The sequence below is a fragment of the Myiozetetes cayanensis genome, unplaced genomic scaffold (genome assembly GCF_022539395.1).
Source record: "Myiozetetes cayanensis isolate MyiCay16 unplaced genomic scaffold, myiCay2020 scf7, whole genome shotgun sequence".
NCBI classification, from domain to species: domain Eukaryota; kingdom Metazoa; phylum Chordata; class Aves; order Passeriformes; family Tyrannidae; genus Myiozetetes; species Myiozetetes cayanensis.
In genome coordinates this window covers 24,485,434-24,557,522 of record NW_026087964.1, presented here as the reverse complement: position 1 = coordinate 24,557,522, position 72,089 = coordinate 24,485,434, and the positions used below count along the sequence as shown (strand labels likewise).

At 40.9% G+C, this 72,089-nt stretch overlaps 1 protein-coding gene across 2 annotated transcripts; it reads right to left on the bottom strand.

The window, feature by feature from the left end:
- Positions 1-13,640: 13,640 nt before the first annotated feature.
- KIT (KIT proto-oncogene, receptor tyrosine kinase) lies at positions 13,641-68,725 on the bottom strand. Of its 2 annotated transcripts, XM_050337836.1 has the most exons (22): positions 68,605-68,725; positions 49,865-50,104; positions 46,644-46,922; positions 43,191-43,327; positions 40,383-40,542; positions 37,345-37,534; positions 36,611-36,726; positions 30,675-30,789; positions 29,311-29,504; positions 28,411-28,517; positions 28,192-28,318; positions 27,829-27,933; positions 27,631-27,741; positions 25,864-26,014; positions 24,011-24,099; positions 23,533-23,660; positions 20,640-20,762; positions 18,040-18,151; positions 17,847-17,946; positions 17,116-17,221; positions 15,897-16,004; positions 13,641-15,627 (listed from the first exon to the last, which is right to left on the bottom strand). In XM_050337836.1, the coding sequence occupies exons 1-22, from the start codon at positions 68,672-68,674 to the stop codon at positions 15,625-15,627; spliced, it is 2,871 nt and encodes a 956-aa protein (XP_050193793.1). In that variant the 5' UTR covers positions 68,675-68,725; the 3' UTR covers positions 13,641-15,624. The 2 variants fall into 2 exon arrangements, with proteins under 2 accessions (XP_050193793.1, XP_050193792.1); XM_050337835.1 differs by having other exon boundaries at positions 13,641-16,004.
- Positions 68,726-72,089: the final 3,364 nt, after the last annotated feature.

The following is a 72,089-nucleotide window of genomic DNA, read 5'->3' as shown; positions in this document are numbered from 1 at the left end:
CACACCAGCGCTTCGGCTTCCTGAGCATCTGCGGCTCACGGGACAGGCAGGCCTCGCAGCTTTCCCAGTAAGGGCCTTTTGCTTCCTTCCCACCCAGACGAAAAAATAATAAACCATCTACATCTTGCAGCGGGGTTAAACTGAAACCTCCCGGGTTTCTCTTCTCCCTCTCTCCTTGTGTACACACACACGTGTATGCACACAAACACACTCGAAAGAGTGCAGCATAGCGGTGATCTTCTCTGGTAGTATATAAATTTAAGAAGAGACAGATCCGTTTCTACACTGTTTTTCTCAGTTTGAAATCTTTGGTAAGTCTCTTTACCAGATTTCTTAGATTTTTATTCTTTCTTCAGTGCACAATACAGATCAAGTTGTAACCAGAGGGGCAACTGCTGCCTTTATGAGAGAAGCAATTACTCTAAATTGTTTTGGTCCCAATGGTTTTTGAAGACATTTGATTGTTTTGCATCCTGGATTTTTCTGAGTGTGGATGAAAAGCCAGTGCTTTTGTAGTCTTTGATATTGCAGATTGCAAAATGTCCCCCATATGACCAGATGGGCTCAGAAAGGAACAGAAATTTCACTCTAGTGGCTCCATTCCCTGTGATTTAAGGGAACTCCAGAGAAGGGAACACAGAAGGTGAAGCTGAGCTGCTTTTTGCTGCTCAGGCTCTCAACAGAGTGCTCTTTCACCTTGCCCTGGAAAGCAGCTGGTGGTAACACCCCCTCCGGAGATGAGGAAATCCTCACTGCTTGCTGTCAGGTGCGCTCTCCTGGCATATAAAGCCTGGTTTGCAGCTTATTTAAGGAGAAGTTTGAGGGATAGGTTTTATCTGTGAAACCTGATGTGGTCCCCCCAAAAACAAGCTCCTGCCTCGATCCTCATAGGAGACCATGGCCAGCCCGGGCACTCCTGCTGGGAACCAAATGTTTTATGGGGAAGGAACCAGTAGATGGCATCTTTAATAGTCCCTGGCACTTGCTTATCACACTAATCTGCCCCAGCCTGAATTTGTGCCTCTCAGCGCCCACCCTCCTGAGGGGAGAGGAGAGCCTAGGGGACAGGGGCGATGTTTTTAGCCATGGGCATTTGTCCAGGTATGCAATACCAGGGTTTAGTTTGCTAGATTACCTATATGCTTTAAAAGGCATTTTATTTTAATATATTTAATACTTACCTAAATACTTACAGGTCTTAAGATTTCTCCAAAGACTAACTTAAAATTTTTTTTTACACTGTATAGGAAGGTCATCATATAGTTCCACAGAAGGGAACATACCCATGAGGATGCTGTGATAAGCTGTCTCTTGGTGTGTCTCAAATAATTTTTGGTAAGACCTTTTCAACAGATGCACATTAGCTCAAAAAACTAGTGTCCTGTATCCAGAGCTTCAAGTTAAGAAAGTATTCAAAGACTATTTGCCTCTGAGAGTTTCAGTATGGTCCCAAGCAACAGTTCTCTGAGAAAATAAACCAGAATTTTGTATTTCTAACATTTTAAGTAATTTTAAAATTTAAGGAAGTGCAAAATTTAAGGGACAAACTTATTGACTCAGACTCATTAAAAGCTGAATTTTGATATACATATATATAAATACATATTTCTTTAATTTTTTTTCCCAGTGTAATCAAGTAAACATTGTGCAGCCGTAATTCAGTCTGGTTGTGGTTTTGTCTTGTAATAAGGTGCTATTTTTTTTCCACAACATCGTAGCATACAAAAAGTATTGCTTAGACTCTAGCCAGTCTAGATTGCTTGTTCTTGTTTGTTCCAAAGCTTCATTCTCAGCCAAGAAAACTAGATTTCTGTGTCCTAGTAGATTATTAGTAGTAGTAGTATTTGTATTGTCAATATTATGTGCGTTGAATGAGAACATATAGGAAATGCAAATAGCTTGTGGGCTTTACAGATTGGTATGGAGGAAATTCAGTGTACAATCTGTCCAGCTGTAACTTACTATGTGCTGAAACCTTTATATGCTAAACATATGGTGTACGGTTTAAGTCTCCTCATGCTATGGATAGCACATCTTTGAAGGTGTGACTTTAATGTGTTCCTTTGCTTGGGAGACTTACCAATGTGCAGCAGCACCTTCTGAGCTGATGGTCATTGCTGGTCTTTATCAGCAAATGGATTGGGGAGGGGGACAGGCTCAAACCCTGCATTAAGGATGGTTTACATGGTGCAGGAAAATCCTATAGCCCCAGCAGGGACTGTCCTATGGAAAATCTCAAAAGCTGAGCAGAGCTGTTGTTTACATACCGAAAGTGTGAATTTTCAAGGGAAAAAAGAGACTCAGGAAGTTTCTATTGCTGAAAAGCAAGTTTTCCTTACCAACACATTTGTGCCAGCATAAACACTGCCGTGTTGTGTATTCAGAGGTTTTCCAGATCACCCCAACATGAACCTGCTCTCTGAATTTTCTAGCTGTGGATCATCTTTCCAAACTGTCTAACTACTCCATGCATCTCTTTATGGGATAGCGTTGCAATGTTACAAGAAATGTCATCTGAAGAGAATAGTGTAGTCCTCCACCATAAATTATATTAGTCAGTCTTCTGGAAAGCTGAATTGCCAAGGGCAAAACATCACCTCTCTGTGTCTGTCAAACTGTGGTAATAATAATACTTACCTATATCACAAGGGTGCATTTAGGATTAATTACCCCTCCTCATGCCAAGGATGAACTTATCCCATGGTGTTTGGTACTGCCACCCATTAGTGGTAATTTGTATAACTAATTATTGTGATGCCTGCCTGCCAAGGTTTTCAAACACACACACACACACACACACACACACTACAGCAACTTCCTTCTAGTAGACTTTTTGGCCCTAGCAGAAGTTCTGAGCAGATCTTTCCCAGCTAGGTCTTGTTCATATTTTCTTTATCTTTAAAGCAATGTTGACTGATGAGTTCCCAAGCAGTATGGGCTATTTGTCCATAGTATTTCCTGATGACATTTTAGGGCACACTTACAACTACCTTTTAGAAAAGGAAGCAGAGTAGGACACAGAAAGATCAGAAAAAAACAGGCTGTGAAATTTGCTTCTAAGTGGTGACATTGGGTTATGGCATGCAGCTAAGGCTGTATTGCTTAGTTGTGTCAGGGCTGAGGTAATTCTCTTCCCAAAATTAACTGGAATAATAATTTTTATTTCCACAAGTCACTTACAAACTGACTGACTTACAAACTGACTTTAATGTTCTAGGGATTCACCTCCCACAGCTTCAGCAGTATAAAGGCCAGCTTTGTAAACTTGAGTGATTCATCCCATCACAGGGTAAGCATTCAAGACAGGTGAAAGAGTCCCTCTATTTGCTGAAGAAATAAACTGGGGCAGGAGCTTGGCTAGGATGCCTAACATTCAGACAGCCAAAATTAACTGAAATTAATCCTTCTTTAAGACACTTTTGAAGATGAGAATTAGTCTGTAAACTCAATGCAGCCCAGAACATCAAAGGTCAGTGAGCACCTCGCTTGGGCTCTTTTCCCAGCTCTGAAAATGTTCTCTCTGCATCACATGAAACTCTGGTCTCAGTGAAAAATGGTTGCCTGGTTGTGTATCTGAACTTGTGAATACTATGTCCTGTATATAGCACAGCACACTATACTGTTTGCATTCATTAAATCCTTTTCCACTGGAAAATTGGCTCTCTGGCTTTGGATATGCATGACACATAGGAAGGATGTCTGTAATCACTTACACAAATGTCCATATCCTTCTGTTCTTCCTGCTCCTTCTTTGCTGTCTCTTATGCCCAACCAAACTGCATCTTAAACTGGGAAATGACAAGCCATGAAGTAGTTTCAATCAGTAAGAATTACATCTGGGTCTTGAGTATCATAAAAGCCAGAAAAACTGCATTTACTGAAACCTTTTTCTCTGAAAATGTATTAATAATGTATGATCATACTTTGTAGATAATGCAGTAATTGCTTGCTTGATTATGTAGCCAAAATAATCATTTTCAGAGATGCTTGATTTTTTTGCCTGGTGACTGCATTTTGTAACATTTTCAGGGCAACAGATGCTCAGCTATTTGTTCTGGTTCAAAAAAGAGCCCTAAATTGAAAGTGAATTACTGTAAGCCTTCCACAGACATCTAATTTTACTTTAAAAATACATGCAGCCTAAATGGTTCTTATACTCAGGAGGGGGAAATCCACACACAAAGCCCATGTTCAAAGAACTCAGCACACCACAATTAGCATCATACCCTGCTAAAACAGAATTACACATCCAGAGAGTACGCATTCACACACACACATGCAAAAACATGTGCTGTCTTTCAAATCTGGTTTTTAAATGTTGATTCTCCTTCTATGTCCCTAAATGACAGTATTTTATGTATATTTTTTAAGGATGTGCCTATTTAAATTAAATAATTAAATAAATATAAATAACTAAATAGATACATGAACAACAGTAAATAAATAAATAAATAAAAGTTAATAAATAAAAGTTGTGATCTTGGATAGGCTGAAGTGCATTTGGAAACCTGTTTGGGTAATGATTTGGACTATGCAAAACCTGACCTCTAAAACAAAACCAATCTGAACATATATCTAGGGATAACAAAATATTAAAGAAAGTTTTAAAAGAACAAAAAATAGTGAAGAAAAGGAAATTTTGAACTGACTGTTTGCACTGACTGTTTGAGTTGAAAAAGACCTTTAAGAACATTCAGTCCAACCAACCTAACACTACCAAGACCATCTCTAAAACATGACTCTGAGTGTCACATCAAGTCTGCTTTGCTCATGATAGTAATCGTTAAGTGATCATCCTGTCTTTATCTCAATCTATAAGATTTTCCATCTTATTTTGTTGCCATTTGTCAGTACCAACATGACCAAGACTTGGTGAAGGTCAAAGTTTACAACTTTGTCCAGACCAGCTTTCTTTCTAAGTGCGTACACATGTATTTGCTGCTCAAATTCATCTCTGTAGATGAAGCTTTCCCACCCCTGATCTGGTGCTGTGCAGCAAGGGCATCAAGGAGAGCACGCTGCTGGTGGGCAAAGCCCAAACAGAGAGGGCATCCACTCTCATGTCGAAGCACAGCACAGCTGGTATGTCACCCAGTGAAGCTGAGGCTCCAACTATGGCATGGCTGCCCCAGGAAGGAGGCTATTTGCAAATCTGATCACACTGTGGACTGCTGATTTTTTTACTGAATTCTGAAAACTTCTGCTCTTGGTTTTGCCAGCCACTTTTTATTAAACAACAAAGTTTTTTAATTGGGTACATTGTTTTCTATTTATGTTCTCACTTGTTCAAGTATATTTTCACCATGTCAGGCCTGAGGTAGGAAGCAATTTAGTGCTTGGGAAGAGAGTTGTGACCAGATGTAGCCAACAGAGTAAATGGGCTCCCTTCTACTCAGTCCCACTTATCAGATCCTCATTCAGGGTGTTGCAATTAGATGAAGTAATGTCTGAGACTAAAAGAGGGAGAATGATCTTTTCTAGGGATAGTTTTGTAAATAAGACACATAAATGAATACCAGGCAATGTTGCCCTGAAGAGGAAAATAGAAAAAAGAAGTGGCCCATCTGGTTAGTGAGAGACTACTTAAAATCTGTTTCTAAAAAGGAACGTGGGGTGGAAAAGGGGAAGAAAACATCCCAAAAGGTATGATTGGTCATGGCATGCAAACTAAAGATAAGCATCAAAAAGAGAATCTATGCTCAGCAGATGGAAGAGGTTGGTGCTCAGAAATTACCTCACACATTTCGGGGGGGAGGCGAGCAAGAGACATTCTCACCCCTGCTCCTGCAGGCATCTGTCCCAGCCTGGTTGCACTGTGGTGTCTCCTTCTTGTGCTGTCTCTTCCAAGTCCACTGCGGACATCAGAAAGATTTCAATAAAAATGCTAAATCCTGGGAGACAAAGTTAAATAAAATAAGAAAATGTAGGAGCAATCTATGCACCTATCAACCACATGATTTTAGGGGTAATTTTGTAGTCATTATCTGCCTGATTTCTGATGTTAGAATATAATTAATATGGTTAAAAAATATTCCTCGAATGATCTGCCTCCAATCACAGCCACAGGTCGCTGTTTCCTGAACAACACGCAAATGTAGGTTAGGAAGCAAACCGGGAGGCAAGAGCTATGATACTTCTTGATTTCATCTTGTTCTTCACACCATGCAGCACAAAATCCTACCTGCTCAAGGACCAGATGTTGGTTTGTGTGCTAAGCATGAACTGAACCTTCTTTAAACAAAACATAACAGGAAGTATCTCTGTTTCAATAAGGCCCTTAATGGAATGGCGCAGACATTGGTATTAGACCTGGTTTTATTTAATATATTTCATTATTCATGATCTAGAATTTTACAAAGTAGTTAATTAATTGTAACTGCAGAACAAACAAAACTGGGAGGTACTTACTATGTTGCTGCCAGTAGTTAAACTATTTCTCTGCCAGGAAGATTTTTTTCCTTTCAGCCAAAATTAGCTATGCAATTGTCCCAAACTGCTCTGTCTCCTTGTCCCCAGAGTAATTCCTTCAGGCAGTGGAGCTGGGTGCCATCCCCAGGGAGTACCTCCCAAGGGAGCTGTATGTCTGCTGGTGGTGCCAGTGCCAGACTGTCTCAGGAGCTATATGACTGTGCCTCGAGCTGTCTTGCTCAAACTGCACAGACAAAATAACACAGAATCCATGCCTTCCAAGCCCTTAGCACATCCAGCCTATCTACTTTTATCCTTTCTTTATACTTCCTCCCACAAACTTCTGTGGTAGGGCATGGAGCAGAAGAGCAGATGCACAAGGACTGCAGGTGGGTGCTGGAAAACACTGGTAAGGACGAAAGGAAGAAGTTGCTTTGGCAGCAGCTATCCTAGTAACAATGAGCATCCTCAAAAGCAACCAGTTAGTTTAGCAAGTTGCATCTGCGGGCAGTTGGTAAAACAGTTTTCTTGATAGAATTCTCAAAAATAATCAGATCTTTTTTCATGACAAAAGGCTTATTCTAAAGTATTTTTTCTTCTTGTAGAGTCTCCACAGTTAGTCATGCATAGTCATGTCATAATATGCATAATATGCACAGACATAGAGCTGGCTGTCACAGCAGCCCTGTAGAGCCCGCTTTCTACACTTGGGGTAAAATGCTGAAGTCTATTGCAAAAGAATTATATTAAGTCTATCTGCTTGGAAGTGATAGACTTTCTGAAGCTATACTGATGTTCAGGAATGGTCTTTTCAAGTTCAGCATATATGTAGTTAGGAGAGAAGTTTTAGACATTATTAGACAACAAGAACCATATTCATATGGTGTTTATAAAATACACTTGGTTGTTATTTCCCACTGCAGCAGATGGTACCCAAAATAAGAAATGACCTGGAACCTCATTACCAACTGCATCAAGTCTGCACAAAAATGCTCAGGGAAGTTGGAAAATATTTGACTCGTTTTCTTTTGAAGAAGGCTTTGCTTATTTTCGGGCTCTTAAAAAGAAATTTAGTGGAGGAGATTCATCACAAATGTCCACCGTGATACTGGGGAGTGTGGAAAGTTAGAAGAAATATCCAGCCTCGTGGTGCAGGGTACCAAACATCAGTCCCTGCTTTGGGTTAAGGGGACACATCCCCGCCACGAGGCAGCTATTCCCAAGGTGCAGGTGATGGGTGACTTGTTTCCAACCTTCTCTGAAGTAGCTAGGGCTGTTGTCCAAGACTGCAATGCTGAATACTAAAATTCATTTTCCAGGGAAACAGCTGAAGGTTCGATAGATGATCAGCTTTGAGGCTGGATCTGCTCACGATTTGGGTCTTTGTTGGGTGTCTGACACCCCAGACCCCATTGTCAGTATGGCTCTTACAACTCAGCTTTATTGCAGGGTTCCTTCACTCATGCAAACTTGCTGTGTTGGCTTTCCCCTTCATGTGAGTTTGCAAAAAAGTCTGTCCTGGCCTCCCCACTGAATGACCTCCAGCTACACCAGAATTCATGGGAGGTACAACTGCCCTACAAGAGGCTCAGCCCAGCCCAGCCAGTTGGCTCTGACATCATAAAGTTTGGCTTTCCTCCTCCTCTCTTTCCCACTTCTTGATTCGTTGATTGAGTGGTTCCATATTTTGGAATTTGAGCCTAGAAAAATGTGTGCCAGTGTGTAATTCATGTTTAATCTTCCACCAGAAAAATTACTCTTTTTAATTTAAAATAACCATCTATTTGATAGTTGAGGTCTTTAGTAGTTTAGGTGGAAGAAAAGCCATCTTAGAGAATAATAGTGCTTCAGGGTACGAAAGCTGATTTTCTACTTTCTAATCAGCTCTAATTTGTGCTTATTGGTGGGATTATGTGTATATCAGGCTCTGCTTCAGAGAGGCTTTTGGTATCAGAAGAAGAAATCTTGAAAAGATGATGAATCTGCATGCAGTCTCTGGGCTGGCAACACCAGCCACATGTTGCTCTACAAGACTTGCAGGCGTGAAGCCAGAAAACATCCTTGGTGATGTTATTTCTGAAAATATTTCTCTTGTCATGTAAGTGATTCCTTGGACTGTCCAGATGCTAGATGGTAAATTAAAGCATTGAAATTCTTAATTTCTAATTGGTTAACAGATATTCTTTTCATAATTTGTAGCAGCCCTGCACTGTATAATGCAAAATACTTTGATGTTTGATCAAGACCCTAATTTTTCTCTAACTCTGAACTAAGGGTAAAGTATAAGGAAGCAGATGTGAGGTTTTCAGTCTGAATTTATTTTCTGCCATGAAAAACATGACAAAACATGGCTCTCCTTCCATCCTTCCCATTCCCTCCCCTCCTTCCCTTCAAGAGGAAGGAGAAATGCTCCTTGCTTTGAACAAATGACAAGAGTAGGTCCATGTCACTGTCACATGGTCCTTCAGACAGGCAGTGCTCGGGGCAGAGCTGAGAGCACCACTCTGATCCCAAGGAGGTAGATCCATCTATTACTTGTGATTAGAAAAGTGCCGGGGTGGTGATCGGCACCCATGACCATCACACGGCCGGGGGATCCTACGTAATTGCAACAATAGCTTATGAAGATGATTAAAAGGAGATTTGTTCCTAAAAGAGTTTAAAGAAGAGGCCAGAGGGGCTTGGGACAAACTGCTCTGCCTGCCCTGGCAGCACATTTGCCTGCAGGACAGCGCTTACCGCAGCTGCCCTACACTAACACACACACCACACACATCACAGAGAGCGAGCCAGAGCCTCCCAGCTGCTAGAGAGAGGCCTTGAGCAGTTTGCTCAAAACCAGAATCTTCACCAATGTTGTACTGCTTCACAGAAAAATCAAAAATATTGAACACTGCAAGAGCTGAGGCTGGCATGGCAACTTTATTAAGGAGCAATTAAAAAAAAATAAAAAGCAAAGAGGTATTAATATATTATTTTCATCCCAGCTCTTTGGGACAGAGGCTGTAAAGCAGGTAATATGCTTCCTGTTGGGATTAACTGATAGAGTAACAGAGGCCACCTGGGAAGCAAATCCTCTGGATTAACTCCTATCACTCGTGGGGAAATTCCTGTCCCCTGTCAAGTGCTGGTGGCTTCTTTGCAAGGGGCCAATAGGGTACAGTGCAGATGTTCTTCCAGACCCTAGAAGTGCCATACGTGGCCCCAGAGAGAGGCTGGCTGGTGAAGTGCTGCTGTGGATGCTCATCCCTGTGGCAGAACCCCAGTACTCTTGCTGCCCTGGGTCCTGCTGGTGCATCCCACAGGGGACCACACAGGAGAGTGCAGACAGTGCACTACTACTTGTAGTCACAGGTGGGATCCATTTTTATGATAAAAAAGATTTTGTTTTTCCACTTCAGTGCCCAAAATCAGCTAGTTTCTTTTTCCTGCAACCTTCCATGTGAAACCCAAACAACTTCTGCCACTCAAAGGAGCCTGAGAAATCCCAGGAAATCTCCACAGAGATGACAGTCAATGGCCAGAAGTGATGCAGCAAGGTTTTGGTCAGCCGTGTCCTCTGGGCTCCTGCTGGGGCTGCCTCCCTGCAACCCAGGGCTCTTTTGAAGAGTGACTCCCCACTACCAGGCTCAGGTAATGCCCCAGGCCTCTGAATTCTCCAGCAACTTAACCATGAACTTTTGAAAAGTAATCATAAACCTTGGGTTTTTTAAATTTCATGGGGGAGGGAGGGTTACCAGTACTGCTCATAGTTTTACATTTTTTCCATGCCCCAAAATGCCAGAAGCTCTAAATGAAAAGAATAAACCTTAAAAAATTAGATAACTAATTCCAGTGAAGCAATTTGATTTTATCCTACCTAATTAATTTCATCAATATAGTTCAAAGTATTCTGGCAAACATGGTCTACAAACATTTTTCATTGTTAAAAGAGAAGCTATTCTAAAACACACTTGATCCCATGTCAAGGGCAAACCCATGACACCTTCCCATCCTTTTTAGTCTAAGTTTTATCAGACTGAATAGCTAAAGTTATATAATAATTTCCTCCTCCTTCCCCAAAACAAAGCCACTTGAAAATATTAAGATTAGTGAGGATCCTTTTGCAGGCCTTCCTTATGAAGGGATAAATCCAATAACTGAGATTAGCTCAGTTGGACAGAGCATGGTAGTATTAATGCCAAGGTTGTGGGTTTGATCCCTGTATGGACCATTCACTTAAGAGTTGGATTTGTTGATCTTCATGGGTCCCTTCCAACTCAGAATACCCTTGTAACTCAGTATTTCTTCCTCTGCTGTTGCCAAGCTTGACTGCATACTGGTATGCAGCCTGAAAGTCTCCTCGGGCTTCTGCTGCTCTTAGCAATGCAGCAACTTCAGCGTAGCCTCGGGCAGGCAGAGGGCTGTGCAACTACCTACTACTTTTGGTGGAGCATTTGCCACTGTTGATCTGTTGCTTCTAGTCCAAGGAGAAGTCCTTCCCTTGGTATTCCTTCTTCTCAAGACATACATATTTTGGGGGCACCAAAGATTGTTTTGCACTTTCTGCAGCTGGAGAAAGTCCTGGGGTAATTTGTACTACACACTGATGTGTACTGATCTATAAGGAAAGCTACATGCTGTGGCGACCTGATGGTTGGATAGTGTTGAACTTGCCACACAAACCCCTTATCTGATGTTGTGAGGTTGCTTAGCAAGGAGTGCATCCTCAAAACTCAGCCCTTTGGGGTCTGCCAGTTTCCACTGCCTGTCACAGCCTAGCTAAAATGATTTCCAGAGCATGGACAGAAAAATTAAGTGACCGAATTAAAAAAAATTAAGTTACAGAATAATCTTTTAATAAATTAGTGCTCAGTAAAAAATATGGCCATTGAAAGTCATCTGTAACCATTACTCACAGTTACAGAAGTTTCTGGAAACCACAACTGAAATGCAAAGTAGGTTATCACATTTTTGTTACAACTTTAGCTCTAAACCAGAGGCTAAAGTCGACGCAACTGCTCCTTCTCCTCTGTTGAGACTTAAATCTCCCCACAGGACAAGTAGGAAGTTTCCTAATCCATGTTGAGGAAGAGGGAAACATTTCACTCTCTTGGTTTCAGCCTACAACACAGTAGAATTAAGGATGTTGTTGTCCAAATTCTCTGGTGATCACTATGGACATTTTGGTCCAGGGTGTGACTAGTCATTCCCTGGTAACTTGGTCCAGGAACATTATGTCTCCATTTACCTTCCCAAAGGCCCAAATGGCATACAGATGTGAAAGAGAACCAGAAACAAAGAAATCTGGTGGTGGTGGTGCATATGATACTGGTCACTAATTCCATGTATACCCTAGTGTTTCCATGATCTTTCTTCTTTTCTCCCACAGAGCTCACAGGTATTTGCTTCTCTAGTTAGTAAAGAGGACAGAGGACAAGTCACTTTCTACTGTTCAGCATAAGGTGAGGATTTTCTTTTCTACTTCTGGCTAAGCGCATGTTACAGTCGAGATTCTCCAAAGTGCCCTAGCTGATTGCAAAATCACAGAAGGGTTGATGCTGTAAGCCAGGTCATCTGGCCCAACTCCCCTGCTCAAGTATGGACACCTAAAGCCCATTGCCCATCTGGAAACAGTCCAGATGGTTGTTGAGTATCTCCAAGAATAGAGACTCCATAACCCCTGGAACAATCTGTTCTGGTTCTTGGTCACCCTCACAGTAAAAAAAAAAAAAAAAGTGTTTTCTGATGTTGAGAGGGAACCATTTGTGCCACTGCCTCTGGTCCTGTCACTGGGCACTGAAATCAGTGACAATGATTTCACTGTTACTGAAAAAGAGAAGAGCCTGAATCAATCTTCTTCAAACCTTCCCTTCAGATACTTGATCCAGGATGGTCCATGACCCTGATGGTCCATGCTAGTAACATGGTGCTGGTTGCTCTTTGTATCTGGGCACAATAATGCTTTGAAGGACAGATGAAATACATATTAAATGTTGTCCTGATGTGCTTTTTCATGTAAGCTACTGCTTAGAACTGGCACGATAAAATAATGCAGGGGAAATGGGTTGCATGACCATGAGCAGGGATGGAAGAAGTAATCACTGCGAACATTGTAATAAGAAAATGGAGTAAGATTCTTTTAGAAAGCAGAGATGCCATATCCTAGGGTGTTTCAGAAGGGGAAACATTTCAGGAAAACAAAATTAATGATGCCTAACCAAATAAATACATAAAATAGCTCCTTTGGCTGTGCTAAATGAGAACTCACAGATTATTCATACAATTCAGCTACTGGAATCCCTCAATATGAACTCAACTTTGCTTGAATGGGGGTGTGGACAAGACAGGAAAAAAATGGTTCCAAATCAGACACAATCTTGGTATCTTCTGAAGCATTGCTAGAAACAATGACAATGCTAATTGGGACAAAGCCTGCACCTCCTGGTTCCTGGCAAAATTAGGTTTTAATTTCCTTCATTAGTTTTAACAAACATAGTGAAGACCTGGGTGGAAAGAAAAAAAAAGGAAAAAAAGGAAGCTGTTTAAAAAAGGAAAATAAAGGAGGAAAAGTCTTCAAGGAGGTCTGCTGACAGAAACATTTGAGGACCAAAACAGCTGAGGTCTGTCTTTCATATGAAATAGCAGGGGTTTTGGTATCTAGAAACTTATGCTCACATGCTCTATATCTACTATTAAACCATGCACCAACCAGGCTTATGAAAACTCTTATGCAGCACATGAACAAGCATGAGTAGGGCACTCACAGACTTCAAATCTGGAGTAACTAAAGCAGAGGGTCTCCACTAAGACACAAAATACTTGCTCAGCAAGGGAAGCATCCCATTTTCTCTTTATGACCCCCCCCCTCCAAAGGGGGGTCCAAAGCAGCACCAGTTATTTCCTGCTGCCTCCCCTGCAGTGCTGTACTTGGCCAGCCCAGCTTGAGCTTAGTGCCAGCGTGCAGGAGAGGACAAGAGCATGTACATGTGTTTGAGGGAGGGGGAATATTCAGTATCACTGCAGCCTTTGAGGGGCTCCAACTGTTCCTGCAACCAAACTCTTAATAACACCAAGATATCTTTGTTTTAAACACTGTTCACAACACACAGACTGCATCAACAGGATCAATCTTCTGATTGCAATTTTTTTTCCAGAATAAAGCTACATCCAGGTTTCCAAGTATTTGTCCCATATATTCACAGGTAAAGGACTTACATAACAAATAAACAATAAGGTTTTCTGGTACATATTTGCAAAAATGTTTCAGAATGCCAAACTTGACCTGTGTGTGGCCAGACACTGAGATTTTGTTTCAACTCAAGAATTTATTAAGACTTACATGAAAATAGTCCATCTTAACATAGGTACACATAGGTAGCATTTGAATATGTATTTACAGATTTATTTGAACTTTTCTGAACTGCAATTCTACAACTGAGCAACATATCCATAAGTGTTTCATAAACTTTCAAACACGTTTTTATACATATAGTTTTTGCATATATATATATAAAAATATTTTTGAGACTCGAGGACTGAGAATAGTCAAAAGGACATTATTGCTACATTTCCATATTTACAGAAACAATGCATAAACTGATTCAAAACACCAAGCCATTGCAAAATAAGTTTCAAAAACCCCAAAATTATAAAAATATAAATTTCAAGAACGAAAAAAACCCAAACCTCTTTCAGCTAAGTGTCTGTAAAGTACCGAGACATTTATAACAACTAGTTTGTCTACAATTGCTCTGAAAGCCAACACATTACAAAAGAGCTTTTATAGCAGTCAACTGAAAATGCTCAACAAGTATGCACAGGAGTGCATCCCAACAAATGGCTAACTTTGGAAAGGTGCAACAGCCTAAGTTCAGTGCAAATGGCTAATTTTTGACTAAACTCTGAAAGATAGATTTCTGTAACAATAAACCAAATGCACAGTCATAGAAGGAGTGTGGTATTCAATGTAACCCAAAATATACCACCAGTGTGTGTATTTACAATACCTTGTATTTGGGTAGTTAGTTATACATTTGAATTGCATGTAAACTCAACCAAAATCCTGGTAAAGTAAAAGTTACAGAGTGCTTAAGTGCATTGTAAATAAATAGGTACTCAATTAGTACTCTGCCTCTGATGAATGCTTCTCTCAATGCCATTACATATTTCTAGGGGTCAGAAACAAAGGAAGAAAAGAGAAGAAAAAGGGTTAGAAAATACTTGAGCCCAACCCTGGGCTCAACAGATGCTGACCCCAAAGCCTCCTGTGTGTCAAGAAAAACTTAAGGGATTCTTTCTCTTATCCCATTTATAAATTCGGCACTTCCCAGTTAGTCTCTTCTTTATTACCCTCTCTGGACTACCATGGAAAGATCAAACAACTCAGGGTGGGGAAAATAGCCCTTTCCAGTTAGCACCATCCAAGACTGCCTGTGGGAAAAGATCCACCTGGGTAGGACAAGATAAAGAAAGGGCCCCTAGGAGAGAATTTTTTGGCTCTGCTCTGGCTTAGATAAGATGACTCGTTAAACGGTCTCTCCTCCAGACACACAGTTTATTGGAAGGAGCCCTCCTCCTCTATTTTGACCAATTTGGCAGGACCCACTAATCTTTGGTGAACACTTTTAGACATAACTATTAGCAAAACAAACATCAAAGTCCTCGGGCTCTCAAGACAGGAGGGCACAGGAATGGTTCAGGCTCCATGATGGAATGAGACCCACTGATGGGCAGCTTTATCCTGGTAGGGAATGCGCCAGTGGGAAGTAGTGCATATATCCATGGAAACCTTGCAGCTGGTTTGCAAGGTTGACAGCGCAGGTGGGAAATAAAGATGAAGATCCATACTCTTTTTCTCTTCTCCTCTGGTTCAAACCCCAGAGCTCCCAGGAGGGTTTCCAGCTGCGCAGATCAACTTTGGAAGGGTCTTGGTCCATTCACCCCTCTTTCCCAGGTACATACAGCACCCTCATCAGCCTCCAACCTACGATATCTGCCAGGGAAAGCTTCTCTGGCTTGGCTGGATGTGGAAAGGGGTTTGCAAAGCCATTAACTTAATATTTGTTTATTTCTTAAATTCAGCAAAACAAGATTAACTAGAAAATGACTGTACGCATTCCAGGCACAGATCCAGAGAAGGATCACTGCAGATTTGGTTTGATCTACATTCATCTTATTCCATATCCTGGCTCAGGATTTCTTTTGTTGGTTGGTTTTTCCTTCACATCTTGCTCTCTACTGCAAATACACACAACACAGCAAAATATATACAGCTTCAGTTAACACTGTAATGATGCCTGTAACCGTGCTCAGCAGATTAAGTTTATGTGTAACAGTGCATGGTAAAAGACAGTATTACAACAATGTTTCAGCTACACAGTGGTAGTACTGAGTAAAAGTAAGAGAAAATATTGAAGTCATTCCTCTTTCACCCCCTGCACAATGCAAACAGCTAATACATCTGAGCTCCTCTTCTTCAGAGGAGCCACTCAAACATCTTCGCGTACCAGGAGAGGCTGAGTAGATGAAGCACTGCTACCCACTGAGTTAATCCTCACTGAGTGATCTGGAGCATTTCCTTGACTGGAAGCTGGGGCTGAGAAGTTGGTGTAAACCTGCAGAAGCCAAAGACTGATGTCAATACTCTGCAGACTGCTCCCTTCATGCATTTTTGGAGAGTTCTCCTTTCCTAACCTTTTCGCACTACACACCGTCACGGAAGGGTTCCAGCTCAAATCAAAACAGTTTCAAAAGGTCTTGGGCTTAACTGCTCTTTTAAAGAAACAAGAATCTCAGTCTCACTTACTAACAACACCACAGCTTCAAACTGCATGCCAAATTTCAACTGAGCTCGAGAAAACACAGCTCAGGTTATTACTAAACTCCCCCAGAAACCTCACTAATACTTCCTTCATATTCTTGCTTTTGTTTTAGTAATGCCTGCACCTGCCAAAAATACGCTACAGGATGCGATTGAACACCAGCAGCTTTCAGTTTCCTCTTTTCTCAAATTGTCAGGAAGCCATGTACTCTGTGCCCAAACAAGGCAGCCAGAAGGTAAAGGGAAGCTTTATTTTTAAACCAGGTTTTAAAACATCCTTTTTTCAAACCAGAGTAACACACAAAGTTATGGAGAGAGAAAACCCAAGATTACCATGTGCTTCCAATTTTTCTTTAAACTGTTTAGTCCAGTTATCCACTCAGAATAAGCTTTTACTCAGGAATGGTCAAAAGAGTAGCAAATATAGTTTGTAATTTATATAACCTCCAAGGTTATATAAATGGAACTAGGGGAAGCAAGTGAGAAGATGCAGAAGCGCACTAAAAGCTCCACCCCTTCATCCAGAAAGCGTTTCTAATAAAAGCTAAATATACTTAATTTCTGTGTCCCAGATTAATAGAATTTTTCATAGTTCAGGATAAGAAGAATTTATGTAGTACCATTACATGTTGTAACAACAAAATTGTTGTGACAAGTCTATTTTGAGTGAGAAACACTAATCATGCAAAGAGTCTCCTCCAGCTGGAGTGTCCTCCACGCATTTTTGGTGGGGCCTTAGACAACTACTGCCTAATGACACAGCTAAGCAGAAGTGAGTAGCCCAGACATCATTCCTACCACTCAAACTGACAATGCAAAGTTACATAAATAATACTGGAAGTAACTGCCTGGGCTCTCTGCTCTAGTATAACATCTTGCTTGAAACTGCTTGATCCGTAACTTACCCGGAGGGCATTATCTGAAAGCTGCTGCTCTATCATCTGTACAATTTGTTTAAATGTGGGTCTCTGTAAAGGATCAGCATCCCAGCAACTCTTCATTATGTCATACCTGGAAAGATACTGAAATTAGGTACTGCTCATGAGGAAATCCTTAGAGCTTTCATCTTGCCTCCATTATTATTTTAAAGAAAAGTGTGACTCAGTCCCATCTTATTTAAACAACTTTTAAGAACAGGAATGGTGTTGCTAACACTTGTGCTTCTGACAAGAGAGGACTCAGTACTAATAGGAGGCTATGGACACAGTTTTCTTTGACAGCTTGCTAAATGCCAATCCATTTACAAAACAGTGAATTAGGGATGGCTAATAAAGAAGATCAGTAGCCAGTCCTCTTGCTGTCAGGAAGCACAGCGCAAATGCAGATGCTGTACAGTCTGGTGATACATCTCACTGACTTCTTTATCTGAAGTTAAAATGTTTAATTATGTGCTGTGATCTGTCAGTAATTTATTGACACAAAGCAGATGCCATGAAAAAGTGATCAGATGGCAGAAGGCATGTGCGAATTTCATTGCTTGTAACACAGGCATGTATTCTGCTAGTTAGAGTACATGAATTACTTAAAACATGAAAACAACTTAAAAAAACCACAATGGGGCAGTGCAATGAGCCTTAATGCAAGAATGCATCATTACTGATGTTTGGATGATTAGAGGTGCTGTTTGCTCCCTTACATTTCAGGTGGTGCACACTCAGGGCTAAACATCCTGTATCCCTCCTTGATCATTTTATAGAACTTGGAGTCCACGGGTATCCCTGGATAAGGGCTGCTTCCTGTTGAGAAAGCAGATGAGCAAAATGATTTCTGCATCTCCAATAAACCCCAAAATGAAATAGATCTGAAGTACAGATCTTCAAGGAGCTTACCTAAAGAAAAGAGCTCCCAAAGCAATATCCCGTAAGACCACACGTCACTCTCAAAGGTGTAGACGCAATTGAAAATACTTTCAGGTGCCATCCACTTCACAGGAAGACGAGCCTTTCCAGGGAAAAGGGAATTCATTAAGACAATGGGCATCAGTAGATAGAATTTACAAGATAAAATTAACCTTTTCTATTTTTTATGTGCTTTAAATGCTTGTAAAATTAAGAAGTAGAAATATCCAACCAAAAATGAAAATCTTAACAATGTAGAGTCTCCAAGTGCTGCATCACTACTGATCTCTCCTTCTGTGGGTCTACTGAATTAAAGTAGTTCCTTGCACTCTGATTTCTTGAATACTGTTGGATCCCCTCTGTCTAGTTAAAAAAGGGTATCAGGAAGTCAGAGGAAAATAATATAAATAACCATGACATGGTTCTTCAATCAAACAAGTTTTGCCAAAGCAAACTGAGCCTTCTAATAAGTATTTTGCATGACTCATCAGTTCTGGGATTCCCAGTGCAAGAATGACTATGACATGTTAGAGCAGGTACAGAGGAGGGCCATGAAAATGATCAGAGGGCTTGAACACATCTCCTGTGAAGAAAGTTTGAAAGAGTTGATGTTGTTCAGTCTGGAGAAGAGAAGGCTCCAGGGAGACCTCACTGCAGCCTTTAAATGTATAAAGGAGGCTTATAAGAAAGATGGAGAGGGACTTTTTACCAGGGCTTGTAGTAACAGGACAAGTTTTAAACTGAAAGGACATAAATTTAGATTAGAAATAAGGAAAAAAAAATTATGATGAGGGTGGTGAGACACAGGAACATGTAGCCCAGAAATGTGGTGGATACCTCATCACTGCAAATGGTCACGGTCAAGTTGGATGAAACTTTAAAAAATCTGGTGTAGCAAAATATGTCCCTGCCTGTGGCGGGGGGGGTTGGACTAGATGATCTTTGAAGGTCCTTTCCAATCCAAACCATTCTGTGATTCTGTAATTCTGTGAACTCAGGAAACTTAAAGGATAGCCTAGACAAGTAAAAATTAATTATCTATAGCACATTTCCCTCCGGAGCTGCTAGTCTGAACTTCCTACTCCAGAAGCCTTTGCTGATCAAGAAGCTCCTGCCCTAACCCTGAACCTGAAAGCAGATTTCTTACACTAAATGCTACCCAGTATTTCGTCAGGGTAGCCGTTCTTGAATTATTTCAGCTCCTATTGTTCCCTAATCCCAACTCCTAAGCAACCAGTGGCTGCTGCCAACATTGTTTTGAAGAAAACTAATAGACTTGTCTCTTCCATAGCTGAAAATAAGGGTCTGAGACATCAAGGCCTAGTGGGTGACAGCAGCAGAACAGAAATATTAACAGAGATATTTCAAACACCTGAGGTGCCATGGACTGACTCAAGTTGAATGTGGCACATCCCTCAGGTGTGGGATTTCTCTCTTTATCAGCTTGCCCAAAGCCAGGCCACGTAAATTTCAGTTCCTTTACTGTCACATCCCTAAGTAATGACCAGCCGCTGATGATGGAGCCCTCAGCTGGGCTGGGGAGAAGGGTGGCCTTGCTGAGCATGGATCTTCTCTCCTTTGAAAAACAGTGCAAGTGAAAGCATGTGTAGTCTGAAGGCAGTGGCTGGCTGCACCTATACGACATAGACCAGGAACAGTAATCCAAGCAGCATAAATCAGTTTGAGATTCAATATACATATACTTCGTATGCACTTCTCCAGCTTAACCACAGAAAAGCTCAACTTTCTTTTGTAGTAGGACTCTTTTTTACTGCACTAGCACTTTAAAGAGGACTTCAAGTGCTGCCAAGGTAATCTGCATCACTTCAAAGTGTCTTTGTACCCCTCCAGAGGTTTCGTCGGTACTCATGAGATTAGTACTCTTCTACATGGGAAGTTTTAAAGTTTTCTCATCAAAATATAGTGTCTTGTTCCAACCCTGTTACAGAGATTGAACTATAGTTACAAATTAAAGATGTATTTACACATATGAGGTTAAGATCTCTGTATGGAATCAGAGAAAACTAAGGTCTTTTTGCCTAATTTATGCCCTAATTAATAAATTCACACTTAAAAATTCAGTTTCTATTGTCTGAGTGATCTCTTACAGAAAAGAATGGGCTGCAAACCCCTGATTATTTAGATATTTTTAAAATAAACTATTTCAGTAGTGGACAAATAGAGCAATGCTCAGAGAAAAAGTTTTCAAATAATTATATTTAGGATTGGGCTACCAGAATATTCCTATGACAAAACTTGCAATTATTCACAGAGCTGTAACTTTTAGTACACTTAAATACAATAGAAAGACCGGACATTATATTAGTGCAGCAAAAACATCTCTTCCACTACAACACATATTCAGATATCAGCACATGTTTTCCAGTATAACAACATATATATACCCAGGGTTTTGTCAGCATATTATGTCAGAAATTGCCCTTCCTAACCTTCCTGACCAACATGGATATATACCACAAATAAGGGAAATTCAGATTTCCATTTAACTAAGAAACACTTTTCTTTGCCTGTCAAGACAACAGGAACTCCTTTAACTTAAAACAAGTGGATAAAGTATCATATATACTTACATTTCCTTTGACCACATAATTTGAGTCATTCCTTATATCTCTTGCCAGGCCAAAGTCACAGATCTTTGTAATTCGACCATGAGTTAGAAGAATATTTCTTGCGGCCAGATCCCTATGAATGCACTAAATAACAAACAGACAGACAAACAAAGCTATTTTATAATATCTTTAAATGGCTGTTGCTTGGTTACATGTTTACTTAGCTATGTAAGTTACTGCATTATGCATTTTATGGCAAGCTGAAAGCCATGTGCTAATAAGCTTACTTAGATGATTAAACATTCTGGTGTAGTATCTTTACAGTCATGACATTGATCCATGCATTTATTTTAGAAAAGACCACTTGCAGTCACTTTGAATTTCTCAGAGTTCCACATTTTCAGCTAAAATATAATGTATTTTCTCCCTCTTTTTTATCAAAATCATCACTGGTTTGCTTCCTAATAAAGGAGAAATAGGGGGAAAATGTGGTTTGTTTCCAAACTAATTCCAATAGTCTATTAAATAACTATTGTGGTTGAGGGAAAAATGCTGCAAAGCTGAAAATAGGGAAAATTATGGTAACAACTTCAAAGCACATAAACATTAAACTGAATTCCACTTCAGAAATACTTCTCTGGAAAACCTGAATTATTAAATACCTAGGACAGTTTTATAAGCAGACCTAAGTATTTGAAAACACCGGAAATTTTCACTTTCCAGTGTCTTTCAGTGCACAGTCATGCATTCTGTGACCTAGCTAGCTTATATTCCAGTTTTCACTTGAGAAGTGGCCATGTGTTGATAACTCCAGCTCCAGAAGAGTGCCTGAGTTTCCCAGAATTTGTATTTCTTTGTATGCAACCGTGGAGCCCATATGTGTTCGTTAGAGAATGGACATGGTTCTCTAACAAAATTAATTATTTCTGCATCTGGAAAGGAGAGTATTAAGCCTCTGCTTTACTAATGGCATATAGTACACAGGTGACATCTGCCTAAAAAATAACTGAAGATAGTTCAGTTTTTTTTTTTCCTTGAAATACAAAGCTTTCAGAATTCCCTATGAGAAAATGACTTAAAATATCAAGAGTTACACAAATCAAGCTCAGAAAATAACTGCAGATTGCATAAGCAACCTGCAGTCACTTTACCATGCTTACACAAGGAACTATTTTTAATGACAACTACTGTCTCAGTGGACTCTTGTTCAGCTCCTTATGCAACATATTCTGCACTTTGCATATATAAAGCTGAGAACATAACTGCTCTGAAGCAGGATGGCGATGGAATGGTCAAGCATTGGTATGACTCTGCCTTGCTCCTCCAGAATCAGTGCAGTTTGCATTGAATAAAGACTTTGTCCAACAGAGGAAGCCCTGTCTTGTTATTAAGGCACCATGTGCTTAAGACAATTACACTCCCAGAACAAGCTACTACACCGACTCCTGCACAGACTTGATAGGCAAGCAAGTTGCAGAAGCACAGCTGGGTACTCTGCACTGCTGGTCTGCATGGACCCTCCTTCCTCGAGGACTTGAGGCGATCTGAGGCACTTTATCCATCAGCCCACACTACTCTGCATTACCTGGCTGGAGCTAAATGCATGTAGGTACACAACGACTGAAGAGGACCAAGCAGACTAACACGTTAGCACACTGCAACCTAATTCTTGATATAGTTGTTAATTCTGCACTGCCAAAGCACATTACTTCCCAACTTCAAGGTGAGGTGAGGTGATGTCCATTGGTTATTGCCTTTGCTACTCAATGCTGTGGTGTCTGTTTGTGAAAATGGAAAGACTATGAAGAAAAAGTCTTCTGGGAATGATACACAGTGAATCCTGGGGCTACTTTATAGGAAAATAGAAGAAATACAGAATATGTGTGCTAAGCACCGGATGTCCTGAATAGTGAAGGATGTAGGAGCACAGTCAACACCATTACAATCTGTAACATAATATATTTGCATGTCAGGCCTGTTTTGAATCTGTTGATAGCTGAAAAATAAACTAAAGATAAGTTTAGGGTTTGGTTTGGAAGAAGGAACAGTGGGAGAAAAAAACAAGTGCAAAAGCAAGTTTTAATGTGCAATTTCCTTGCAGCAGAACTTGAGATGTATTTCCCAATAGTGACACAGGACTCCAGGATTACCTTTCTTTCCTTAAATCGCCTAAATTTGGTTTTGCATTTTATCCAAGGGGCACCTGTATTATCCTGGGTCTACACTAGTTACAATATTTACATGTTAAATGGCATTTTTCCAATAAAATGTGAGAATAACCATTGGAAAATCACAATTATGCTGTGCTTAAGACTTCTGTTCTTTATAAATCCCTTTCTGTTATGCAATACCTCTCCTAAGAAACCCAGAGAAATGTCTATTATGCTCAGCATAGCCAAAAAAGATTCTTTGTAGGTCTCTCAGCTGATTTTATCTTTCCAGAAAATTAAACATTAAGACACCTCCTGTGAATTAAGCCATGCTTACAAAAAAAGCACACAATGTGATAGCTCCCCTGTTTATGGCAGTATTCTGACAGAATACATGCGAGAAGTAGCAGGTGCAGCATTGTTTAAAACTCATGCAAATAGATAGTTTTGCACTGATTCTACTAGCCTGAACTGTGGACATACAATAGCACTGTTTCACATTGATTACTCTGCACCCTATATTCTGTTTTATGGGATATAAAACATCACTTTTGGCCAATAAGCACAGTATGGAACTCCACCATTAGGCAAAGCTTCAGGTATGAGAGGGACTGTACCAGTTCGCAATGCTTGTTGAAAAGAACATAGAAATATTTGGCATTTAAACACGTGGATCATATTAGAACACTGCAAGTGATCCTAAAAAAAAAAGAAAATCAAAAAATCTACTGTTTTTGTCCAACTATGAAAAATTCTTAACTTACATTTTTGGAGGCAAGGAAGCTCATGCCCTTTGCCACCTGGTAAGAAAAGCTTAGCAGATCTTCAACATCTAGAGCAAGTTCATCATCTTCCGGCATAGAAAGGGTAACATCCTGATCAGTGTAGGATCCTGCAGAATATAAACAACAACAGCTTTTGAGTTAAGCAAGTGCAATCAAGTAGAAACAAGAGTTGTGTTAACCTTAAACAAAACAGTTATTTGAGTAAGTACCAGTCTAACGTCACATAAACAGCCCATCTCCAAAATGCAAAAATCAACCCTGATACTCCATTTAAATGCGGAGAAATACAAAACACTGTAATTTAGCATATTGTTCTTTTTCAAACCTTCTCATACCAGTTACTGGGTTTTAATTGTCCCCATTCATGAGAGACAAGTATGATAAAACTGAACAAATCCACGAAGCCCCTCTTTCTGCACTCCCACCAGCCAAGAGAATTCCTTGTCACTGAACTCACCGGACTTCACAGGTCGTTTTTTATCAGCCTTTGGTGGGACTGCATATGACACTCCTGGTTTCATGTCCATGTACTCATTGGCAGCATCACTGTAGAGGTAGCAGATCAAATGAAACATAGTTTAGTGAAAAAGGTCTCAACAGCCATCCAAACAAAAAGTCAAGGTCATGCCAACCTTCTGAATATACTGCTTTACAAATCATCAGTAGATTGGAAACTAATGCGTGTGTGAAAAAGATGAGGAAATGCCTGTACAGAAAGAGAGGTTTGACAATACAGTTAATGATACATCCCAAAGTTTGGAGTTTGGCTCAGGTGAGCAAACAAAACCTTTCACATGAATACTGTTTATACAGACTTCACTCTATAAAATAACATCCAGATGTTTCACAGGATCTGCTAATGCTTCCTTCTTCTGCTTAGGTAAACTTCTAGCAGAATATTTCAGCAGCTCAACTGGCAATTGAAATGCAGAATACAAACAGTAAAAAACATTAAATTCAGAGATTCCCAAGTTCCATAGAGGATATTCATATGTATTTCCAAAAATCAGCTGAGGCTTGGGACAGCCATCTACTACATTCTTTTAAGTCTAAATTTTCTTACTGCCCTGTATAATTCAAATGTACAGATTTTCATACTATATGATTTACAAATAAGCAGTTAGGCACCTTTAGAAATGACGGATGTACTTTGGCATTTTTCACTTCATTACCATTAGAACTCATATACTTCCTTAGCCTGACATATCTGTTTAGTTTATGACCAATAAATGCAGCCACAGAGCTAACAAGGAAAGGAGCAATGAGATCACCAACAGTTTTAGTTACCATCAGAAACATATTATTCAGCAGCTACAACTTTACAGTAAATACTAATATGAGAATTTTGTAAATAATCTGCTGTTAATAACTCAATTTATATCATGTGCTCAAACAGCGAGATTCCTTCACTGAAGAGGGCACACCTCCAAAGGCAAATCACAGCTTTGTGTTCATCACCCCAGTGGACCCAACCCCTACAGGGCATCCCCAGCTATCCATCTATTGCCACAGCAAAAACAGTACTATGTTACTGGGACAAAGGACTTTACCACGCCCTATGGGTCTGCCTGGTTCTTTTGTGTCTGCCAAACACAAAGTAATGGGCCCACTGTGGCAATAAACAGACTAAGTATGGGCAGGTATTTTAACAGCCCCTAGGTTTTGCTAAGTTATTTCTCCCTCACTTTGCAAAGGGAAGGAAGTCTGCTTGGAAACGCGCTTGGAACAACCCGGGGATGGTATCTAAAATGGAGCAGTTAAAAATATACAGATAAAGTAACTGGAAAAAAAAACAAAGTACAAGAGCAATCTCAGAATTGTGACAAAAAGTTGTTTCATCACAAAATGTAGTGAGCTGTCAGTAGTAGCCTGCCTCAGACACTGTAAGCCACTGATTTGATTTTGTAAAAGTCATTTCTAAAGGCAAGAACTTGGTAGATCTCAGAGTGCTAACACCCCAACATTGGAGGAACTGTAATTCATGCTGCTAAATGAGCAATGCCAGTGTTAAATGGGAACAGTAAACATAAATACATATGAAGATTGGAGCCAAGGAGGTGCATAAAATAACTGCAGGAAATCTGATCAAGAAGTAAAACAGAGAGTGTATACAATCCATTGCACTCTGTTAGAATAAACCACCCACTGTACAAATTATCTCTTAATTGAATTGTTTCCTTGCGCAGCAAAGAATATTCAAAGCCTGTTTCATGAAAGGTTTCTCCACACCTCTTATCTCTAACAAACTTTGATATCTCCTCCTTCCCAATCTTCTAAAAACACAAGTACATTTCAGCAGGTCCGACTTACGCTGCAGGCTCTGCCTGACGCAAAATGTTCTCATAAACTGCCGCATCTGCATGTTCTTCATGTTTTGGGCAAATAAATGAATCTCGTTTCCGTCTCAGAAAATTTAAAAGATCACCATAGCAGCAATATTCTGTAATGACCAGAGTGGGACCTGTAGATGCATGTAAGGTTTATAAAGCTGGTGAGTATTGTTTTTAAAGTAGTAAATCTTAAATAAAGATAGCATTCAGTGAAGCACACAAGCTGGACTATTAATAAAAAAATCACACTGCCTAGCACTGTCTAGGCTTGAAAAGTTATAGAAGTGCAACCCTTTCACAAATTAACAACTATGGTCCAGCTAAAGCTGTGTCCCAATTAATTTTCTGCTCCTCAATAGCATTACACTGTACAAAAATTAAACAAATAAGTCTTTTTCTCTTTCTTCGTGTGATAATGTTTCTGGCCAGACACATCTGTTTGATTTTGCTCACTTCCTGAAGGAAGTTATTTGTTCCAAATGTTAAGAGTAATTCAAGCTTCAAACATTAATCCTTTTGATTCACTTGTGTTTACAGTAGAGCTTCACACTCCTTCAGTAATGTTTTGGAAATGATGTAGAGTGTTATATTCTGCAGTATAATAGGAAAAATCATTCAAACAGAACAGCCTGCTGCGACAGAGAACTACACTGCACAAGGTCTTAGAATATTAAAATGAAATCAGAAAAGAGAATCAAGTCATCTTCAGCACGGATGTTTATAGATCAAATATGTGTCTTCTGAGTGAATGAGTCCAGCTATGGATCTTGAATATGTAATTGCACTGTGTGTTATTTCATCTCTAAGTTTATTCTGTACCATTGTTTCCTAACCTCACTAGTTTATTTCCATTTTTTTGCAGTTAAAAACTATAGATTTCACAATAGCAAAACCAGTGTTTCTGGCAGGATTTTCTTACAGACACCGCATTTTTTCAGCTGAGACACATGCACTTAGACCACTTTGTTAACTGCTTGAATAAAATTGTTTCATTCTATTTTTAAATCATTAAATGTGAGACGTGTTTTGCCTTTGTCTAAAACTATGATTTTTTACAAGCTCCTTTTCTTTGAAAAATTAACCAGAAACTTAAAGAACATATATTTGAGTAAGAAGCAACATGATCCTTCATATTAAAATGCACAGCTATTAAAAATACAGGTCTCTATCATTCTGTATTGACACTTCAGACATTTTGTAGCTTTTATTATGTATGAAAACAAACTTATTAAAATATTAACTGTGACACATTAGGGTTGTGCATTACATTTGGAAAATATTTTTCTCGACTTTCTGCTGCTTAGAATTTGTAACTTTAGTGGTGCCTTAGCAGACACACTTGCAGATTAAACAGAAGGCTGGAAGACTACACAAGAGAGGCCTGTTGACTTCACCTTGGATACCAACAACACACCAGTTCTCACTAGCGAGAAAGAATGAGGTGGAGGAAGAAATTTATACCGTACATTTTGTCATCTCTCAAGAAGAAAGCACACAATGGTTCACATGAAAGAGAATAAAAGCAACCTTCCTGTTTAGCTGCAACTACAGTGGTCTTACTATTGGTTTTAGGATGAACCTAAAATCTAGATTCAGTAAATCTCAGATGATCTGCAACCTGGCTAAGCACGGAATGTATTTAAGATTTCTATACTATAGCAGCACTTCGGATTCTTCTTCACAAGGTTCATCCTCCTGGCAATAAAAAAGGAACAGAAAAAAATCAATTATGTGTTGATAACCCCACCTCCAATAGTGCAAGCTCCAAGCAGATTCACAATATTAATGTGGTTTCCAAGGTAACTCAGCACTTTAAGCTCTGACATCAAGGCTTCTCTTTCCGTCAAATGGGCACTTGCTGCAAGGCAAAGCACAGTGTTCAGTACGTAACACACCGACCAGACAGAAGAGAGAAAAAATTGGTGAGTATACTACAGCAACTTACTTTTCAACATCTTTACTGCTACTGTCATAGCAGCATCAGATTTAAATAAACCATAAGCAGTGGCTTCGACAACTTTTCCAAAAGCTCCAGCACCAAGGGTTTTACCTAATAAAGCAAACAAAATACTCTGTAACGACTTGCAGTACTTTCTCCTGAAGGGTTCAATATTTTATTTTTTGATATCAAGGAAGCTATTGCAGAGGCGCCTGCTTGCTTTTTGTCCCAAGGTAAGAATGAGTAATTATCACTATCTGTATTATTGCACAACATCTTTTTGACAAAATCCTGCTGTGTTTGACCAAAGTCTCCTATGAGACCTGAAAGTTTCACCTTGCAGATGAAGTTAAATAAATCTAAACTAACCAAAACTCAAACGGTTTCTTGGAAATTCCCACTTGTGATCATAAGGAAGTTGTGTTGGGTCTATGTAAACATAGTTGTTTCCATTTATTTCTTCAACAACTTTCCACTGAACTTCATACTTGGGTTTCTGGAAAAGAAAGAGATTGGCTGTCACTATGGAAACCTCCACAGGCAGCTCACACACTTTTCTAACTCAGGCAGAAGGGTTTCTGAATTTACCTGCAAATATATGTATATCAGGATCATGACTATGATGCACATCAGTCCTGCAGCGACTCCAAATGCAGTTAGTAAAGGGGTGAAAAGGGTATGGGTGCGGATGTGCTCTGGAAAGAAACACAAAATTCTGCTTGAATACTGAACAAGAAAAATGATGCTAAAAAGATGCAGGTGAAAACCTTTCCTTGTTTCTCTTTTGTGAAACACAGTTTAGGGTTTTGACTTTCCCAGATGTGCTCCAGGTATCAGAATGTCTTTCCTCAGTGAGCTGTGGGACACGAAGCTGGCACAGAAACCATTCAGTTTGATGCCTTGGGAGTCTCAGCTTCATCAATTCAGGAGGTGTGACACCAAGATCAGTTAATGCAAGGGGTCTGCATGATCTCAGTCATATTAGGTTAAAGTGAGAAGCTTCTTTTCTGAAGACCTAATTTCTTCTCTTCCCCCTCACCCTCCCCCGCAAGTATAATTTCTACAGCACAGTCTTTACAACTAGAGGTTGTGCCGAGTAGCAAAGGAATACCATTCCAGTACAACCCATCTGCCCCAAATCTGGTGTATTTGTTTGTATGTTGTATCTGTGTGTAACAGAGAAAAAAGAAGCAGAACATTTGGTTTCGCGAAGAAGAGCACAGCTTTACACACACATTTCGAATCATCTACGTTCTAGTGCTTTTTCCCCCCACAAGCCCACAGATACTGTTAAAAAAACTCATAAGCCTTTTTGCAGTATGTTGTTGTTACTTCTTTTACAACAGCAGGACCTTTGAGCTCCAGGCAAGTTTGTGACTGCTTTGTTCCCGAGACATTGTAAAAATCTAAAATAAAATGCAATCTTTCCTTGGAAAAAAAAAAAAGGGATGACCCATGTTTTATGGTCTCTTTCACCCCAGCCATTACCTTTAATAGCAAAGTTGAAGAAAGCAGAGCTCCTGTCCCCATTGCTGGAGGCCTCGCAGCACACGGTGCCAGTGCTCCTGAACATACTGGTGTTAATTGTGCTCTCAACCCGGATTCGTTCAAATGACAGCGCTGATGAATTTGTGTAACCACTTTTGATAAGCATGGGAGATATTGTCGGTGAATCAAAACACCTGGGAGAATCAATAGTGACAGTTACGCGCCGTGGATTGGTACCTGAATGCCAGACCAACAGGTAACTGAACAACACTGCTCTACAAAGGGATTCAGCTGGAGGTCTTCTCCTCCAAACAGCTTACTCACAGTGTCTCACTGTCGTTAATGATGTGGGAGAAACTGATACATACACCCAGCCTGACCCAGTTGGAGACCAGGATGACTTTGCATTTACTTTTGGTTAGAAATACCTATAGGTCTGTAACTTCAATATGGGTTTTATACCATTCAACCTGCACTTCCAACTTCAGCTTCAAGCAGTCAACTACTCCTGAAAACTTTCCCCAAGCATCACCTTATTACAGAAAAAAAAAAAAAACATGATGTACATAAAACACTATCAAGCTTTTATGCAGTCAAAAATTAGCTGCTTCTTTTCTCATAAGATGCTGCTTCTCTCCTTCATGTATCATGTATTGATATATGAAGCACACATTGACACATGAGCACACATTTAAGATTTTTAAAAAGGTAATACTTAAAACAATTAAGGAAGTAACAATTACTTTAGATATAAAACAAATTACCCAAGTGGGAGGGAGACCCATGACTTGCTAGTACTATGCTATGGTGGAAGTAAACCAGAAATTTAAAACTTGCTTCACAAATGCTCACTTCACAATGATACTCTACAATGTTTTTAAAAATGCGATAACTAAACATCAGGCTTTATTCATAATGACTCTGGACTTGTATACTTGTCATATGTTTCACGTGAATGGAAATCTAATGACATTATGTCTTGAAAAATTACTTCATTACACAATAAAACAAATTATAACAGCCCTATTCACAAGTAATTCCATGACTGGCATTCTGTGAAATTGCATAGAGAACATGTGTCATTTGGGGCCAAACTGATACAGACCACAGCTAGCTTGCAGCAGAAAGTTTGCCTTTCATGCAGCCGAGTGTTGGTTATTCGCTTTCAAGGACAGAATGCGAAGGGGAAAATGAAACATATCCCTGCCTTCTCACAAACCATTCCAAATAATGCGATACCAAAAGTGATGAAAACAGCAATGAAACATTTGGACATAACTATTACCAAGTCATTTTATGTTCTTAATTACTAATTAGAAATTGGATGTGTTCCACCTTCGGAAACTCTTGTTTACTTAACTCACCTCTGCTCAGTTCCTGGGCTAAAATACCAGTATATGGTAGGGGCGGGGAATCCAGCTGCTACGCACTGGAGAACACCATTGCTAAGTATATCCAGAGTGAGAATTTCGGGTTTTGCTGCAATAAACAAAAACAAGAGTTATCCATTTAGGAGGACACAGAATTTTCACTACCATTTGCTCTTCACCCCAGCAACCTGTGTGCATCATCATCCATGGAACCGCTCAGGTAAGCAAGAGCGTCTCATGCTTAAGGATGTCCAGGTCTGAACTGGTGTCCTACAAAAACCGAACATCTGTGAAAATATTAGTTCTTACATTGAATGTTTGGGTTGGATGTCAGAAGAATACTTTATCTCCCCTGAGTATTTGGTTTGATGAAAGATCCTTGTAGGAGAATTAGAAACCTTTTGGGTTAAGGCAGGAGTAAAACAGCTGATGGGAATCTGAGGAGTCTCAAGGACTAAGTGTTTTGAGAACATGACAAAGACTGGACATCTACAGGGATGAGAAAAACAGCACCTGCAGAAGGGAGTTTAAGCTGAACCTGCCAGGAGGCATGGGAATAGAAGCGTTGTAGTTAGATTTAGAAGGAGAAGAATTTAGAAAATAAGATATGTTAACTAGCCAATAATAATCGTGTGAACAGTGTGTATTTTGTATGTGTGACCAATAATAGGTTAAGTAGTCAAATATGTGGTAGTTATTGAATTGTATAAAAGTAAGTGTAATTTCTAATAAAGATGAAGCTTCCGACATCATATTGGTGGAGACGAAGTTTCCTTTGGAGTTCTCGCACGTGTTACAGATCCTAAACCAGCAAAGCTCAGAGATTAAACAACCCAGAGAATTGTGTGCTTGAAACAACAGTGCAGTTCCCATTTCTGCATGGCATGACTTTACTCGCCTGTAAAAAGGACAGTTTCTCCACCGTTATAATTGTACTAAATCTGTCAAACCACATCCCTCTTACATCTGCCCTGTGTATTAAATATTACCACCACAGCCAGAAAAGGAACTACAGTGCAAGGCAACCAGTGCAGACCCCATCCCACAGAGGACAGACATCCCTCTAAAATATTGCTATTGAAATGCCCAACTGCCTGATTCTCTGAAACATTGCATGTAGAGGAAACTAATACTTGGCTGAATGTATCAGTTTTCCAAATGAGACTTTGTGATTGCTCTGGTAGTGTACAAAGCAATCCATCCAGCCGATGCCTTCTGCCACATCCTGCACAGGAGTTAGTCGTGCAGTTGGTTCAGGAGCTGCTGTTTCAAGTACGGGAGGAAACCAGAGCAGTCAGGTGGACTTCGGTCATTAGTTCAATGTCACAGGCTTCAGCCAAGGGCACCACCAATAAAGCAAGATGTTTTTCCTGGTGAAACTTGAATTAGTTTTATTTCCCTTAACTACCCTAACTTCCTTGCAAAATGGAAAGAGAAAGCTATGATGCTGCTAACCTGATAGGTACAAGTTAAGAGCCCATTAGCAGTTAATACAGCTTTACAGAAATGTAAGAAGAAGTAATTCTAGAAAGCAGAGAAGCTGTATATACTGCAGTGGGAAAACAGAGATTTATTTCAGGTAAAATCCATGTACAAAGACTGCATGGTGTTCATTTTTAATGAATGTTCTACTCACTGATTAAATTAAAAGCAATAACGCACATGTATATTCTCAATCACATATCATCTCCTTATGACTTGTTACAGGAACCAAATGTTCTTTCATTTCTAAATCCACATGTGTTTTATGCAAACCACCAGGAACCAAGCATTGTTGTAAAATGTTGAGACTGATTTTCAGCATTACTCATTTGGTGAGGAACTTTCTGAGAGCACACAGCATCTCACCCAGACTCAGTTCTCACAGAACACAAGTAAATTCACATTTCTGAAACTCCAGTCAAAATGGCTGGATTGTGAAATTGCAATTAGCTAAACTATTACCCATGTGCTATTTGTTTAGGCATATGCTATGTTTTAGGCAACATTATAGCACAATATAACTCAAGAAATGAGACACATGACAAGTCAAATATAAGAGGGGTATGAACGTTAAGCCCTGGTAAAAATATTGTGCTTGAGTCTGTCTGCATCTAACATCTTCTGACTTTGAGCGAGGGAAACAAAAATGCCTATATTAGTCAGGCTCTTTCCACGGTAAAAACCTAGTGCAGTAAAAGCCTGTCCACATGGCCAGGATCTCATGTGGACTAATTTTGCAGCTGTGGTGGGAAACAAGAGGCTTTGCAGGGTTAACGCCTCCAGCAGCCCAGGCAGAGTGGTCCAGCCTTGGTGGCATGGGAAGCTGAGCTGCAGCAGTCTCTGAGAACTGCTGACCTAAGAGCAGTTCTACCTGCCGTGTGCCTGGTGAAGCACTTTGCTGTAGCAATTAGCATGATCAGCTTCTCCCCACCAGCACTGAGGGCTCCCAAGTCTCCTTGGCTCAAAGAAATTAAGGGATGCATTTCACTTGAGGCAGCAAAGAGCCCCCTAAGCCAGCACCCGAAAGGACCGAGATGGCTGCTACTGCCGTTCTCCAGGCTGTACCTTTGCCGGCTCAGACCCCTCATGTGTCTCAGCACCTGCACCCCTATCTGGCAGCCAGAGCATCTTCCTCAATCACCAATGTAGGTGCTCCAGGGAATGCTGGAGCAAAGATCAACTCGCTTTTGCAAACAGATGCCAAGATGTCACCAAGCATCTTCTTTTTACTGTGCTAGATTTTATGACTTTCACTGCCTTATTACCCCTGCCATCAGACAGACTCTTAATGACTAGACTTTGCTTACTGTTTTGGCTTTAACCCTTTAAATATTTAACACTTCACTACATTGCTCAGCATATGTGCATATTGTCTTCTGTAACTGGTCTTTAAAAATGTCTTAAACTTCTAATTTCACTATTAACTGCTTTTCAACTTTTATTGATTCTACTGACTGAGTCTAAATGTAACAAAGATGACTTATAAGAGGTCATTTGTATTTTAATTCAATGTACTGTATCATGAATTCTGCATTTAATTGCTTTTTATTGCCAATTTCCCATTCTTCATTCTTAACAAAGTGAATGTCTAAAAAGTAACACTTCATAGGTATTGTCAGTCATCCCAGACAAAGAGAGAGTGCTTTCCTTCTGGATCTACAATTTCTGGATTGGAACAAATCTTTTTATAATATCATGGTGAGTCCTCATTTTTTCACTGCATAGTTCAACAAGAGGAAAACAGCTGAGCTTGGCTTCATATGATCTATAATACCATGTCCAGTTTTCTCTTTGCAGCATGAGCCCCAATTGCATAAATAATATTTTGTTGACTATAATTAAGCTCAGATATTATTTTGCACTGAACTGAGTTACTACTTGGAAGATTCCTCTGCCAATTGCTAAACACACCATACCTTGCCACTCTGGAGATTTCTACAATTTCTTAATTGTAACTGAGTACAGTATGCTGCACGTCAAGCTGTGATTTTCTTTTCAACTCCTAATTTCAGAGCTCCTTCCTTACTTACTTTATGTCACATTTACTATGAATTACTATACTATTTCTTAAAGCAATTTAGTATTATTTCAGACTAGCATATGTAATTGCTAAATATGTTTAAATCCAAGCATAGTATTTCTGCACTGGGTTTTTCATGTCTTTCAGCAAATGCTTTGGCATCAACTTTTGTTTATGCGAAGACATTCTCTACTGATTATGTATCCTGTTTTACCTGTTTGATTACTTTCTGCTGATTACTTGCCCAAGTCAGACGTGTAAACATCACGATCTACATCCAAGCAATTTATGCAAAATCCCTGACAACGATGCCAGGTCAGGACGCACCAAAAGAACAGGATGCAACCAACCCACACATAAACTTACCTTTGGCAATTAACTCTGCTATGTCAAACAATATACTATGTTGTCATGCAGTTTGTGTCTCATACCTAAATGATGAGCATTTTACAAGCCAGTGAAAACAGGTTATTCTTGTTAAAAACAAACCCCTAGAAAGACCAATCTTATTTATCTCTTCTTTTCAAAATGAAAAAAATGTTTGCAGAAGCTCAGTCAAAATGCCAAAAGAAACTCTTTTTTAGTCAAGTGCCTCAGATCCATCTGCTTCAGCAATGGTTGCAGTCTGCCCAGGGCCACAGTGCGTGGTAACATGGGCTCCTTGGGACTGCTTAAATGTCCTCATGGCATCTCAAGACTGATCTTCCTACTTATAAAACCAGTAGTTAAAGTAAGAAGGAAACAGACTTGCTGGTTGTACAGACAAGCCATTCAGAAGAACTAAACTGTCTATGCTCCCTCTTGCCTTGTCCATCCTGCTTCACCATCTTCTTCCTAGTCTGGTTTCCTAACCATGATCTACAGGGATTTTCAGCTTTTATCAAGTAGCACATACCTCAAAAGCAGCAAGATGGAGATCTGCATTGAGAACTGACACCTGATGATGACAAAACTGGTTTTTTTAGGTTATTTTTGGCTAGTTTTTTTTAGTTCTTGTGCCCAGACTATGCCCGAGTAGCCTGCAGAGCCTGGGAGAGCTGGGAGAACCATAAGCAGCCCCTCGCTCCAAGCACATGTATGATGTTGCGAGTTGGAAAACACCATCCAACTTCATGTGAACTAACAGTTCCACAGGTAACCTGGAATTTCTCCCATTCCTTCGCAGAAATTAAACTTCTGGCTCAACAGTTTGGTCCATTAATCTGTTAAATACTATAATTATCCCTCATGACTGTAACCCACACTCATTCATGGAGACAAAGGACATCTGAGGTCACCAGTGCCCTCATCTCAGAAATCACAGCTAGGAAACAGAAAAGGTACAATACAAATGATGATATTCAGAAATGAAAGAAGAAATACCATGTTCTTTGTTGGGGCTCAAGCGACATTTTTGACTCAAACTATGTCACTGCATACAGATGCTACAAATGTTGATCTTCAGTGATAAATGAGAAAAATTCAGAAATTGTTATCTAGTGCTTGATGCATTTGTGGAAGTCTTGACAGTCCTCTTCATAAAGCTATGTCTAGAAAAGGACATACTGCTACTAAAGCATAGCAGCAACACAAAACTGCATTTACAGTTTCTGCATTTACTTTCTATACAGTTCCTCCTCCTGGGCTCAAAGGCATCATTGCCTACCTCACCCTAGTTTCTCCAGTTTGCCTGCAGTCCCCTCTTGGTTTAATTTTCCTTAAGCCTGGCCTTTAGCAGCTGCCAATATCTGTCTGCTGAGAGCATGAAATGCTCTAAGTGGATGGCTCTGCTAAGGACAGGGTTTTCTGAAGGTTTCATTGATTTAATTTTGAAGTTCAGCTTTTGTCTTGAAGAATGCTATTTGGAACTGAAGCAAATGCTCTTTCTTACCAAGCATGTCCCAAAGATGACAGCATACATATTTGCAAAGCTATGCAGATTTCTCTAAAACAATAGTGATTTATATTATTATACAGAAGTATTTAGATGCCAAAAGGCATTTAAATGTGAGTAATTCTCCTGACAAGCATTCAAACTCAAGTCAAACAAATTAAGAACAATTAATATCTTTACTTGGTTGTCAAAAATGCAAATTATAATCCCTATATATCCTACTCCACCCCAAATTATAAAAGGTTTATATTATATACTTATTTTTGAGATCATGTTTCCAGGTGCTACAGGTGTTTTTTGTGTATAAACTACCTAGCTGCTCTCTGGTAATCTCTGAAATATGTTTGCTAGAATGTAAGGTCATGCTGGATAGTACGTTGATTTGTGTAAATACTCTGCACTTTTATATCTTGACATTTAGTTTTCCAGCATGTGCTTCACTTCAGAAAGCCTCTCATATGCTGAACCACAGAGTGACATCTTGTGCATACATTATGTTGTATAAAATACAATGACTGTGATAATGAAATATTTCAGACTGTTCACTTTACTTACTTTTCACATAGACATTAAATGTTACAGAGGAGCTGGCATCAGAATTGGACACAAAAAACGTGTAAATGCCTCCTTCTGTTCCTTTTAATCGTGTAAGGTGAAGTTCACTTGTGTAACTGTAAAGGAAAAAAACAAGCATTACTAAGGCACACAGTTTGCTGCAAACACTTATCGCGCATTACAACAGCCCTTGCACTTCTAACACCCACAAGTTTTGTGACTTCCAGTGCCCAGATGTGTGCCTGGTGACAGCTCAGCACCAGGCTCAGACTCACGCAGGCACCCCCACCTGCTCCTCTTCTCACTGAGGAGGGAACCCAGATTTACAACCTAGACCACAGGTGCTAGGTGCTTCACTGGATTTTTGGAGGACCAGGGATCAGGAAAGAACAGTGCACAGCAGAAATAAAAGTATAAGCTTTTATCTAGAGCACTATGGTCTGCTGAAGCAGGGAAGGGGGTTTCTGCACACAACTTCAAATTCTCATTGTTGCTCTTTGGACAGGAATGTAGCTGAGTAGTGAGCATGCTGGTCCTCAGATGGTGTGGTTAGCTCAATGCTATTCCACATCTAGGTTAGCAGACTTCGCACCAGTTACTGTGGCAAGCCACATGTACTGAAAGATCTTTTATAGTAACAATTTTCTCACCATCTCAACTTTCCTCTTTCCAGAACAGACTCTAGTTTGCTGTTCCAAAGTCAAATCAATAGCACTTACAGTCATGTGTATTACCTGTTATTGCCCACACTCCTGAACTTGACATTATGGTCTGAGGAATTCTGTAATGTTTCATTCATGAACATCCAGACTTCTTCCTTCGGTTTTGGATATGCGTCGTATTCAACTGTTAAGTTTCCATTTTGTCCTGCATTTATATCTATTGTGGTATTCATTGTTGCAAACAAACGGACAAATCCTTTAGCTGATGGTCATAAGAGGAGAAGAAAAACAATTTCAGGGCCATTTAGAAGATTGACAATACTCTAACCACACTTAGAATACTTCGAGATCAGTGATCAAACATCCAACTGTGAAACAGAAAACCTTATCTGCAAAGCAGAACTTGAACCCTCACGTGCCAAAACCAAGGCCAATAGCTATATATAGCAGTGAGGCACAAGACTTAAAGCAGCCTTAGTGCCTTAACATCCATAATTCCATCTTCTGGTGACAAATATCCTCTATTTGCTTTTGGAAAAATGCAAGGACACATTTGATTCTACTCAAGTATTTATATTTTTCCAAAAATCAGCGTTGCTAACTGTCTGGTAAAAAAGAAGCACTAGGAAGAAAGCAAGATAAAATCATTTATGACAATATACTAGAGTATTTAATGTTTCTTTGTCAAGTGTAATTAAGAACAACATTACAAATGAAGCTATTAAAAGCTGTAATTAGAGAAAAATGTGCTAAGTCCATAGGCCTGGATACCAATCGTCTTAAACTAAGGCATTTCTGTACATCTGCTGCTGGGTCTTAATCTTTTATTTGGCAGATACCATGTAGCATTGTGCAGTTCCGTTCCAAAATATCATGTCTAACAACATCCTTGCTGTAGCAGTTTTAATTTCATTAATAAAGTCATCAGCTTCAGGATTTACTTTGAAAAGACAAATTTTTCCATCCTATTACACAAATTCATAAGGGAATTATCAGTTTGATAGGCACATTGCAATTAAAAGGAAACACATTTACTGAGAGCTTGAATTTAGACCTGAAATCAATCTCAGATCCCTGCTTCTTCCCACTCTTTAGTAATCAAACTGCTGTGGCCAGCTGGGCACCCAAGCTCAGGAAAACCAGAGCCAGTGAGGCTTGGTGAAAGCATATGGAGCTGCCAGAGCACTTGACAGGTGCTTTGGAGAAGAAAGAATGAAGTAAATTCACAGCAGGCAGGTATGCTCCAAAACACTCTCCTTCATTAAAAAAGAGAAAAAGGTTTCAAATCTGGAAACTGAATATTTGTAGTTCCTTTGCAAAGTTTTTTTCTGTTATCTGTATAAAAAGAGGATCCTCTATGCACCTATATTCAAAATCAGATGCAAGAGCTTTCAAATAAAATTTTATTATGATGCTATTGGTCCCTGGAGTGCAGTTCTAGTAACTGTCTACAGTTAGATAAATTAACTGCTAAAAAAAGTAATTAGGAAATTTACCAAAACTACACATTATTTCTTGTAAATCTTTTAGCTAATGTTAAAGCCACAGTGATTTAGGATTTGATGTAATCCCAGGATCTCTCCAGTACACCATATACCACTTCCCAGGACCCTGGAGCTGCACAGCTCAGGTAAATATAATCAGTCTGAATGAATGGTGAAAGGTATCCAGAAGTTGGAGCTTAAAAATTTTAAGTAAAATTCGAGAGGGTGGGGGGAGAAAAGTGTCTCAAAAAGGAAAGATTCCACCTTTTTTCTGGCATTTTGTCACTAAATACAAACTTACTAAATAAAAAGTTGTTGCTTTTCTACTTTTTATAATGCCACGCTTTATTTTAAACCCCAGACTTTCCAAAGTCAATCCTTTTTAAAGCCACATTTGCATACGTAGTAGTACTAAGAATTTCTGCAGTTAAGAACTTCCCTCTTCTTATAATAGAAGCTTTCACATTGATTCCCTTGGGGAAAAGATTTTCTTTCATACTTCACACTGTTTCACTCTTTTACATATGAATGTAGTCTCTTATGTAAAAGAGACTAAAAAAAAAAAAATGAGGAAAACATCCCTGTAGTTCTGAGCCCTACCCCCTACAATGGCAGAGCAAGGTTAAGGGCACTTAAACCTCTGCGGCTTTGCTGAAGATCTGACGCGCATAGGTCAAACACTTCTGTTTTCTTTATGTTACCAGGGAAAGCAAAACAAGCACTGTTGCAGCGGTGTGTGTCTGTGCAACAGAAAAACGGATTTGAAAAGGAAAAAGGATCCAAAGCTACATTTCCCTCAGTTACTACAGCCTTGAATGGTACGGAACTGAAACAGTTGTAGCCAATTACGCAGAGCAGAATGATACTATTAACTATACCAAGATGTCCTTGATTGTACTTAATTTATCAAATGAGCAGGTTTCAGTAGCTTTAAAATTCAAAAGGCGCTGTGTGTCATCCAAGTTAATATATAGCAGACTCTAAATGCACCTGTTATTAAACAAGAGGAGGAAGGGAGTTTGCTCACTGTTTTAGGAGCATGATCCAAAACATGTAGATGTGATAGATAGTGGGTTTAATAGGGGGGTGACCTCTGGAACAATTTCATGCCATCTATGCACATCATGACGTTCCTCAAAGCATCATTTTAAACAGAGGTACAAATATAGCTTTTACGTAAAAACAGTGACACACTGTCAGTGAAATTTCCCATTCTTGGAAGGCAGGTATTAAAAACACGTTTTCTGCTTGTGCTGCCAAATTACTTATGCACAGGGATAGCACCAGGCAAAAGTAAATCACTTGCTTTGTTAGAACTGGATTAAATTTTAAATTAAACCAGAAAGGATGAGACAAACCAGAGAGATGGAAACACTGTTGGGTGGTTGTTCTAATATCACTTTCCAATAACATGCAAAGGGTTATAGAAATCAAAGTAGTCATATACACCACAACACTTCCTGAGCCATCCCATATGGTACCAGCCAGAAATAACCTTTTAAGACAAGCAACTTTACTCACTGAGGTTTGGGGGAAACGAGAAAGAAGGAAGGGAAGACTCCCCACTGTTCCCTCTCTTCATCTCCTGCTCTTAGAAATGTTAAGATTTCTACAAGAAGCATTTACCTAGTGCTTTCAAGGTTACTGTGGCATTGGTTTTTCCGAAAGGGTTTTCTGCTTGGCATATGAATTCTCCAGAATCATTAACTCCCACTGAACGGATGTTCAATGTTAATTTCCTTTCGTATCCATAATCACCCAAATTTCTGCTTTTGCTTGTAACAATCTGTCGGTAAAAAACAATTAACAACTAAAACACTGTGTATGCATCATCTTTCCTAGATAAATTAAAAATAGAAGTAATTATAACTTTGCTATATTAATATTCATAACTTTAAACTGGAATAATAAGCCAGCATACAAACCTGTCACTAGAATCTCTCCATGCAAAACAAGTGTGTGATCAGCTGCCTTTGGGAGATAATGTTCTCTCTCCTAAGTCCTATCCCCTCCCCTTATTGTTCTTTTTTTTTTCTCCTCAAGCTCCCCTGTAAGGCAAGAACTGGGGTGGGTTGAGTGTGGGGCAGTGCTCACCTGCCTCAAGAGAGCCAAAGGGGGGAGACCAGCATAAGCCAAGAAACTGAAACTCTAGTTTCTTCAAATGTTTCCATTATGTGATGACAAGGGTGCTGTGCCCAAGGTCAGGCCCAACTTTTTCTGGCTACATTTCCAATACTGATGAAGGTGAGGAACCATCAGAAGGTTTTATTTGCACTAACAGTGCTTCTATTTGTAGGGCTTAATGCAACATGACTGGCTCCTGACTTTCCTAATGCTCAGAAGGTGCAGTTCTTGTATGAAGTTATTGCAACTCTGAAGTGTGGTTCACCACTTAAGTGGTGCCTGAAGTTAACTGACTGCTCAATTGGTTGCAATGATTCTATGTGAATGAACATAAGAGAATTTAAGGTCCTGGGGCTTCATTTTAAACTGTGTTTCTCTACATCCCAAGGCCGCAGCATCTTCTGATTGCAGGCATGCTGCAGAGAGCCCTGCTGGCAGCAGGCTTTATACAGCATCGTTCCTCTGGCCACTTGGTTCTTAGCAACTTACAGTAACTACACTTAATAGCAACTAGAAACTTCATTCTCTTAAGTATAACATGACCCTATAAATACGCATAGAAAAAATTAATACTTTGATGTGTTGACTTTAGTTTCTACAAGAACGTTGTGTATGGTTGGAAAGACTAGTAAAATTTATATTGATTAATCCAAATGCAGACCTGCACTTATTACGATTTTCTAATTGAATTATTTCAATTCTTGGAAGCTCCAAGAGCTTCTAGAAAAAATTAAGGCTTCTCAATGCAATTTTGATTCCTCCTGAGCTGTAATAATCACAAGAGAAGTTTATTTAGTATGGGTGTGCTTGCTTATAAAAATTCTGCTGGTTTTCAAAAGTGGTGATAACTTCAGTCATGCACAGCAAAAAGCATTTTGGGTTTTTTTTTTTCCTCTCATCTTTTCAGGACAAAATTCTGAATCTACTTATATATGAAATTTATGTGTTCTCTCTCAATACAAAATTTTATTTGATAGTATTTAAAAGACAGCATCTCCTGCTATTTAATAGAAAAGGTAGAAAGGTCAAACTTATTTGGTCAAAAACACTTTCCTTGTAGCTTTTACTCATAAAGCAAAAAATGATAAAGCACAAAAACTGAAGGGAAGACCTCAATTTCATCACACGTAACAAAGCAAAGGGAAGGGAATGAGAGAAAAAATGAAGCTCTCAGATGAAAGGCTTGCAATTGACCTTGGCACAGGACCAAAAATGGATCTGCATGTCCCATGCCGCCTTCATGTCACTTAGACCTTATCAACCTTTAGAGCTGTGAGGTGGGATTTCTGGAGCAGAGAGCACTTAGCAAGAAGAGCTTTGCCAAAGCTGGTGGATTAGCTAAGCATGGCATGCCCAGCCCCTGGGAATGGGACTCCTGTTCATTATATGCCCAAGGAGATGTGATTTATCCAAATATTACAGAAGTCTTTTCTTCCATACACATGGACTGAGAATTACGTATTCTACTCACTACCATTAGCAGTAAAAGACCAGCCAATTAGCATGGTGGGAGTTACTAAAAGGTCTTCACAAGGGCTTTTAATTTATTTAAATTTCAGGGTATACCCAGAAGACCTAGAAGCATTCTCAAAAACACCTCACTGCCTGCTGCTCATTTCAAAGGCAGAGCTGGCAGCATGCTGGTTTACCACAGAAGGGGATCTCTCTGCCCCTCTTCTGCAGAATAGTTGTGCTGCTGGTAACTAACTCTCCTGGAGCACTTAGCATGTAAATAATTTAATTTGGTGATGCCAGTCAGTAACCTCATCTATCACTGGCAGACAGAAGCCAGTTCACTGGTTCATTTTTCAGAACTTTTCCAGTTAGTGAGGCACACCATGTAATTCAAATGAATTAATCATTCCTGTGAATGCTTACTACTATTCCTGTCACACACAACCCCATGCTAATTAGCAGGTATTTTACTGTTAATGATAACAACTAGAATATGTAATTTGCAGTCCATGTGCTGATATTTGCAGCTCCCATTGATTGCAATGTGATGTGAAGGCACTCCATGCTTCCGTATTTAGGAAGCCCAACAGAGGTCACCTAAAATTCACATTGAAGAGCCTAATTTTAATTTCTGTTTGGGAAGAGAAGCCCGTGCAGATGCTTTTCCTCCCAGCTGTCCTCATGGGCATAGGACAGTTGTTGTTGTTTCCTCATCAGTCTGTGGGATGCTGGATCTTTGTAAATGCAACAAATACAAATTGACATAGCATCAGGTAGCCAAGAAAAACATGTGAATGTCTACAGAGAGTCTGTGAACTGTACTGAAGTATACGTGACAGAATTAAAGGAACTTACCACACTTTTGTGAGAAATCCAACTAGCCTGTACGCTGCTATCCACATCTGTGATTATGCATGTAACTTCAAATTCTTCCCCTTCTTTGAGAAGCTCATAGCTTTTTGATAAGGTGATGACAGGAAGAGTTTTGTGAACTGGAAAACAATTTAGAAGTATATTATTTTTCATTAGTCTCAGTGCTTCCAAGGGGGATAAAAATCAACAGTCCTTAACTTTCCAATAAAATCAAGGCTCTGAGATGTATTCAAATTTTTCTAACATACTACACAATTGTTCCTTTACAACAAGCACAGTTCTGCTTCAACCTCCCTTCAAACTACACTTAAAAGTTAGATAATATTTGTTAGAGCAGAGTAACTTGCATGAAGAAATTTGAGCGATATTGAACCATCAATGAGATGATTCATTCCATGACAGTGATTAAAAAGTAGCACTATGGAACCGAAAACACGGTGAGGATCAGTCACTGAAGAACAGCAGCCTAGCACTAACTGCAAATTTTAATTACAAAACATTACAGCCAACAGAAAGTACTGTCTGACAGGTCCCTGAAAAACTCCTGATGGACAGCCTAGGAAGGGCAGGTAAAGCTCAAGGACTTCTGCACACCTGCCTCTGAAAGCACCACAACCTCTGCTAATGGTGATGGTCCACAGAGTTTGTCACCCAAGGAGTACGTGGTTACAAGTAGCTGTGGACTAGCTGTACCCCTGTTCTGCTTCCGGGTGTCTTTTGTCAACAGTGAAGTATATCTGGGGACTGTGTGTCTCTTGTCTCCACAAAGCTCTTCAGCTCTTCCCCTGTTCCTTTCATGGTTTTTCTGTCTTCTTCATCCCTTCTTCAAATTTTCTTATTTTATTAGACTCCAGTGAACTTCTCACTAGGGCTTTTACACAGGCAGACTCACTTTCAAACTGTGAATGCAACATATATCAGGTAAGGTCGTCCAGACTTTTCCTGCCTCTGACACAGGTTTTGTAGTTGTCTTAGGTAAATTGTACAAAACTTAGGAAAATATCAGGCTTTTCAAGCATTAGTACTTTAATAATAATGTTTTCCTCATGTTGCTGTAAGTGGCTATAAAAGAGAACAAAGAAACATGTTGCTCTCTTCAGATATAAAGGCTCACACAAAAATGCACACCAGCATTCAGCAGTACCCAAGAGACAGCAGGAAACCAGCGAAGAAGCCATTCTGTGTTCTCATCTGCCAGAAATATCTATGGACATCCAAAAAAACAAGCCCCAAGTCCATAAAGCCCCTCACTGTTTTGAGAAGGGCTGGACATAAACACTCCCTGTGCTGTCGCAGTTGATGTGAGTCTGAGTGTGCCTGCACAGTTCCCTATTTCATGGATGCCTCTTCCGTCTTTCTGCACCAGAAACTCAGATCTGGGGGTCTGAGCGCCTCGGCTATAGCTAGAAAAACACTACCCCTCAAACCATCTCCAACACATTTAAATGTGTTGAGTGAAGGAGAAAGCGAGAGTTTTACCTTTTTTACCTTTTAACTCAATGAGGACTGAACACTACAGCATAGTAATGACAAGACTGAGAGTGACAATGCTGTTGATGGATGTCAGCAGATGCTTCCACTTACTGCATGCTTCCTCCCTGACAGGGAACATGGGCAGAGTGCCGAGGTGCCCCCAGCCACCTACAGTGCCCACCATCAATGGGCTGCTGGCAATGGTGCCAGCTGAGCACTCTTCCATCTGAAGTCATCACTGTATTGAGCAAATACAAGCTTTTATCCATAAAAAAAATGAAAAAGTCCAATACTACAACTTGCACCCTCCTTTATCACAGAAACATCAGTTATGTCAACAAGCTGGTTTCTTTCTTTGGATATCACTGAAGAAACAGATGAAAAAACACTTGTTACAGAACAAACAACAGAGACAGCAGGAATGGACTTGATTTTTGTTTGTTGAAGGCAAATGCCAGAGATGCCTGCACTGACTCAACTTTGGTTATCTTCTCATTAATTGAAATGTAGTACTCCTTAAAATTCACTACATCATAATTTCCAAATCCCCACGAAAAAAAGACTTCTTAAATTTGCCACAACAAACTCTACACTCGAGATGGTCTCCACCACGCAAGTCCTTGCCCCACCACCAAGGAGCATGTCAGCGAGCAGGTCACACAGCCCCAGGCAGGTCACACAGCCCCTGCCAGGAAGCAAACAACAATGTGTGCCCTCATCACACCACGGGGCAGCCCTCCTTCACCAGAACTAGGGGCCATGCTGCTGATGGCCTGGCCTCAGCTCTGAACACCTGGCACAGTACAGGCAACAAGGGAGATGCATACCAGCTCACAGCCCAGCCCTCCTTTGGCAGCAGCCTTGGCAGCACCGCTGGGATAGCACTGCTGACAGATGGATGCTATGGAAGCACAAAGCCAACCAGCACAGCCCCCATGTGCTGCTCTCCTTTCAATAAAAAAACCCAACCAGACACCTGGGTAGAAATGCCCTTGCGGCCAAGACAAACTCCTAGTGCACAAGCCTACATGTGTGCCCTGACAGCGGATGCCCCTTCCCCAGACCCCACTGCAGCCCTCACATCACACACACGCCTTAGCAGAGACACGCTCCCAGCTGCAGCAAGGAGGGGCTACACAGACAACAAACTCTTATTTGCCCCTTAGGAAACACCCAGCCAGCCTGGCCTGAGGAACTGCTCCCTCCACTTTCCTCCTGGAGGTATTTATACAGCCAAATAATGACACACAGGGTAAGCGTAGGCTCCAAACTACCCAAACAAAACCAGCCTGTAAAGTAATGCAGACAGGCACCAAGCTTCCCCTCCTTCCCAAACCCACCTAAGCACCCAACCCTAGGGCAGAAGGGTGTGTGAAGGTCAAGTGTAGGCTACCAGCAACAGGTTTGCCAAGCTCACTGGTGCAAGTAGCAGCTCAGCCACAACACATTCCTCATCACCATCTTGGCACACAGCTGCTGTTCTGATCATCATCACTCCCAAATATGGAGAAAAACAAGGACCTTTTCCTTCCCCAAGTTCTGTCTCTCCACCAAATCCCTCTTCTTCAGTTCCATCAATCAGTTCCTCCTGCTGTCACTTGTGGGCGACACACATGTGAGTCAGGCACCGAAATCTCCATCTTGCTTGCACAAACCTGTCCAAACCTCAAGGCACAGTTTTGTCCTCAGAGTTTAACAGCACAACCCACATTTCTCATAATGATGAAAAAACCTCCTGGAAATCACCAGGAACAGAAAACAAAACTGATCATGGCCAAACCTTCTCACCACAGCTACAAGCTAAGTGCCATGAGATCAATATGTGCCCCAAGACAATTTGCCCAGAACACACTTTCTAAGCTCACCACTTTCCTTTGGTCGCTTCACAGCCCCTCCCATCAGCTCCTGCAAGGTGAAGAGTAAAACCAGGTGCTGTACACAAAGGCAAAAATCCCATGTTACCTGGTCTCACATTCAGGAAAATGTTCTCTGATATCTTCTCAACTCCATTGTGCTTGGCCAAGCACTGGTAGCAGCCCTTAAATGACCTCTGGACGTTCTTTATAATGATGCCTTTCTGGGGATTGGGAATGAATGTCATATTTTTCGGGAGACGTTTGCCATCACATTTTCTCAGTGTGAAATTCGTAATATTTGGATCTGTTAGCGGGCACACTAGCAGGATGTCACTGTCTTCTTTTCCATAGATCAGAGAATCAACAAGGAAGAGCACATTTGGATCTGTGAAGAAACACAAAGACCTGTCAGAAAAGCTGGCATTGCACAGAGAACTTCTGATGACCCTAGAACTCTGCAATCGGGCACTTACATCAAAGAAAGTTTTACTTTCAGACAGTAAAACTGAGTATTGCCCAACTCATGTTTACCAAGAGAGATTAAATTTAGTCCTAAAAGAGCAGCATGAGGGGAGATACGCAGTAGCATTCAATACCAGACACGCTAAAGAATCATGTGCACTAAAAATAATCTTACTGCTTTTATATTTGGAGATAGAGGGATTTTTTTGCCTTGTTTAGCTTCAAAATATCCTCACAACAGTAAACAGATTTTCACAGACCATTAAAAGTCATTTGCTTTTAGCTAGTGGCAGGGCTGTAAGGTTTCATGCTCACAGGAGGATTTGGAAGAAATTTATGAGCAAATGGAAGTTGAAAAGCACCTAGATTATGGTTTTCACTTCTGTAAAACACATAATCTAAATGAACACACACTGCTACCAGAGGAAGCACCAAACAACTTCTCTCTTTCTCTCCCCTCCTTGAAAGCAGGGATTATTTTTAGCCTCCTTAGAAGAAAAACTGAGCATACAAACAGCATATCTGATTGAAAAATCATCATGCAATCTTCACAAGGTAACTCTTTTAAAGCATTTCATCTTAGCCAACCACAGTACACAAACATACAGTGTTTTTACTTTAGGTACTTCAAAAACTTTTACAACTGAAGTTGAAGCCTGTGATAGGTCATGACCTTGAAATGCTAAGAACCTGGCAAACACAAAAATAAAAGAATGTGTGATGACAAACCCTCTGTAAAAGCTTAATTCTGATTCCATCTGCCCTCCCTACAGAGCAGAATGAATTAGGAACACAAAAACAGAGGGAAAAATTTTCTTTCTTTTTTGCAAACACGCTTACAACTTGAATGATTAGAGATCAACAAAGCATGACTTAACAAGGAAGACTAAGAGAATTTGTTTTTAAGATTTTGGACAATGTGCATTTGGTTTAAGACAATAAGTACTAGGCTGAAAATGATGCATGGGATGTTTACATAAGCAATTCACTAAGTCGAAGGCTGCTCATCAGTGAACAGAAAAGTTACTGGCTGGTTTCTAGCTTAGGTTGAGCATGTAGCTTCAGCCTCATTTTATACTACCACCCAAGATGCCCCCACAAACTACAAGTTTTGAAGCATCAGTCTAGAACTAGAGGATGGAGACTACTAACAAATGAAAAAAAAAAAAAAGTAAAGCATGTCTGAACAGAAACAAAATGTGACATTTTGCACACAGAGATACTTAGACAAATGCTACGACTAGATGTCACCCCTGAGTTGGTGCTAACAGAGACTTAACTGATTGGTTTCCACTCAGTCCACTTTTTCTCCAATATGAACAGAGCCAAGATATCTTCATTATGCAGAAAGTATGGCTCCCCAGGAGAAAGAAATAGGACATTTTTTGAAAAGAGAAGAAAGAAACAAAGACCTGTTTTGCTAACAGCTGAAATTGTGGGGAAGGCCTTGACTGGGGCAAGCAGAATTGTTGAGGTTCTCCCCTCACACCTTCAATCCCCCTCTGGAAAGGACATATCACAGTGAAAAGACATGAAAAGATTTCCTGTAGGGAATCCACGCACAAACAAAGCTGTCCAGAAGAAAGTGAGGTATAAACAGATGCCATCATTTTATGTGTCACTTGGGACTGTGCAGGATCAAGGTTCTTGGTAATCATGTTTAGTGGGAGGATTGCCTGCTGTCCTGAGACAAAGGAGTCACTCTTCTAATGGCAAGCAAAAACTTCTCCATGATCACAGCTGTCTGAGATAATTACAATGACCTTCAGGAACACAATCATGGTAGATAAAGTCAACATTGTTTGCCACATAGAGGTAAAATATATGTCAGATTTATTTTGATCATAGTTATCAGAGAAAAACGCATGGCTACTTGGACAACTCAAGACTGATTAAAAGACCATTTGCGTGGCCACTATGCCAGATATTTTCCCTTGGGAAAATATGCTTTGCTGTGTTGGTATCTCCCTGTCTTGGAGAACAACCTTGTAGTAATTCACAAAGGATTGGAAGGTTTCAGAAGAGGCTCTTCAAGACACCCCCACTGGACACAGAATGCTGTCTCCAAGAAAGTGGATGCTGTAGGACTTTTTTCCATCAACAGGGAAGGACGACCACAAGAGCTATGTGAAGAAGAAGCAATATAATCACTTTCCTTGGAAAGTAAAAGGGAATGCCAGGCATAATAAACTGACAGCTTGAGGGCAGTTTATGAAGCCAGAGATCAGAAGCCAAAAAAAAGAAGAAATCTGAAGAAAACACTGCAAAAAGAAGAGTAATAAAGGATTGAAAAAATGTGTCAGAGCAGAAGCACTTTTTTTCCTGTCTGAGACATTTCTGATCAGTCACAAGGTATATCAGAAGCTGGAGGCAGAGGAATCACTGCTGTTTGCTGGCTTAGGCCTGGAGCACGGACTCAAAAAACCCAAATCCTACAGGCTAACTGCCTCAGTAAATCAAAAGCTTGCAACCAAGCCTTATATGACTCCATACTGACGGATGGCATGTTATTAAAAAGACATTTGTACATCTTGCTTGCTTCCTCACAGTACAACTGACTCATACAACAGACTCAGGTCACCTGGCTAGAGTCTAGCAAGAAAGCTTTGGTATACTTCACAACAAAATAATGGGGATGTAAAGAGGCACTCATCCAGAACTTTGCTCTGGTGACGGAGGCCACTGCAAGCAAAGCCAAGAGTGAGGTTTCTTCCTACTAAACAGGGAAGAAGATTTCTTCTATCACACTGCATTCTCCCTCTGTACTTCAAATTCATTCCCTCCTCCAACATTATTGTCCTATTATTTTGGGAATGGGAATGGGAGCAGGGAGGAAGCAAAAATAATGCCTTAATTGATATTTACCTTTAACAAAAACATAAAAAGAGGTGACAATACTCCCTTTGCTTCTGCATATGTATCTGCCTATGTCTCTGACTGTTGCATTTTTGGTGTACCACTCTTTCTCATTAGAACTCCTTGCTTTTGCCGATGGGTCTGAGTTCTGGAAATTCCAAGTCACAGGTCCCTCCTCATTGCAACTCAGCCTTAATTCCTCCCCTTTATTCACAACCACTGAAGACTCTTCATGGGGCAGTGAACCACCTGGAAAAAAAAAAAAAAAAGCACAAAACAGAATGCTTGTCAATACAACACTCTATAATGTTCCATTTTTTTCTACAGCAAAGTTATCATATATAGTTGCATATGGGCAGTTAATATTTTAGGAGTTACTTCTTAAAAAATACTAAGCTGCAATGGCACTATGCAGTGCTACAAAAACCTTTTGGCTAGTAAGACCTTTGGCACACAGAGAAAATAACCATTGCAGATGGAAACAAACCTATAAAAAACCTTTTGAAACTAAAGTTTCAGATACACCACTTTCTGCAATGTTTTGGCTTTTGAATGAGAACAGACCCAAGCTATTTAAAAATTATATTCAAGAACATATGAGCCTGATTCTACATGGCAGCACTTTTAATCATTCTTTGTCATTTACTCAGTATGTTGCCAAGAACTAAAGTCTCCTTGCTCAACAGTGATCTTTTTATAACCGCTCTCTCATGTATTCAGAAGCTCCACTCACACTCTTAGATTAGCAGGGCCCAGTTTAATGTAGGCATCAGTACATGCTTTCCATACCTGCTTATTTCTTTACCTGAAGTGCCAATTCATAATTTCTTACATCAAAAAAAAAAAAAAAAAAATCATGCAAAATATTCAAGCTTCCATCCCAATGCTACCAAATTAGTTTCACTGCAGCATCAATCTCCCAGTCACCAAAGCTGCTCTAAATGACCGTTTAGCTTCTTTTCCACTGAACATGCCATAACACAAAGTTTTAAAAGTTCTCACAAAATAAAGCTCTGTAAAATTAGTAGCTCCAATTCACAATTCCTAACCACTTCCCAACTGTCCACATGGAGAAAGGAGGACATTCAGCGTTCTCTCACTCCATTGTTAAGATAAACCAAGCAGGGGGTTGCTGAGTTAGCGTACCTATGATGTGAAAAGTATTAGTGTACCTTCAAAATGGGAGTTCATACCCAAAAGTCCAGATAAATTCCTTTTTTTTATGGGCCTACTTGTACATCAGAAGAACATATGTAAATATAGAGGCGATCTTGCAGAAACAAACCCTTCCCTTTTCAGAGTAGCTCTTTAGTCCTACAAGTAATCCTTAACCTGGAGTAACTATGCTGTTAACTCATGTCACACAGTTGTACAAGACGGTACAACATCCGTGTGTAGTAGCAGAGTCATGCCAATGAAAACACTACTTACATGCAAAAACACACTCTGCAGCTCCATTCAGAGGCTGAATTTCCCTACCCACACAGATAACAACAGACGTTCAAGAAAAACAATCGGATAATTAGTTGGCATGAGGTTAGCCACTCCAGACTTAATTCACTCATCTCACAGCTTTAGTTGTTCTTAAGGTATATACTGGATTAAGACCGGGTCAGGTAACTGCTCCTCTTCCTGACAAATCCACTACAGAGTAGGAAGCAAAGGATGGCAGACCACCTGTGGAGTCTAATTACTTTGTTTGTGGTCTGGAAGGAGCCTTCATTTTCTACCCATCTCCTTCAAATTAGAATTTATTTATCAGTGCTAAACTCAACTGGCAGTCATTTTTCCAGTGTCACCATAAATTTTCCACATGAGTTTCACTAACACTGCATATATGCTTCCAGGACTGAAAGCATAAACAACCACCCTAGAAATAAAAATTGCCAGAAAAAAAGGAAGTTTTAATTTCAAATCTTGCCCCTCAAACTGGTGGTGTGAGCCTGAGCTGTGATACAGCAGCTGAAATGAGAAGAGTGAAAGTCCAAGGTCTCAGAAACACAGGTCCCAGTCAACAGTGGCTGGGCAGGAATAAAAGCTGGAAAAATTCTTTGCTCTGGACAAAGAGGTGCCTGACAGCAGGGTAGAGGCAAGAAGGCCTCTGATTTGCAAACTCCTCAGATTAGAGCCAGGAACTTTGGCACCTGAGAAGGCAGAGGGCAAAAACCCCAAGAAGGTCTCATGAACGACCATGCAGGTTCCTCACAGGGATGTCTTTGGAAAACTTCTCTGCTGCTTCCCACAGACCACAGGGCACTTCCAAGTGAAAAATCACATGAGCTGCACAAAACAGCAAAAGTACAATATGGTGTATATCTAATCTGGCAGTAGCTTCATAGATGAGTCAGGGAAGGTTGGGAAAGGAGAAGATCTGGATATCGTTCAATGGCACCACTCTACGCCTGCAGCCAGCAAGGTCTCAGCCTGGGGCCTGCCAGGGAGGTGCACGTGTGGCTGGACTGGGTTGGCCCCACTGCCCATCCCCTCAAGAAGCACAGTCCTGAGAAGGTCACACAGCCCCCACCATGTAGCAAACACCAAAGTAGCCCTTCATCACACCACGGGGCAGCCCTCCTTCACCAGAACTTGGGGCCATGCTGATGGCCTGGCCTCAGCTCCCAACACCTGGCATGACGAAGGCAGACACGCTCCCAGCTGCGGCGAGGAGGGGCTTCACTCCATGAGCCCAGAGCTACACAGACAACAAACTCATTTATTTGCCCCACAGGAAACACCCAGCCAGCCTGGCTAGAGGAACTGCTCTCTCCACTTTCCTCCTGAAGGTATTTATACAGCCAAATAATGACACACAGGGTAAGTGTAGGCTCCAAACTACCCAAACAAAACCAGCCTGTAAAGTACTGCAGACAGGCATCGGGCTTCCCCTCCTTCCCAAACCCACCTAAGCACCCAACCCTGGGGCACAAGGGTGTGTGGAGGTCGAGCCTAGGCTATCATCAACAGGTTTGCAGAGTAAAAGGGACACACTGGAGGTTGCAGTGCAAAGATTAATATCATAACTGACCTATTACATGAGGATGGATCTGTTCAACCATACACGTCATTGTGTTGTGTGTAAACATTGACAGGTTCTGCAGCTACAACCCCTTCCCCTCGTGAATGTTGGCTCAATTGTCCTGTAAATACAGATTGCTTCATGTCCCTCCGATACACAGCACAGTACTGCACAGCTGGACTGGACATGTAATAGCCCTGCTTGAGCCGGGGCAAACATTTCTAAAAAACCAACACCACTTGCACACAAAAGCACACTCTGCAGCTCCATTCAGAGGCTGAATTTCCCTACCCACACAGATAACAACAGACGTTCAAGAAAAACAATTGGATAATTAGTTGGCATGAGGTTAGCCACTCCAGATTTAATTCACTCATCTCACAGCTTTAGTTGTTCTTAAGGTATATACTGGATTAAGACCGGGTCAGGTAACTGCTCCTCTTCCTGTCAAATCCACCACAGGGTAGGAAGCAAAAGATGATCAGACCACCTGCAGATTCTAATTACTTTGTTTGTGGTCTGGGTTTTGAAGGGAGCCCTTGGTTCTCTCCCCATCTCCCTCAGATGAAGATTTATCGTGCTAAATCCAATAGACAGTCCACCAGCACCTGTTTTTCCAGCACGATCTGAAATTTTCCACATGAAGTCCACTAATCCCCTGCACAAACTCACATGACTGAACATATAAACAAGCATCCCACAAAAAATAACTGCCAGAAGGATTAGAAAAACATAATTGCACATTTTTATGGAACATTTATGAGTCTTACCTACTCTTTCCCCTAGCACTCATCCAACCCATTCAGGTTAGGAGTTCAAAATTTTGCAGCACTCATTATAAAGATTATATAGCAAGTTGTTGAAAGTTTTTAAAGGTGGTAAACAACATAGCAGAGCATGACTCTCTCCAGAGGTACAAGAAATATGTTATGTACCGGAGTTGGGGAAAAAACGGAGAAGAGGGAACAAGCACACTGTGGTGAACTATCACTCATCTTTCAACATAACTTTGCTATGGTTCCTTGTACGCAGCCTATGAATTCTCAGCAAAATAATTTACAAATGGAATTAATGCCTTGTGCAAAGAATTGCCACAATGTAAAGGACTTTTTTTCCTCTTGCCTTCTACACTGCCAAGAAAACTATGACAGCGTAAGGACAACAGGTTGCAAACGCAATTACTATTACATCTGCTTTGTATTATACACCTAAATATCAGTCTGTCTTTAAAAAAAGAATTAAAATGGTGTTTAGAAAGATGAGAATGACTTTGTACCTTCTTTTTGGAGGAATAATTAAGCGACAGAAATCCGAGAGTTTAAGCAACAATTAGTAATCCAGTGTACTAATCCCCACAGCATGTGTCCATCTGCTCTCTCTTCATCTTTTCTCAGACTCACATCTGAGACTGCTCCATTTGTACAGCTCCCAAGTGTTGGGGCTCTTCCAGACCCGCTGTTGCTCTTGGGCACTCCAGTAACATCAACCATGTAAACCATGGCACTAACACTAGTAATTCAGGAATTGGTTGTGTTGGCAGGATACATGCCAGAGATAGTAAGAGATCTCAAAGTGCCAAACCCCATGGGATAGAGTGTCTGCTGTCTCCTCCCAGGGCTCTGTGCTCAGCCCACGCAGGACCGTGACTTCACCAGTCAGTAGCGGCACTGTAAACTTTCTGAGCAATGGGATGGAGGAACACACGCTATGTCTCCCTTGAAGCTTTCCAGGTGTGGATGTGAATCCTTACTCTGTTGTCTGACCCACATGTGGGCATGCCTCCACCATCTCTCTATCTCCTTACAACTTGGAAAAGGAGATGCACTGCTACTTCAATATTCAGCTGAGTGTCCCCATCTCAGTGAGGGGGCCACCTGACCACAGGAACAACTCAGGACGACGAGAAGAGAGGAAACCCATCTTCTGCCCACATGGTTCCTGTGGGCTCAAGGGGGTTCTGTGATCCCACTGTCAATCACAGACTGTGGATCCCACTGCAAAACACCCAACATTCCCCATACACGGTACAGCCAGAGTACCACACTAGGGTTCTGGAGGACCCACTAGAGTTGTCCTCAAGGGCAACTTGCAGGTGTAGTTATTATCTGCTAACAAAAATAGGCTGAAAATGGAAAATATTTCATAATTAACAATTTAAAAAAAAAAAAAAAAAAAAACAACACATAAATTGCCAACCTCAGAGTTGGATGGACAGCCCAAGATCCATTTTGGATGTATTATTTTGTGTCCTACTGCTGAAAAGATTCACTTCCACTACCCTAGCTTCTCCTTGTAATATAACAAATTTGACTTAAAAACTACAGTGCTGGGATCACTTGTAAACAAGGCTGTGTAACTGAAAAAAAGAATATATTAATATATTACAAGCAGCTCCCTGAGCCCTAAAAATGAAGGGAGAGGGAGGAAAGAGGGGGAGTACAGCAGTTGTGACTTCTGCATGCAGAAGGAACATCTGGAAAACCAGACTGAAGGAATTAGAAAATCAAACAGCTCTATATAATACTTATAGGAAATGCAGGTCAAATTGCAGGGATATGATTAAGGACAGCAGAATGTTCCTGTAACAATTAAGGGATGTGCAAACAAAAAAAGCTCTGACTAAGGAGTGCACCATCCTGGGGAAAAAATATGGTTTATGCTGGAGCTTTTCGGCCTCAACACAACACTGCTGTAGCACGGAAAAGCATATCAAGTGCAAGTCCACATCACACTCACAAGCAACTAGAAATCATCTCCAGCTGCCAAGCAAACAAAGGATGTGAGACTGCCATGGAATAAGATGAAGAGTCAAGCACTGTGGATTTTATTCCCAGCTCTGCCACAGATTTCCTGCACAACCTTAAGCCAATAGGTTAGTCCCTCTGTGGCAGCTTCCTCTTTCAACTCTTATCTAAACATTAAAAGGAACAAGAAGTTTGTGGCAGCTCTATAACACAAGCTTCCAGAGAAAAATAAAACAAAACAAAACCCCCTGTGCCTTATCCCACCTCCGTCCACATTAAACTCATCTCAAACATCTCCCAAAACAGAGGCATAGCACGGCTTCACAGCACAGCCACAATCTGCTCACAGCCTGTACCAGCCTCTCTGCCAAGCCTATTGGACTGGCAGCGCCCTGACAACAGGTTCATTGCTGCTCAGGGAGAGCAAATCCTTTGCCCTGCCTCCCCCAGGGCTGGGACACACTGCAGGGGCACGGCAGCCCCTCCTGAGCTTCTGCCTTTTCCCCTTGCAGTTGTCCATAACCCTCGCAGTCATCATCATGTAAGCTGTACAAACACTTCACAACAAAAACAATGACCCAGCTGTGACCTGATCCTGACCATGATTTCTAAAGCAGTTAACGTTCTTCTACGATAAACACACAGAGGAGCTAAACTTCAAGTGACAAAATGTCCACGACTTTTGTGTAAGATTGTGGGGATTAGATACAATTGGAGAGTGCCTATGCATTCTGAGCACTGCGTTCATTTCAAAGGCTATCACACAGACCTCACTCACCGCGGTTTCTCATCTACAACAACATAAGAGAGCAGAAACAAGAGATATGCGTTATCAGTTAAAGTAGTGGCACTGTTGTAGATGCAATGGTCCAGGGATATCAGTAAGACATGGCTTGCAGGGAGGTAATATTCCCTTTCAGCATACCCAACACTGCTGGAAAAAATGAACATATTTTCAGACACACAAGTCCCCTGCAGGTCCGAAAGAGCAGAAGCAAAAACTTCTCTTTTACGCGAGTTCAGAGGTCCTAGCCCAAAGCCTGCTCATTTATCTCTATAGTATTTATATACAAGTCCAACTGAAGAGTATTGCCTTTCCAACTCTGCCTCTTATTTGTTAAAGCCACTAAGACACCTGACATATGCTATGATGGACACAAATGTAAAATGCCTTCAATTGTATTTTCTTTGTCCAAGCCCCAAGGAAAAAAATTAAAGTCAAACTTGCATGTTAATTGCTGAAACAACTTGAATTTAGTCTGATGTATAAAATCTCCCAGATTTTTCAAAGCAGAGATGCTATCATATGCTTACTTGTTTTGTTCCACTTCACTAAACAGACACTCTCCCTTATGCTAGATGAAAAGTTTAGCAATGGCAAATGTCAATTTTAAATGATTTGATCTGAAAGCTACATCAGATCCCATTTCAGCCAGGCTGCAGGGGAAAAGGTGGATAGCAGTACAGGCTCTTACTTTGCAAAAGAAACCATCCATGCCAACACCCATGCCAGTGTCTTCCTCAAAGACATAGTCCAGAAAAGACCCAAGACGTGATTGTCCCTACAAGGGTCACAGACTCTCAGCATATATGAATGACACAAATCCTTGCTGACAAAATGCTGACTGTCTCCTCTGCCACAGCTTCATTTCAGAGACTGAAAAATAACCGTCACCAAACACATATTTAAGGGTCTAAACTGATTACGCTTCCCTGCGGAACCGAGCAGTTTGTTTCTAACCCACCTAACAGGGCCGGTGCTATCTGCTGACCAACAGACTCTTCAGTGCTGTCTTTCCCAAGCAGAAACACCAAGCTCATGAGCTTGTGCTTGCTCTGAGGTTTTGGATTCTCAATGCCTATATGTTACTAAGCAGAAAACCAGGAGAGAGGATTAATGGGGGCTTTGATTTTTAACCAGCTGCATGACGGCAACCCCTGTCTTCTCAACCAGCCTTGCCTGCCCCCTCACCCTGAAAGGAAAGGGGCAGAGAAAGGGCACTGTGCAGGACAGAAGGCAGGAGCTTGCCAGCCCAGCACTCAAAGGCGCAGCCAAGCTCACTCCATCTGCAAGCAGCATCAAGGCAAAATAGGGATCTCCCAACACAAAGAGCGAGTGTGGAACCAGCCAGCTGATTCCAACCCATGGCAAACCTGAGAGAGGAAGTGGCAGGAGGCTAGAACAATGGTTGTCTTTATCATCTGTGGAGGCTTGAGTGTGTAGAACCAGAGGCAGACAGAACATGGCTGTGGCTATGAGACATCCCCATTTGCAGTGATGCCCCACAGCAAGCATTCAGCTCCCCAGTTTGGCATTGCTCCTACATGGACCTCCCTCAAGAAACAATTCATGGCCTGGGAGAGCACTTCACAGAACCAAGTAAAAGGCACTTGGTGCTTACCCCTTGCAGAGAAAACAGCTCAGGCAACTGAGCTGATACCCAGCCACACCTGAAGAGAGGTTATGCAGCCCTCTGAATGAGGTATGGCGAATCAGAAAGAGCCAGCATCAGAGACAGGTGGTAATAAGACAAATCCAGCCAGCTCTCCAGCCCCCGCACATCCCACTCTCCAAGAGAGACATTGACAGGATCTTCAGGCAGGATAAGCAGGGGCACCTGGGCTGATCCTTTGCCTGTGGGTAGAAGCCAGTAGATCCTCCTGCAGGGGGTCTTGCCACAGTGATTAGCGATGTAGCTAGGAATACTTTGCTTCTGTACTTTGGAAGCAGGCTTAGCAGAGCAGATCCTGCACATGACCTCCAAAACCATGTGAGAGCTGCCCTATCCATGCAAGTGCAACACTTGGTCAAGGCTGGGGGCTGGGGGAAAGCAACTGCACCTTCCAGAGAGAGAGATGCACCTTCCTCTTCACCACTCGTTTTGTCTTCCCTTGCTGGGATGAGGAAACTCCAGCCATGGAAACAGGCTACCATTCCTGCCTGCCCAGCAGCTTGCCCTTTCTGACAGGCATTCCTCACTCTGCTAATAGAGGAATTTGTCAAAGGCAGACACATAACAGAATATAATTCTACTTTAGCACAATACTGAATGGCCACAGCAGGATCAAACACTATCCTTCTTTCCAAGGCTGAGTATGATACTTTCCTGAATCCTCTTTTTCTCAGAAGTCATGGCTTTGGGGCTTTTTCTGTTGTTTTGAGGCTTGTTTTTTGAAAGAGCACCATATGCACCACAGCAGTTCAGTTTCTTAATGTGAAGTCAGGAGCTACAACCTATTCTATACGATTAATTAATTTTATTACACTACACTAATGCACTCTCATATCTAAACTTGCCACCACAGAAGGAATCTACAGGCAATGTGCTAATGAACAAAACCAAACCCAAAGCATGTCTGACCCATGTTTTTCTTAAACTTGAATGGCATATGCTTGAAACAAATGCTTGATAATTCTTATTCAAAGAGAAATACAGGACAGCTAAATATGTATGTAAGTACACACAGAAGTAGGACTTGCAAAAAAAAAAAAAAAAGGAGCAATTGTTTTCCACAACACTTGTCAATATTGAGATTTATACATTTAGACTGATCTCTACTCCTACTGAATTATTGCCTTCCTTTAATTTCCAAAATTACTTATTAACCAGCTGTTCCCACAGTTAGTTTTGTCAGCTGCTAGACACATAAATAAACAAATTATAACTAAGTGTGGAGAATGATTAGAAGGAATGAAAAAGCACACTAATGCATAGTGTATTCATATTCAGCTATCATGCGCCCCATCTATTCCTTGAACAGCTCTTCCTTCTCACTTCTCTTTGCTGACATTTCCATTAAAAGGTGCAGTATCTTTCAACTTCCATTTTGAACGAATGTTCCTTGTAATGAGCAACACGGGCTCAAAAGCATGTTTTCTGAAAAGCAGTGAAAGGTAGTTTTAATGAAGTGAAATGAGAAAACTGGAGAACAGTGAAATCGTTTTGCAATCTGAATTAATGCCTATTTGGAAAAGGCTCAACTGAGGAAGGAGATGTAAGACTTCTGGCAAGGCAAATTCTAATTATTTCAAGTCTTGGCAGCGTTTTTATCAAATAGTAGCAATTTCATTAAAAGGTGCACTGGTAATCATCTACATAAGGCCTCCAGAGGGGAAAATATACCAATAATTGCATAATTATGTTATCATTGCTTGTATGACGGGCCACATTAAATACCACAAAGAGGAGCACTGCTTTTTACTTTCTCTAGATATTTAGTTCAGTACATTTTCCTAGAAGATTACAGAATAAACATCACTTCCAGATTAACAAACACATATCGCCAAATTTTGTAGAAAAGACACGGCTATCTTATATGTTCATAATACTTTGTATTCTCTTTTCACTGAAAAAACCTGACAGATTATTGAAAAAAATGTTGGTTTTAGTAATAAGATGCAGTATTTATACAGTTCCATTACTGAAATACAAGTCATTGCATCACATGTCATACAGCCACATGTCACATGGGTCCATTTAGGAAGCAGGTTTTAGAATATTTCCATATTTTCCCATATAAATCAAGTGTATCTATCCAGAGATTTTCAATAAGCCTGCAATACGTCAGATTTCCTTTGTCTAACTAATGCACAAACTTTCCTAATAACTAAGATGTTGGTAAAAAATTCTTGTAAAAGTGTTGTTTTACAGACAATACCAAATCAAATGAACAGTTTTTTAATGAGGTACCCAGTATTAGAGAAGCATCTTTGAACATGTATTCTGAAACTGTGACTAGGACATCTTCTGGAGGAATCTTTGGCACGTTCTTCAAAACCTCCTTGGGTGAAAAATCTCACCTCAGACATCACACTAACACCCAGAAACATCTGTCACTGATTTTGTCTTAGAAATGTCTTAAATACCGAGACTTGCATATATTTCTGACAATCCATTTCATTTCCCCAGTCTTCTGGCAAGGAGATATAGAACTCAGCTACTGAACTTCAATGTCAGCAGAATTCCCACTTGTAGTTTTTGCTTTTAAATTGTATTTTAGTTTCTATTATTTCTTTCTTACAAGCCCTATCACAAACTGCATATACATGGCATACCTATAGCTTGCTGCTTATTGAAAAGTGGTCCTCCCTCCTATTCCAGGAGAGATACACAGAGGACATTGCACTGGGTGCAGCCTGAGTACCTGCCTAAGCGGGGAATCCCATTTCAGCATCGCTTCTGAATGTATCTGGATTATGGAAGGAGACCAGAAATACAGGGTTTACTTCTGGTCCTTCCATTTGACCTCTTTTATTGTGCTGCATACCTCAAATCCTAGGGATGATAATATTAGCACTACTGCAAAGTCAGCAATTTTATGTATAATACCTGGAAGTTAGACATGCTGTGGAATAGGAAACTTCAACAGCCTGTGTTACAATGAACACTATTGGGACAAAGCTTTTATTTTGTAGAAGGTAGCATAATTTCTTTTCAAAGTTAAAAAGTTATGCTCATCCAGGCACAGAAATCACTTCTATGTCATACAAAATAGCAAACAAAGAGGTAGCAAAAGTAGAGAATCCGTCAGCCACTGAGCAGCAGAAAATGAATGCCTCAGTATCAGGTCCTAGTGCAGAACTGCATGTAAATCCTACAAACAGAAGCACTTCAGGTAAAAACATATTATTAAACCACATATTTAATTTATTATTACATTAAAAGTAAAAAGATGGCATTTTTATAATGCGCACTTTTCTTTTAAAAGGGAAAAATATTCAACAGTGATTTTGAAAATATAATTACATACATTTAAATTTACAGTTCCTCTAATCATTAAAAAAAATTAAAGAAAAAAATTATTCAAGTTATACACTTGCTGCCAACATTTTAAAGATAATCAAACTACTGGATTCATGGCATTCAGTCACTGAGCACCTATAAGGAGGTTGTGCTGCAGTGATAAAGCAGCCTTTCACATCTGGAGTTTCCTAGCAGGTGCAGAGAAAATATTTTCTTTATTTCAGTTCATTCAGTTCCACTCAATTAAGCAACTAGACCTCTCAAAGAGGAGCTACTGATCAGGAGTCAAAAAAAACCTATGAATGTTTCTTTCCATTACCATTTTAAGAATAAAAAGAGGATGAGATGGACTAGTTCTAAAATTTTTGTAGCACAGTGATTCAAAACCACCAGTTTTGACTACAGATAGGCCTTTCAGACTTTAATTCTTTATTTCAAAACATTTCTCAATGAGTTTTTTCTTCTGAATTGGCTGGCTTCTATGTGGTGCTATTTATCTAACGGAAGAACATTTCAGAATTCTTTTTTTCTTCATTGTAATCGATGTGTATCATCAGCAAAAATCAATTATCTAATACAAGAAATGTCAATACTTTCTATTTTCATACTAAAACATACACATGAAGAATCAGAGCAAGTATATATATAACAAGCTACATAATTGCTTAAATACAGGCACAATGATTAATCAAAGTGTAACGTTAACTGCAAAGGCTATATTTAATTAAAACTATCTCAGTGGCAATAAAGGAGGTTAAACCTTTCTTTGCAAAATGATTAAGCACAAATGCAAAACAGTTAAAACGAGGCTTACTGTTGGCTGATTTAAATCATGATTAAAATCAGATTTACAATGCTTTGAATCAAATTGGAGCATGTAGTACAGGGGAGGTAACTTTCACTGAAGTGATAACACTGTATGTCTCATCTGCAGTCAGATTTCAATTTTACACATTGTATCTGGAGGAAAGGAAAACAAGCAGGAGAGGGCTAAGAAGAAGAGGAGGAGGAGTTACAAAAGATAAACGTTTTCTAGCCTTTTCCTTTAGTGTATCACAAAAAAGAGAAGTCAAAGGTGTTATATTGTCAATGTGTAAAATATTATTATAAATAGCATGGTGATCAGAAGTTCATTCTATCCAATAGATGGGGCGGGGGAAAGGATGCACTTAAGCAACCAGCAAGGGAGAGAAGGTTAGGTATCAGAAGTTTTTGTCCTTTAACAACTATGTGCTGGAAGAAAACGTATGGTAGACTCTGCACCACAAGTCTGCCTTACAGCAGGTTGGACAAAGTCTACATGCTCTGTTTGACTACAGGGAAGAGCAGAGGACAGATCACATCTCTGCAGATCTCCTCCAGCCTTACTCGTACAGTTCTGTGGAAGCTTCACAAGATTTGCAGTGTCTCTTAGAAACCTGGCTGCTGGAGGCAGGTGAATGAATGATAAAGTTAGATTTCATTCAGTAAAGAGTGAAGTTTCCAGTCCTGAGGGCTGTGGACAAAACCTTTGACATGTGACATCACTGCTGCCATTAAGTCCTGAACAAAAAAACGATTAAGAGAGCCAAGAGGAAGTTTTAAATCTCGTGATACCCTTCAGCAGAAATCCAGTCAGTTCTGAACAGTCTAGGTATGTGAGCACCCAAAATATTTCTATCACACAGCTCATTGGGATGTTTCCTCCCCCTTCAAACCATGCAGGCTCTGAATGACAGGTTATAACCAACAAGCTTGCTTTCTTTTTCCTGTGTGACTTTTGCACAAAGCTTTTCTGTAAAAGAAGTCCACTCCATGTCACAGAATCATAGAATGGTTTGGCTTGGAAGGGATCTCAAAAATCATCTAGTTCCAACCCCTTGCCGTGGGCAAGAACACCTTCTATTAGACTACATTACCCAAAGCCCCATCCAGCCTGGCCTTGAACACTTCCAGTGATAGGGCATCCACAATTTCTCTGTGTATCCTGGTCCTGAGTCTCACCATGCTCACAGTGAAGACTTTCTTCATAACATCTAATCTCCCCCCTTCAGTTTAAAGCCATTCCCTTCCCCGTCATATCACTACAAGCCCTTATAAAAAGTCCCCTTCCAGCTTTCCTGTAAGGGCCCCTTTTGGTAGTGGAAGCCTTCTCTTATCCAGGTTGAAAAACCCCAACTCCCTCAGCCTGTCTTCATAGGAGAGGTGCTCCAGCTCTCTGATCCCTCATGAGGAATATGTTCACCCAGCATAAGCAGAGGAACACACCTTAAAACAATTACTGATGGGAAAAGAAAGGAGATGTAGGACTAACCTGGCATTTGCCAGGCTCCCAAATAACACGTAAGAGATGCATCTCTCTGATTTCCACACTTCCCTGCCAGTTTTCATCTCTTACTAACTTAAATCAGACTATGCATTCTCTTTATCACTTAGATTTACAACCATCAGTGCCTAGTTGACCAGAGAATTCTTTTCTGTATCAAATATTAATGAATGTGTTATGTGATTACAGATTCAACTGTCAAGCTGGCATTTAAAATTATAGATATTTAATGCAGTCAGCACACGCCTCACGCTCCCCACCCCCAGTGACAAAAAAACCCATAGCTCATGTTACTCAGTGATGCCTCATTTTAGTTTAATTTCCAGGATCCAAATGGAGCACCCCAGGAGTTGCATAGCATAGTAGTAACATTAGAAACTTTTCTGTTATTTACATGCCTGTTTGCTGTTAAAGCCAAGAGCTGTGCTGGAAAAAAAAAAAAAATCCTTTGCAACATGAAAAATATCATTAAAAATCCATTAAATCTGAAAACTTATGTTTTCAGAATAAATCAATATAATCCCCAAGAGTAAATCCACTGAGAGAATAACACTTACTGTGCTTTCTAATTGATATACCCTAGAAAATAGGAGTCACATTCTCCCTTCAAACACAGATGTTTACACTCTCCTTACGCTTTTATCAGTAACGGCAGCAATCTTGGCCAGTGGACAAACAATTCACTTCAGTTGTCATTAGGTTTGGCAACCAGCCAAGGAGAGTGCTAACACACGTAAAATTACATTCATTTATGACTGTTTGTAGGATTCATTGTCAAAGAGGGTCCTCTTGGAAAAAACCCTTCTGGTTTCCTAAAAGTCACTGAAAAAGCCAAGCACAATACTTCTGCAGTAAAATAATACAGAAGAATATTAGTAATTTTAAAATTCCTTTTATTTCAAGGTCTAGTCACTTCTATGTGCATTATCTACAGATTCTTTTAATAAATGTGCAAAAGATGTACACACTGAAATCCAGCGTGAAATCCACCACTTTTACTAGATGCCTTTACCATCAGCTCCTCTCTCCTGCCTGAGGTTACAATGAGCATCTTAAGCCCTGCTATGGTTGAAAAGTCTCAGCTAGGGAAGCTGAGTTTCTAAAGGGCAGAAACATCAGCAAGTTGTTTCTTGTGCAGGGGAGCAGTCAGAAAGACATCCAGAAATTTTAAAAAACCAAAGTTTTATACTTAAAGTGAGAGGGTGCTTACAGTAAATGTAATGCATTAGGATATCAGACCTCATTTCCTCTAGCCATTCTCTGAACAGCTGAAAGACTTAAGGAAATGAGTCAAAATCCTGGAAGATGTTTGTACTAGATGGAAAAGAAAACAACATCTGTAAAATCATGTGTCACAACCATAGAGCAAGACAATGTGCAACACTTGATCTCTGCAAAGGCATTCATCTTTGTGGACAGAGAAAAAAGTTGAGAAGTGGCTTAACCTTGAGCAATTACAGCCTCACTCCTACAAAACTGATGAGATTATATCAGTCATTGTGTATTGTAGATAAACACGTATGTTGTTGAAACTCTTTGATGCTGTGTCATTCTCTTTTTATCCAGAATTTGTTATTCCTACCTTCAGAATACACCAGGGTGTTTACTGTTCAGTCTAGAAAGCAGCTTTCCTTCAAACTACAAATTCCTAGTATTTGATATTTAGTTTGACATCTCCAGATATGCCTTAAAAATCTTTCTGATAGCTCGTACAATCCAAATTATAGTTCAGACAGAAATCAAAAGACTACAGACGTATCATTAGAGTCTCTCAGAACAGACCAGAGAACTAAAAGAACAAGTTACACTACAAGAACCTCCTACTGACTTGAATATGACTCAGATCTTCCTCCCAAGACCTGTCCTAGCTTGTGTTTACATGTGCTAAAGACATATCCCTTCCAATTCCACCTGTGCCCTGGCGCAGCATATCCCTTCTGGAGGTGACACAGGATCCTGTGATTAATTCAGGCACCTGCAAAGAAGCATTACTGTTTGGACAATCAGTGATAGATTTCTGGGAGAGCTGAAGCAGGATGGAAAACCCACGGAGAGCCAGTAAAACTTAACAGTACTACAGCTGCAGTCATCTGTTGACAAGAGGCTCTCTCTGGCAAAATAAGCACATGGAAATGCCTCCAGTCTCTATGAATGGTATTTAAACAGGATGCAAATGGGAGTCTCACTTCTCGCCAAATTTGTCACATTCTTTATTATAAAGCCTGAACAAAAATCACTTACGCACTTGCTGGCAGAGGGTTCCCAGTTGTAACGCAGGAAAAAGAGTTGAATATTGAGCAATCTTTGACATTTCCATTCTGCTCCTGGTAGTGGCCTTGGGCCATATTTCTTGTACAAGAGAATCTGCACTGCCATGAGGGAGGGCAGAAAAGGAGAAGGAGAGAGTAGAAATGGAAACAAGGGAGTAAGGAGAGCAGGATACTCAGATGGCTTGAGGAGGGTCAAGGCAATGACTGAGTGACAGCAATCAGAATCCTCATCAGATTCAATCTTGCTCCTTCAAGCCTCCTCTCTCATGGCTGACAGGTAGCAGGAAGCATCATGAAAACAGACATTCTTCCCTCTGGGCACAGGGAGAGTCTCCTATTACTCCGTAGCTGACTGAAAAAAAAAAAAGGTTGCACTGATGGATGCTGAAAGGAACCATGTCCAGTCTTCCATGACAACAGGATGGAAATGTCAGAGACCCTGTAAGAGTACTGGGCAGTGGGGGACAGAGCAAGCCCTGAGGGAGGACAGAAGAGGCAGAGGAAAGATCACTCCAGAATACTGCATCAAAATGAGGATTAGGCAATCCACAAATGGAAGAAAGCGTGGAAGCATATGTTAGGATGCAAGAAAACCAAAAAGTAGAAAGGGGCTATGGACAGAAGAAATGAATGGTTTACCCTTTGAGGAGCTATGTTAAGCTGTTTTCTACATCCTCCTTCCCTGTTTGCAACCAAAGGAAGAAGCTCTTGACCAAGAGCCAAAGAAAAATACTTAATATAAATTTGTATACTGATAAACAGGATAGGTCTCAATAGGGACTGTGGGAGATTATACTGGCCAAGTGTCTGCACTGAGGCAAACCCAAATGTAAGCCAGGATCATGCCAGCTCCAGAGCAATCCAGAAAAGCAGATTAGCTCTGTCCTGCCTGTCACTTCTGATGTTCCCTAGGCAGTTGCAAGGATAGGAGCCATCACTCTGATACCTCCTTCAGCACCACAAAACTAGCCCGGAATACTCCTACATTTGTGTGATACACAGATGAGATGCCTACATAACCAAAGACATTTGTTTTTGCAGCAGCAAGTAATTTCTGCCTACAACACAGGGTGTTTTTGTTTACACAAGTTTGCCTGATGTACCCCTGAGGTGAAGTCTCCCACAGGTCAAGTGTATGAATCCAGAACAACACAAAGGATCATGACAAAGGTTCCCTCCTTATCTCTCCAGTACTCTGGAACTTGCATCTCTGTCTTCCAGGAGATGTTGCCAGTGTGACCTGTTCCCCAAGCTTTCTTTAAGGACAGTCTAACCATATGATGAAGAATAACCTTAAAGTGCAGGCAAGAAATAAATGAAGTAAAGAAAGTTGGCAATCATTTCAACATTTTTTTAATTTCTGTCTAGGAATAGCTCATTGGTACGTGACTTTCCCATCCCTGTGGCCATAGCACTAGCATTTTGCAGCCCTATGGGATATTCCTAAATAGGAAAGTCCAAAATATCAGATACCACACTCTAGTTCAGATTATCAATAAACAAAAGGAAGTAAACACAAAAAGTTACCTTAACAAAACCACAAACAAAAATATTCATAAATTAGTGAGTGACCCACTCACATCCCTAAATAAACTGCTTACAAAAAGAAATGTAAATTGTCACTACAGTTAGTTCCAGATGTTTTAGTTGTATTTGCTCCCAGCAGCATGGGCAGAAGCTGGAAGAGCTCTCCCTGGCTGTCTCACATAGGGTGCTCTGCAAGGCTTCTCTCTACTGGTGGCAGCAGACGTTAAACACCTAACGCTGTGCGCTGTGCATCGCTTCCCTGGATCCTCAGTTTCCTCTTAGTAAGTAGCAAAATAACCTTTCACCTTATCCGCTTTCAGACTTATGTGCCCAGGGCCAAATTCCTCCACGGGTCTAACACCGACCTCCGTTTACAGCACCTTGCGCTGGACACTGCCAAACGCCTCATAAGCATACAAATCAGGCAAGGAGCTGCACGGTGACTCCGAAAGCCATGTGCAAAGTTGCCCAGCGCTACAGGCAGATGCAGTATTTAAAACCCACTAGCCCTGTGCGCCAGGGATGTGAGGTCAGGCAGGTAAAACCCCTTTTTAGCAAGGAGTGGAAGGGAACCTCCGTAACACCAAAGTTTTACCACCGGATGACCTCCCGAAGGCCTGAGCAGCACCGCTCACCCTCCCCTTCACCGCGATAGTCCGTCAGTGCCAGAGAAGACCGGCTCCGATGCCCTGTCCCGCGGCAAGCGCCGCACCGAGGGGCGCACAGCCCATCAGCCCCCCGGGGAGGCTTCACCCCGCAGGGGCGCGATGGACACCTGACGGCGGAGGCTCGTTCCTGCCCATTGTTCAACGAGCACTTAACCGCGGGGACATTTTGTACTGATCACCAGATAGTTTATTGTCAAAACAGCCCGGCGGAGGAGATGGGGCGGGGGAAGGGGGGTTGAGGGATCCCTGCCTGCCCCTCTCCCAGCCCCAGATACCCGCGCACGGCAAACAAAGGACTTTATTTTCCTCCGGCGGGGCGTCCCGCAAGGGCAGCGCGGCGCGATGCCGGACACAGCGTGGGCTGCCGCTCGACCCCCGGTGCAAGGGGCCGCCAGCGCCGAAGTTTTCCCCGCCGCCGCCCGCGCCTGGCCCCGGCCCCGCGGGGCTCCGCGCCCCCCGCGCCCGCGGCTCCCACCTGCGGGGAAGAGGCTCAGCAGCAGCAGCGCGGCGTGCGCCAGCTCCCGGACGAGGTTCGCGCCCTCCATGCCGCCGCCGCCTCCAGCAGCACCACCACCCCTCCCCGCTCCCGGTGCGGCTGCCGCTCGCACCGCCCGGCGCGCAGAGATGCCCGAGCCCCCGCGGGAGGGTGCCGAGTAGAGCCGGTGCCGAGTAGAGCCGGCCCCGCCCCGCCGCCCGCCCCGCGCCCCCGCCCCGCACCGCGGGGATGGGCGCAGGTGAACAGCTACCCCCGCCCCCCGGGACCAGGGGAGCGCCCCGGTTTGCCTCGTTTGGTGTTGTGATCCCCAAACAAAATGATTTAAGAAAGGAAGACCCCAGTGGCCGCCACACAGTGCTGTGGTGATGGAGAGCTCGCCCTCCTCACGGGGCAGCATTCTGCAGCTCCGAGCCACCCGGAGGGGTCGGGGCTGCGGGGCTGGGTAAACCCAACTGGCAGTGTGGTCCGGAGGAAGGTGGGGGGAAGGGGCCAGGCTGGGCATGGGGCCTGGAAACGGAGGGAGCATCCCTTAAAGGGCAGGTACAGAGCCATTTGCCTAGCTCTAAAATCCTCAGATGATGTTAACATCCTAGAGATGTTAACAGCAGATTCCGTGGGCACCGAAGCTATCGCTTCCAAGCTGGCTCGCACCGCTGAGATCAGTTGAGCCCGCTCTGGGTTGCCACCTATTAAGGGTCAGAGCACCTAGAGTGAGACTTAAAACTATATGCTGTGACACAAAGGGAAGACTTGAAAGAACTGACTGATTTGATATGGAAAAGAGAAAGCTGACAGGGAACTTAAACATGGAAAAAGTTCTTACAAAAAGGATTGTGAGCAATTGTTTTTCATGTCCCTCAAGGGCAAGATAAAAAGTAATCCATTTAGTTCTTAAAAAAAAAAAAATCACTTAAGTGTAAGGAAGGCACTTACAAAGAGAAAGGAGAATTTAGTCTACAAATGCATTGCGGAGAAGAGGTTGTGGAATCCCACAGAGGGAGTTTTTTAAGCACCAATCAGATGACTGACAAGGAGGATCTGGGAGTACTAGTTTCTGTAGCTGCAGAAATGGAGTGGAGCTGCTCTTCAGGCAGAAATAACACAAACTATAAAAATGTCTGGCTTTAACACTGCTGTTAGTGTTACACACTGCTGAGGTGAAAGAAAGGTATGTGGATAACCCAGGCAAAGGAGTAGTCCATGCATTCACCAGCTATGCTCTGCTCAGGTATCCACAGACAGCACCCGAGCAGGCAAGTGGGCGAAGGACACACAGACTGTCAAAAAACCCATATCAACACTTTTGGATGTACAGAAATATGTAGGGGACACATGGCAAAACCTTCACCCATGGAAAAGCATAAATGTAGACTTCTTGAAATGTGTTGGTACAGATCAGAAAAGTTTTTGAAGGTAAATTATTCCTTTTTTTTTCTTCATCTTCTTTCCTTTTTCACTCCTGTCAGATTTTTTCCCAAGGTTAATAGCACTGTCCCACATGGTCCAGCATGAGATGAAAGTCTTGTCTTATATGTTTAAAATGGCTCTCTCCATTTCTTTACTCTCTTTCATCTCTGACAGCCAGTCTCTTTTGATGGTGAATCCTTCCCCTGCTGCAAAATGGAATACTTTTTTGTTAGCACACCAACAGTTGAAAAATCAAACAGTGTTTTAAAATCGTATTTCTTACTAGGTGCTAACCTCATCAAATTAATTCTAGGGAGTAGAAAAATAATACTGAAATATTTAATTTTTTAGTGCATTCCAGATTTTCCTGTTGTTTTCGGGTTCTGTTTCTGTAGGAGAAAAAAAACAAGTTAGAAAATTTTCATATATATATAAATGAGGATTTACAGTTTAATTTCTTAAAGATGCAAAGGCAACACGGAGTATGTTATGAGGGGTTCCCACTGCAGCATTATCAAGGAACATGTGATGTTGTTATTGTGACAGGTTTCTCCCTGTTCTCCTTGATTAGTGCTCTTTCGGTTGGTGGCCTGCCTTTAGGTCCTGCACATCCCTGATCACATGAAGCCAAACTCCGCGTGGCCCTGCATCATGTGCCTCATTTTCACAAGCATTAGCTGAATGTTAGATCTCAAAATCAAAGTGGCAACACTATTCCATGTGCTTTGCCTGGCTATAAATAGCTGCAGTAAGTGGGAAACAAAGGTGAATTGGTTTGAACCTTGCCACTTCATTTATTTTTAATAATCATTGTGATAAATGCAGTTGCCCTTTCCAATGTATTGCACTGAATGCCGTAAGTTCTTTTGTCTATATTCTGTTTGGATTACAGAAGAAATAGAACATTTCTTAAGCAATGGAGATTTCTCTTAGGTCTTTTTTTCTATCTTTGTCCAAACAGTGTAAGCTTAAACCAGAAAAGTTCTTCTCTGGCTTTGCAGCCAACCACATGTTCCTCTCTTCAATTTTCACTGTGGTACTGTTGGCAGTATGTTAGGAAAGGTAATGCCATCTCTCCTCATTGTCTACTGGAGCCAACTTGCAGTAGGCTGATATTTGGGAAAGTGTGGAACAAAAGAGAGAGTTCTACAGACTTTGGAGACAATGGATACGGATTTGGAGATAAGAGTGATAAGCTTGGAGAAATATGTGAAAATATATTTGAAAAATTCACTTCATCTTGAAATCCTGAAAGTGATTTAACATTTATGGACCAGCTACCTTGAACAGTCAATTCAAAAGATTGCTTTTGCACATCCATGGGACTACTTACTGGAGTAAGCATTGAATAGTTCAATAATATTGGTAAGATTCAGCTAATGTCATTGAACAACTGGTGCCCTAAAGAAGGACTTGTTATTTGTGTATCTGAATGGAAATGCATTTGGAAATTGGCTAATTTGATGGTTTCAAACAATTTATTTCTCAGAGCTATGAAAACCTTTTTTATTCTAAATCTTTACAGCATAAATAATCCATAGAATCTATTCTAAGACACAACATATCTAATGAGAAGAGAGGAAAATACACTTCTGATATAGTCAAACAATGCCACCTAAAATCCCTCCTGATAACCCTGTGATAACAACTTCTTCTATGAGGTTGTACCTTCCTTTTTCTAAATTGCAGATTGATAGATCCTAGGTAGGAGCATAGCTCTTTCATATAAACTGGCAGCCCCAGCAGGCCAGACAGCTCCAGAATTAACTCCTCTGTGATTCCTGAAGGTTTTGAGAAATTATGAGAGTTTGAAGCATGTATCGATTTACCCATATTGCTGTAAAACCTCTCTAATCATTGGCATAAAAGTTCGTTAAGCTTTTTAAATGTGAAAAGTAGTTAAATTTCTGCCTTGTGCAATCAACTAAAACAGCAGTTCTGAAGAGTGGCTGTTAGGAATGTCACATGACCACTGTGCAAAAACACATACTCAGCACTCTGCTGTATCTTGATTTTAATCGAGAAAACAGTAGCTGTGAATTTTCTGAGCCTCTTGT

What these genes read in the sequence shown, in the direction of transcription:
- KIT (XM_050337835.1), bottom strand. Translation starts at nt 68,674, where the DNA reads ATGGAGGGCGCGAACCTCGTCCGGGAGCTGGCGCACGCCGCGCTGCTG. An exon ending in GGATTTCTCACAAAAGTGTG is followed by an intron (nt 40,543 to 43,190) that starts GTAAGTTCCTTT and finishes TTTTACCGACAG; the next exon opens with ATTGTTACAAGCAAAAGCAG. An exon ending in CGTCAGGCAGAGCCTGCAGC is followed by an intron (nt 24,100 to 25,863) that starts GTAAGTCGGACC and finishes CTACCTCTACAG; the next exon opens with TGATGCTGCCAATGAGTACA.